The following is a 71,887-nucleotide window of genomic DNA, read 5'->3' as shown; positions in this document are numbered from 1 at the left end:
CATAACTGCCTTAATTAGTTAGGACTATTAGGTGAATCAGAGGGAGTAGGTGAGTAAGTTTATGTAATTGAGCTTCATATCATTGGCTTATTTATAAGATAACCATACCTAATTAGCTGCAAAGCTCACACATAATTAATGAAAGCATAACGATTCATTACCAAATGTTCTCAACGAGGTACGTACACGGTACAGGGAATTTGGTGGCTGTTTGAACACCACTGATGGAGGTTAATTTTGATGGTGCTTCTGTCCAAGAGATTACCTTTATTTTAAATTCATAAGAATTCAAACGTAGTTATCAGTTTCTAATTATTTAATCATGAAGAGAAAGAACCTATTTCAAATCAAATTAAGGAATATTTTATATCAAATTAATGTAGTTATCACTTATTACAATTCATAAGATGATGGTGATAATGAATGTGGAAAATAAAAGTTGGCCATAGTTGATTAGTTTCACGACCTTCATCGTCTAGAAGACTACGTACCTGAGAAGTACGGACATGTGCACTAGGTCTCGTATCGCGTGTCCAACACAAGCACAAACATGCACGAACATGCGTATTTGAAACGGACACGGTCTACACACGCGGGTATCTGAACGGACACGTAATTGAGAAGAAAAACTCATGATAAAAGTGAAAATGCTTATGGTGGGATTTGAACTTTGATCAAGGTACTCATCAACTTCTCAGTCATCCTAACATATTCAGTTTTATTATATTTATGCATACTTTGATATCTTTACTACTATAAAACGAGCACCCAAGTACCACTAAAATATGAACTCTCAAAAACACCAAATCTCACACTGGCAAGCAAACAAGTAGGGGTATTACAATCAAGTTTAATAAATTAAACAACAAATATTATTTATTCTCATATTTAACCGTACAATCTACTTCATGTAGATAACTACCCACGTTTTTGCACACCCATAGGGTGTGGGTGGTTTCTAGTATATAAGGATAGAAACTCATGGTAAAAGTTATCTATGTTTTTGCACACCCATAAGGTGTGGATGATTTATAGTATATAAGGACATAAACTCGTGGTAAAAGTGAAAGTGCTTATGCTAGAATAAGAACCTTGGTTATTCAAGGTACTCATCAACTCCTTAGTTATTTCAACAGATTCAATTTTTGTTATATTTATGCACACTTTAATATATATAACAATTTAATTAGTTTCAAATTTTATAAATAATTTTTTAAATAAATATATATTAAAAATAATATTTTAATTAAAGTGTCCACGTGTCTGTGCCCAATTTTTTTTAATTTACCGTGTCTGCGTATCGTATTGTATCTAATACATACACTCGTGTGTAGAAAAATTATTATATGTACCCGGTACAGTTTATGTGGCGTATCATTTAATGTTATTAGTTCATTTTTATTGTGTTTATTTCTAATTGGGTACTCAAAATTAAATAATCTTATCATCTTTTACCGCGTGCATATTTATCACATAATGAAATAATATGATTGATTAAGTACACCACATGACACCACATGTACATAAAATAATTACTCCTTATGTCCGTGCTACATAGCTACGTACGCTGCTCTCATACTTGTCCTACTTCTGCTGGCTCAAAAACTCAGCAGTCTCTGTCCGAAAGAACGAATTTTCTTAATTATCAGGAGCCTTGGGATTTCTTTTAGGAAATAGGATCAGAATTTTTCTCAAGCATATTCCTTTTCCTCACTTATTAACTTGTTACTATTTACGTACGTAAACTATAGGCTATAACACGACCTCCTTCATCTCATCAGTGGGTGGGATCGACTGATCGACATATATAGTAGAGACTAGGGAGTATTAATATCATTAAATTTATGAGTCTTGGGGTAAAATAGTATGCACCAGTTCGAACAATTAATGCCATTTTGTGCCTGCAGGTCTTGATATATCTCTATCTATATCGATCTCTAGCTCTTTCATTTTCGTAGTTGCATGTTTTTCCCAACGGACTATCGTTGTCGTAGCGGAGCATGCATATTCTTCCTCGTTACATTAAGTTCTTACCAACCGAAGGGTTTTATTTAATGATATATATATATATATATATATATATATATATCGTGTGCTTCATTTATGTAAATCTATCGTACGTACGTGCAGAATGTCCCAGATGAATAATAGCTACTTGAACACTATAGAGGCATGTGCGATATCACGTCATTAGGGGAGGGTTTTGTAAATACAGATCTTAAATTTGAGAAATTTTTATATGTTACCGTGTTAAATGTCTAGTGAGACTCAATATCTATTATATTTCGACACGTGTATTTATTATACCAAAATTTTAATTTAACATATTTTTATTATTTGTGAAATGACCTTCATGGGTATTGATAATTTAGGGTTTATGGTTTAGAGTATAGGTTTAGAGTTTAGGGTTTAGGGTATATGGTATAAAGTTTAGGGTATATGGTTTACGGTTTAGAATTTAAGGTTTAGGGTTTTAGAAAGAAATTTAAAATAGTCTTTAACAAAATAGTTAAAATATAATTTTTCTGATTAAATCTTGTGTGTCAAATTGTAATTATAATGATAGATTACTGGGTATTGCAGCGTGGTATTATGGTAGCACTGACAAATTTCTCCTTAAATTTAACTGGAATTTTAACATATTTGCGTAAATTGCCTTAATTAAAACAAGTTTATATATGTGATAGGTAGGCCATGTAATAGTCACAAATTAAGGAGAGGATAGTACATATATGGCTATGATGGCATGGCATTGCTGTACTAGTTTATTATTAGCTTACTAGCCCTTTTATCTGCATGGTTTCAACTTCACACTACCCATTAAAAATTTAAAATAGTGATAACCACAACGCTTTGCTCTTCTTCTTTTTTCTTTCCTTTTCACCTCTAGTAACTTTTGTTTCTTTCTAGTTAGTAGTGGAGATGAAGACGACTTACAATATATACTAGTGCTTGGATACCATGTTGATCAATTCTTCAAAGAAGACGGAACTTCTCCAACTGCTAAATCTGAAGGACATTCCATTTCCAAGAGGTTTGCATGTAAAGTTCATATTATTTCTTCCACCAGAGATACTTTTTCAGGAACAAAATTAAGATTTTCATTCTGCTTTAGCACCCACTAATTTTATTTAGCTCTTGGTATCACTCAAAGCAATCACAATTTTTCAAAATTTAGAAATTCTCTTATGCTCCAATGTTGCGAAATCCTCCTACCTAGGAATTCATGAATTACAAGCAATGGTACTGAAATAAATCTACCCAAGACCTAAATAGAACATGGTCAATGCTTGGGTGTGTTGTATCAAATTCTTAAATCATACATGTGAAGCATCTCCATCAAAAGAAGCTTCATTTTAATTCTGACTACTTGTAGATAAGAGCATCACGTCCGGGCCCGACACCGATGTAATGGATGGGTACGCCTACAAGCTCTTCTATTCTTTCCACATACTGGCGTGCAGCCTTTGGAAGTTCAGAGTAGCTTCTTACATTCGAGATATCAGAATTCCATCCGGGCAATACTTCATATTCAACCTAAGCACAGAAAAAAGCAACATCACCAAAAGGCAACAGCTAACCAAAATTCATTATTTGACATAAATCAAACTAGTTGTAGTGCTGTACTGCTCGAGAAAAATTATTATTCCTGATTTAATATTCCAAATGAAATCGAATAAAATGAGAGAAACAACACATGCCAATTAATAAGTGAAAGACAAAAACTTACCTTCACTTGCTCAAGAAGGCGAAGATCTCCGGGGAATGATTTGATTGGTATGCCGTCACTAGATTTGTAAGCAACACCCAACTGAATTGCAGGAAAATCAGATAGAACATCTAGTTTGGTGAGATTGAGAGAAGAAAATCCATTAATCTGGCAGCAGTATTTCAGTGCTACTATATCAAGCCAACCACAGCGACGAGGGCGACCAGTAGTTGTGCCGAACTCTTGACCTTGCAACCTAAGGAGGTCACCCTCTTTACCCAAGTTTTCTGTGGGAAAAGGACCAGAACCAACTCTTGTAGTGTATGCTTTCACCTGCCGAGACAAAGAGCAAGTTAGCAACATGGCCTCTACACCAACACGAATATATTTTCATATATAGTATGAAGTTTACTAAACTAGAAAGAATAATCAGAACTCACCTACAAAAAATTAGAATTACAAAATTAAACATTCACCCCTAAAGGAGACTACAGATGATGCAATTTTCTCAAGTTGGTCGTAGAAGTCCACGACTGTAAAACCAATGATGAAATGGAACAAGGCAAGGATACAATGATACCATCAAAAAAATTTACATGTTCAAAAAGAAAAGACGTTCTACTTACCACTCCAACGAGATCACCTAAAACTCTGGGAGCAATGCCAAGGCCAGTACAAATACCACCAGCCGAAGGACTTGAGGATGTTACAAAGGGGTATGTACCAAAGTCAATATCCAACATTGTCGCCTGACCCCCTTCAACTAACACTTTTTTCTTCTCAGAGATGGCTTCATTCACAACAAGTACGGTATCAGCAATGAAGGGTTCCAATCTTTCAGCAAATCTCTTGTACTTTTCTACTTCATCTTTAAGCATTTGGGGGCCATATTCAAATCCTTTGAATCTTGATGCAGCATCTGACAAAAGAAGATCTAGCTTCTGAGGAAAAGTGTCCATGTGCCTCAAGTCACCAACTCGAATGCCATTCCTGATAACCTTGCTAGAATAACAAGGTCCAATGCCTCTCTTGGTTGTACCAATGAAAGATTTAGCAAGCTCAGACTCTCGAAGCCCATCCACTATTTGGTGGAAATCAAATAACAGGTGAGCACGATCAGAGACTAATATCCTTCCCTTGCAAGATACTCCATTGGATTCAAGGCCATCGATCTCTTTAAAGAGGCCCGGAAGATGAACGACAACACCATTTCCAATAACACAGAGAGTTTCCTCATTGAGGATACCTGAGGGAACAAGGTGAAGTGCAAACTTCTTTCCTTCTGCATTGTAAATGGTGTGTCCAGCATTAGCTCCTCCCTGAAAAGAAACAAAAGACAATCAAGAAACCAGAAAAATCTGGAAATGCTAGTGAGTGTTTCTTTATCTTACCTGACAACGAGCAACAATGTCAAAGTGTTGGGCCAAGATGTCAACGAGTTTTCCTTTACCTTCATCACCCCACTGGCAGCCCAAAACTCCAGAGACCTGGGTTAGAGACTCAATTCGATTAGTCCCACTGCTGGGTGACCCAGCCACACTTAGCGATGAGGGGGAGGCGACGGGGGGTTTCACTGAGCATACAACCACATTTCTGGGGCGCTGGAGGAGATTAATCCTATTTTGGTGGGTGCCAAAGTAGCAAGGTTTGGAGAGCGGGTTGGCATCAAGGGCTGAGAAGGTCGAGAGGTTGTTCATGGTGAAGCACTGAGTTAGAAAGAAAGATTCAATTCAAAACTTTACAACTCAAAAGACAAGGTCTTTAAGAAGTCGAGCATAACCACAATTTTCATGTAGATTGTATCAAAAATTTCAATATCACTTGGAGTACAACTGAGTTTAAGGTAATGTATGACTGTAGAATGTTACACCCTAAACTAATACGTATACATAAAGCACTTTATAAACCAAGATGTTCTCTTTAGGCATCAACTGATATGTACAGATTTCCCATTAACAAAGAGAGCCATCAGCCACATTACTGAATCACTAAATCAGACCAAGCTCAACCAGAACACATAGATTTGTAATCGAAATTTCCATCCTCTTTTTCAGGAGGTTACACAACAAAACCAGTTTGATAATATACATAAACACAGGGTAACAAAACAATCTGATAAACCATAATACCCAGACTACTCAATAACATTAATCAGAAACCTGAAAAAGCATAAGCCAAAATTTTCACCAAAGATGGCAAACACTAAACAACCAATAATTAATGTCAAAACTTAAATTCATATCAATCAAACTGATATCTACTCTTATCAAATCAATTACATGAACTCAATATTGATAAGTTCATATTAATCAAACTCATATATCTTTAGTCATACACTGATCTTTGCAAATGCTGTTAGTTAGAAAAAGAGCAAAATTTCTTATTATAGTTCCTCATAGTTCCCTATTTGAGTTTTCATCACCTGGAACCTGCTATAGGAATGAGGTCCATCATGCATTAAGAGAAAAGGTTCTATCATCAGTCTTGCTTTTCAAACTCCAAATTCATAAACTTCATTATACCTAATGCATAAATCTTATTCACTTAAGTTATAACTATCTTCCCAATTTAAGAAACAGGAGAAGCAAGAAGTGTAGTATGATTCCTTGCTTCTTACCTAGCCATAAATTCCCAAAATTCCTGCTAATCTTCACATGCAAAGGACATATTACAATCCCCTACTCAGTCCTCATCAGATTTTATAATCTGTATGAACTATGAACTAAATTTCTTAAAAGTTAAAACTATGAATTGAATTCAATTAAACTCATGACACAACTCCATTCAATTAAACCCAAAACCCAATTCAATTAAACCCACAACTCAATTTAATTAAACCCAAGATTCAGTTCATCTTACAACAAAATCAGAACCATGTAAAATTCTTAGTTTAAGCTGGTGGTTTCATTCAAAGTATTCAAACAGCTCGTCGTATCGGATATGTCTGTTTCTCAATAGGATCATGAAGCCTATGTTCCTTACCAGAAAAGTTGATTGTGTACACTAATTCTGTAGATTTAAATCGCAACTGTATTCGTTTGGTTATCACTTTTCCTTCAAAACCAATATAAATACTATTGAATCTTTCGCACAAACACTATCATTCAACCCAAAGAATACACATTTCAGCATTATTGTCCTACTTGCAGATAAACTTCACCACAAATCCGTAACAAACAAGAGTTCGAAAACCATCAACCAGAAAACATCAGTATCAATCTTTTCAACACTGAACAATTAACCAATTCGACTCACAACCACCCTAAACCCACCATTACCAATTTCCCACAACAAAACATACATGAAGTCCTTAACATGCAGCAACGAAAGAGAGAGGGAGAGAGATTAAGCCTCAGAGAGTAAAGACAGTACCTTTTGGCCGGAATATGAGAGAGAATCAAACAAAGAGGAAAAAGGAGGCGGAAGGCTGCTGTGTGTGTTAATGAGAGAGCCAATCACTTTTCTTAATGCCCAAAACACCCTTTTTATATTTTCTTTTAGTCTGAACACAGCAAATGACGAAAAGGCCCATCTCAGGTGATTTGTCATCTCATGATTCTTCTCATCCCCAATCAGCCCTACTGTGTAGAATGTATTGCTCTCTTCTTGATTCAAATCACATGACTCTTAGATTCTTAATTTCACACCCAAAGTTTGCTCTTTTATATTTGAAAAAAATTCACCATTAGTACATGAACTCTGGTGACAAGGATAATGTGGTACCCAGACTCACAAAACTATGTGATACCCAGACTTCTATTTTGTTATTAACAACATATTTGCGTCAAATTTCTTTAACGGTTTCGTTAAAAAAGTGACATGGCACACCTTGTGAAAATAAAATGCCCTCTTTTTTCACCATCAATACTTGAACTCTAGTGACACAATCAATGTGGTAGTCAAACTCACAAAAATATCAATGTGATACCCAGACTCTTATTTTATTATCAACGACGTACTTCTGTCAAATTTATTTAATGGCTATGTTAAAGAAGTGATGTGGCACACCTGGTAAAAATAAAAAGTCCATCTTTTAATGAACCACATACCTAAATTAATTCTTTTTATTTATTTCTCTTTCATCTCCTCATTCTATTTCACTCTCTCTATTTCACTCCCAATTCCCCACATGCATTAATATCTCTGGTGACTTCCTCTCCCTTCCAAACGTCACTGTTTTGGCCTCGAATCACAATCTGGTTTCCCATGACCGAAACGATGTCATCACTTGACGGCGCTCTGCGAGAGCCCAACAATTTTTGGTGTTTTTCTAATGGAGGAGAAGATCAGGAAAGTGCTTTATGGGGAAGACCACGCCTTTTTCAACTCGTTGTTTCTCGTGTTCTGCAATTGGATCATGACGTCGGCTATCTCGGCCGGAGATTTGATTGGAAGGAAATGAAAAATACCTTGGTTGATGGTTCTTCGAGATTCAAGAAATTGTTGGGATCTCGCGTAGTGCCGTCGAGTGACGACATCGTTTTGATTATGGGAAACCAGATTGTGATTCGATGCCAAAACGGTGACGTTTGGAAGGGAGAGGAAGTCACCGGAGAGATTAATGCAGGTGGGGAATTGGGGTGAAATAGGGGGAGAGTGAATTAAAATGAGGAGATGAAAGAGAAATAAAGAAAATAAAAGGAATAAAAGAAAAAGAAATAATTTAAGTCAGTGTTAATTAAAAGAGGGACTTTTTTATTCCCACCAGGTGTGCCACGTCACTTCTTTAATAGAGCCGTCAAAGAAATTTGACGAAAGTACGACGTTGATAACAAAATAAAAGTCTCAGTATCACATTAATAGTTTTGTGAGTTTGAGTACCACATTGACTTTACCACTAGAGTTCAAGTACTGATGGTGAAAATGAGGGCATTTTTTATTTCCACAAGGTGTGTCACATCACTTTTTTAACTGAACCGTTAAAGAAATTTGACGGAAGTACGTTGTTGATAGCAAAATAAGAGTCTATGTATCACATTGATAGTTTTGTAAGTCTCGGTACCACATTGACCTTGCCACTATAGTTCATGTACTAATGGTGAATTTTTTTCTTTATATTTTAGTTCATGTATAAATTGTTGTTATAAGTTGGGGCATTGAGGACATTACTGTGGCGAGGACACCCAGTTTCTGGACAACCGGGTTGGAACCATTTCACATGGGCCCTGGGAGATATTAGTCACATACCTGAGGAATTACCTTCGGCCGTGGGGATTCCCTGATGCTCGGTTTCTGGACTGGCCCTTCCGCTTTGGTATGCAACTGTATAGCACCATAGAGCATTGAAGAATTTTTCTCCGCTAGATTTGCCTTCGGGCCCCATATAGGAAATGTCTTGAAAGTGGAAATAAAAAAAAATTGTTGTTATAATCTCAGTTTTAGGTTAATTACCAGCTCAAATGCTTCAAATTTTGACTAATTTTAACTACTGTGGTCAGTGGCGGATCCTAGACCACAATACTAGGGATGCCTGAACTTCTCTACAAAAAAAAGTAGCGGAAAATATCGATAGTGCGAGATAATTTTATTAATCGAAACTAAAATTTATACACAAAATTAATATAAATTTCTCGCACGTACTAAAATGTTCTCGCATATTAGTCAATGAACATTCGATCTCTCTAATCACCTCCTTATCATCTAATATTCAACATTCTTTTTCTTAATATAAATTGACCAATGAAGACTGAAATATTGAAAGTTGCAGTTGGTCATAAAAATTTAGAGAAGATATGGAAAAATAAATTTAAATATTCTAACTTCTAAAGTCTACATTTCTCCTAAAATCATTAAGTAATTTGATTTGAACGCTTTTGTTTTGGCTCAAGATTTTACATAATAGCATAATAGATTATATTTGAAAACGTACAGTGGTAGTACCGCATCGTAGCCTAGTTGGTTGAGGGGGATGCACTATTGAAAGTGTAGAAGAACCGAAGTGTGAAATTGAGGAAGAGACGAAATCAAACTGGAGTCAAGGGGATTTGGAGATGCTTCAGGAAACCCAAGCTAAAAAAATAGAGTTTTATACACTAAGTTTTTTTTTCTTTTGTCTTAGAGTGGGGGATGCTTGAGCAACCCCATAGACTAAGGTAGATCCGCCCCTAACTGTGGTAAAAGCTGTGAACTTTGTAATGTGCTTAGTGCAATATGTAATGAGTTGATTAAATGTCATCAGTTGGATTTTTACAGATTTTTTATCATGAGAATGTACATTTCGGAGTTTCGAGTTAGATGGAGGAGTGTACTGTTTGTGACATTCGAGAAGAACAAGGGTGGTTGTGATTGTTTTAGTTTGTTTTGGTTTTTGGGGTTTGTCCAGATGGAGGAAGAGGAGGAGGTATTTTTCGTTGGTCAGGACTCGGGAGTTCCCTGATGTTAAGGCTTTTAGGAATGCGATTAAAGAAGCAGCAATTGCGCAACATTTGAGCTTCGGATAATAAAGAGTGATCTTATCCGCTACTTTGCAAAATGCGCCGCGGAGGCTTGTCCTTGGCGCATTCGTGCTGTAAAGCTTCCTAATACCCCGACATTTGCAGTAAGAAGCCTAGAAGGGAAGCACACTTGTGGTAGGAATGCGCACAATGGGCACCATCAGGCGTCTATTGATTGGATTGTCAGTTTTATAGAGCAGCGTCTGAGGGATAACATCAATTACAAGCCAAAGGAGATATTGCATGATATCTATCAGCATTATGAGATTACCATACCATATAAGCAGGCTTGGCGTGCAAAGGAACGGGGACTTGCTGCGATATATGGATCTTCTGAGGTAGGGATTGCCTTCTGCCTTCATTCTGCGAAGAAATAAAGAAGTCAAACCCTGAAAGCGTTGCTGAGGTGTCTACTACTGGTCCAGATCACCACTTCCACCGTTTATTTGTTTCCTTTTATTCATCTATTTATGGTTTTCTGAATGGTTGCTTGCCTGTTATTGGACTTGGTGAAATCGATCTTAAGAGCAAATATCTCGGTACCTTACTCTCTGCAACTTCTATTGATGCTGAGGGGGGTTTATTTCCACTTGCATTTAGTGTTGTTGATGAAGAAAATGATGAGAGCTGGATGTGGTTCTTGTCAGAGTTGCGCAAGGCACTAGAAATGTATACCCAGAATATGCCTCAGCTCACATTTATATCTGATACACAGAAGGGCATAGCAGATGCAGTGAGAAGGAAATTCCCACATTCTGTACATGATATTTGCATTCACCACTTGAGTGAAAGCATTGGGATAGAATTTAAGAACCCAAGGCTTGTTCATCTGTTATGGAAAGCAGCACAGACCACTACTACCGGTGGTTTCAAAGAAAAAATGGCTGAAATAGAAGAGGTTTCTGCAGATGCTGCAAAATGGCTACAACAGTTTCATCTTTCCCGCTGGGCATTTGTGTATTTTGAAGGAACACATTATGGCCATTTCTCATCAAATATTGAGGAGTTCAGTAAATGGATTCTGGAAGCTCGTGAACTGCCTATAATCCAGGTGATTGAAAGAATTCATGGTAAATTGACGATTGAGTTTGAAGAACAGCGCAAGCAAAGTAATTCTTGGTTTTCCTTACTTGCTTCATCTGCTGAGAACTATATTCTAGAAGCAATCAGTCTTGCATCCACATATCAAGTCCTTCGATCAGATCAAGTTGAATTTGAGGTCCTCTCAGCTGATCGATCAGACATTGTGAATATTGGAATCCGTTGTTGTTCCTGCCGCGATTGGCAGCTATATGGTTTACCATGTCCCCATGCTGTTGCTGCCATCATCTCATGTCGGAAAGATGTATATGCCTTTGTAGAGAAATGTTTTACTGCTCCAAGTTACCGTGAGACGTATGCTGCAGCGTTAAATCCTATTGAAGCAAAACTTTGATGGGTAAAGACAGAAGAGACTGCAATGAATGACGATGATGATGATGATGATGACGACGACGATGATCTCGCATTTTTGTGAGGCCTCCTAAGATTCGTAGACTGCCAGGGCGCCCGGAAAAGAAACAGATTTGTTTAGAAGATTTGAATCGTGGCAAACACACTGTGCGTTGCAGTCTCTGTAATCAAACTGGACATTATAAGACAACCTGCAAAGGGAGATGCTGAAGAATACTGAACAGTTTTAGGTGTTTAACTTCAGATTCTAGATTAGTGTAGAATACTGTTCCTGTAATGCCAAACTAGTAACTGCCAGTTTTACCGTTAGTTGTATAGTTGTTCATTATGCACTCGGATTTGTTGATGCACATATTCTCATTTGGTCTTCTCTCTTAGTAGCTAATCTCTGTGTAGCATCACCTCTCTGTAGCTGAATCGATTACTACTTGATCACTTGATCGAGATAGTGTGAATTGCAACTGCAACCTCTCCATTAGTGATCTTACAACGTTCATTCGTTGTGCTCGGGGAAAATTTAAGTCAAACCTAGTGAAGTGAAAGTGATGGAACATAAAGGTTACTAAATCAACCGAAATTCAGCAGGTTTGCTTTATCAATCTTTTGCACCCGCCATTTTGCAGTAAGAAAGATTTCACATATAGCAGTCTGGCATATTGACCTATTATATTATAACATTTAGATTGGTATATATGTGCCTGTAGAGTGTGGATGACTGCGACCGATGGTATGTAAAAACTAACAATCTCTTAAAACTTATGTTATATTCAAGCTTGTAGCTTCAGCGTTGGCCTTGTTAGAAATTCTAAGATACCATAATATTTTGCAGAGTATTGAACAGGACTCAAATTCACAACTGATTTTCAGGCCAAACATGTCTGTAACGACCCCAAAATTTCGAGCCTAAAAACTCAAAATTTCAAAGTCGTTAAACACTAAACAATTTCAACGAATCGAAATCATTTAAAATGCCACAGCGGATCATCTCTGAGTTCAAAATACGACTCAGTTAAACCGATTATTACAACCCAAATTATAATTTAATATTATAACAAATGGAATTGCGTAATCCTCACAACAAACTCACAAGATAGTCACACAAAATCCTCACACAAGCTGGAGATAAATAACTTCAAGTCCTCTGAGCGGTCCGTCAATTCCCGCTAATCCACACCTGCGGAGTTATCCACTACACCATCGAATTGGTGCACCGGGATTGTAAACACAAACCCGGTAAGCTTTACAGCTCGTATGAGTAAAATGAAAATATAACTCGCATATTAATATATATACGAAAATCCACAAATCAAACAAATATAAATGCACTCATGAGTCAATGGACGGCCCATCTGGTTGTCCCAAAGAAATATGAAAAGAAGCGCTCATGAGAAATTAAGTAACCCTTCTGGTTACCCAAATGCATTTATAATACGGGTACCAAGAACGCTGGTACACATCTGTTACCCCTCTCGTAATACACCGCCGATATTGGATAGCCACCCGCTACCCAACATCCAAAACAATCTGAGTACCCATGAGCAGATAACCACCCGTTACCTCACATGCAGTACTATGGCAGACAGACTAGAGCTCTAACTGTATCGTAACTTTCGCCCGGCCAAAGGCTAGGTTTCGACTTGCCAAACACGTACAATAATCTCACATCATATTGTACCAAAATCTGGTCCGAAGACAATTCACATTTTAACAATCTCAATGTTAAAATCACGTACAATAATCTCACATCATATTGTACAATTCAAATCACATGCTCAATATAATCACAATAAAATCATAATAGTATATTATATAGCAAACTATATATATTCGTACTTATTTACCATTTATACAATACATATATAGTCCACTATATCTTATACATGCCATATTTCACCACACATGTTCAATACACAAACTTCAGTCATTGAAATGACCATTTCTAATGAATTAATAACAGTATATAATATAATGAACTATATATATATATGTACTTATTACCATTATACAGTATATATATATAATCCACTAAATTGTATACATGTTGTAATTCATTATTAAATACTCTTGCAAAATCTCGAATCACCGCGAGGGTAGATTCGTAAATATGTGAGATTTTACTCACCTTATTGACTCGAGCGTAATTCCACAATTCCCGAAGATAATTCCTTTCCTTGATTTAACGATCACCTTGAAAAGATAAGAAAAGAATTTAGAATCGTTTCGTAAACCTTTAAATGCCGAAACAGTAATAATCGGTTACTGTTCAGCAATTTTCGGTTTTACGAAGTTACTGTTCAGTGTTACTGTTAACTGTTACTATTCACGGTTACTGTACAAATATGCATTTAATACGTATTTCTGTACGTATAATTACTCTATACGTATTTTTGTACGTATAGATACTATATACGTATTTCTGTACGTATACGTACTGTTTAAATGTAAATACAATCTCAGTAAATAAAATTTACTAAATTACCCTTTTACAAATTACTTTTTACATTTACTGAAAGTAATTTATATTTACATTTACTGTAGGTAAAATTTAATTGCATTTACCGTACGTAAATAAAATTTACATTTACATTTACCGTACTTAAGTAAATTACCAAAATACCCTTCTCGGAATCACTGTTCACGCGCCACTCGCCGGCGACCGCGCGTGGGGCCCACGCGCCTACTCCGACACCGGAGCGTATCACGTCACCTCCGCCTCAAAAACCATCCTCTCCTCCTCCACCACCTTCCTACGGTCTCCGACCACCCATAGACTGCCCCATACTCCCACACGCGCCGTCTAAGGCGGCGGTGTTCATCAATCCCCCCCCCTCCGATCTCCTCCACAAATCATCCACAACATCCACAATATACACAACAACATGACAACAACCCTAATCAATCAACCCTTACCTTGCTTGAACCGTGGGGAGCACCGGGGAGGATAGGCAGCGGCGGGGGAAAATTTGCAGAAACTTGGCGACGTCCTAGCGACTTCACGACGGCGGGGCACGGGCTGGCGAGCTGGAGGGTGGATGTGGGAGTCCTTGCGACGTCGTTGAGCCGGGCGGTGCACTTCACGGCGGCACGGAGGGTGGCAGATCGTCGGGAGAAATTTTCGGAGGGAGAGAGAAGTAGAATCGGGGAGAGAGAGAGCTGAGGGAGGCGGGTGAGAGGTGAGAGAGTGTGGTTTCCAGAAATGGAAACCCTAATCACAAAAATGCCCTTTTTATACTCGTTTCCAAAATCGGAAACTAACTTCCGACGCTAATAACTTTTACGTACGTCGTCCGATTCGAACGCGTCACATATCCACGAACTCCTATCGACGAGCCCTACAACTTTCATGAAGGAAGTTTTCGCAACCGAGCGACGGAATAAAAGTCGATATAATCGTTCGGAAACGTAACGTTTTTCGAATTAAACGTTCCGATAACGTATCCGTTACTCGTTTCATAATGTCGTAACCATTCACATCCAATCTACTTAAATTTCACAATTTTATAGAATTCAAATCAAACTCAAATATTGTTTGAAATTTAGGGTTATTACAATGTCACGATCCCAAAATTTCGAGCATAAAAACTCAAATTTCGAAGTCATGAAAACACTAAAACAATCTCAATTAACCGAAATCATTTTACATGCCACAGCGGATCATCACTGAGTTCAAAATACAACTCAATCAAACCGATTATTACAAACCAAATTATAATTCAACATTATACAAATGGAAATGTATAGTCCTCACAAAAACCTCACAGGAAAGTCACACCAAAATCCTCACCACAAGCTGGAAATAAATAACTTCAAGTCCTCTGAGAGGTCCGTCACTTCCTGCTAATCCACACCTACGGAGTTATCCCCTACACCATCGAATTAGTGCACCGGGATTGTAAATACAAACCCGGTAAACTTTACAGCTCATTTGAGTAAAATGACAAATACCACTCGCATATCAATATATACGAAAATTCACAAATCAACAAGTATAAATGCACTCATGACAAATTAGACTGTCAATCTGGTTGTCTAATAGTGTGAAAAATATATGAACTCATGAGAATTGGGCAACCCCTCTGTTTACCCAAATGCATTTATAATACGAGTACTCATGAGCGCTGGTACACCTCTGTTACCCCTCAAGTAGTACACCGCCGATATTGGACAACCATCTATCATCCAATATCAAAATATATAGGTACTCATAAGCCGATAACCCATCTGTTACCTCATATGCAGTACCCTGGCAGACAGACTAGAGCTCTAACTGTATTGTAACTTTCGTCCGGCCAAAGGCTAGGTTCCGACATACCAAACACGTCCGAAGACTAAAAAACTCGTCCGAAGACATCAATCACGTCCGAAGACAAGAAACTCGTCTGAAGACATCAATCACGTCCGAAGACTAAACTAGTCCGAAGACAAAACGTTTTAACAACTCCATGTTAAAACCACATACAATAATCATTGCCTCATATTGTACAATTAAATCGACATGCTCAATATATAATCTCATCATCAAAATGAATATATTCACAACGAAATCATGATAGTAAATAATATAGCAAACTATATATATGTACATATTCACCATTAATACAAATATATATATTCCACTATATATCAAATACATGTCATATTTCATTCTTTAAACTTTTACATAATCTTGAATCTCCGCAAGGGTAGATTCGTAAATAAGTGAGATTTTACTCACCTTATAATCTCTTGCGTAATTCCACAATTTCCGAAAGTAATTCATTTACTTGATTTATCGATCACCTTGAAAAGATAAGAAAAGAACTTAGAATCGTTACGTAAACCTTTAAATGCCGAAACAGTAATAATATGTTACTGTTCAGCAATTTCTGGTTTTACTATTCATATATTTCTGTATAAATACACATCAATTACGTATTCATGTACGTGTACATACTATTTACGTATTTTTGTACGTATGAATACTATTCAAATGTAAATACTGTCTCACTAAATAATAATTACTGAATTACCCTTCCGAATTTCCTTTTTACATTTACTGAAAATAATTTACATTTACATTTACCATACGTAAAATAAATTTATATTTACCGTATGTAAATCACCTTTTTACATTCACCGTCGTAAAAATAAATTTGTACAATTACTGTTTGAAATCACTGTTCACGCGCCGCCGCACGTGGCGGCGCGTGGGGTACATGCGCCATCTCCGGCAAGCCGCGCGTGGCGCTCACGCGCCACTCACTTTGGCAGCGCGTGGGGCCCACGCGCTGAGCCTAAGGCCGGCGCGTAGTACGCCACCGCCGCCCCTAATCTCCTCCTTTCTTCCCCCTCTTCCTCCCCACGGCCTCAGACCGCCTCTAGGCTACCTCACTGCCCTCACGCGCCGTCAACAAAATCACAACAACCAACACCACAACAATCAATTCAAACTCACCCTTACCTATTGCATGCCTTGAAATCGCCGGAGAATCGTCGGAGTGGAACTCGACAGCGGGGGTGGAAACGCAGAAGCTTGACGATGTCGTGCGGCTTCACGGCGGCGAGTCAAGGCGCGGCGAGCTCGGGGGTTGCTGCGGACGTTCGTGCGAGGCTTCCAGGGCCGGCGGTGAGAGGCACGGACGGCCGGAGGGACGGATTGCCGGTGTATTTTTTTGAGAGAGGGAGAGAGAGCGATCGGGGAGAGAGAGAGAGAGAAAGGAGGCGCGGGAGTGAGGGTTTCCAGAAATGGAAACCCTAGCTCCATTAATCATCTATTTATACCTGTTTCCAAAATCGGAAACTAACTTCCGACGTTAATAACTTTCACGTCCGATGTCTGTTCTGAACGTATGACGCGTCCACGAACTCGTATCGACGAGCTCTACAACTTCCGTGAAGGAATTTTCACAAACGGGCGATGGAATAAAAATCGATTCTCACGTCGCGAAAACGTAATGTTTTTATAAATAAACGTTCCGATAACATTTCCGTTTCCGATTTTCATCGTCTCAAGGCAACAAAACGTCGTTTAATGAGATTTGCAAACTTTATATATTTAACTCAACTCAATAAAAAATTCCGAAAATTCGGGTTATTACAAAACAAATATCAACGGCTTTATTTAGGTAAACTATACTTTTGTAGCAAACAGAATCAAGCTAATGATCCTTGCAGACGTTACGTAAAGCATTAAAGTGTAACATCAAAACATGGATGATCAAATCAATTTTACAAAAGATAAAATCTCTACAATTCAAAACTGAAGCCAGAAAAGTAAATACGCAATTGGAACTAGCCAAGTGTTTGGCATATAACACAAATGGAGGCAAACCGTTCAACTAGCACGCAGCAAATGCCCTTGTAGAATTGCTTGAATCTTTTACATGCTTCCAATATGTTCTCTCTGTGTCCAAAGGCACTAACCCTGATGAAACCTTCACCACCAGGTCCAATGAAAAAGACCGAAGCATGTAAACTCTCAGACCAAGCTGATGACTCTCTCTCGGTCTCTCCTAGCCGATTATGACATCCGAATGATCAACCGACATTTCGTTTCACGTTTTTCTCCGCTAAATATATATTTTTAAAATTATTTGCACACACAGCACGCGCTTTGTTGCTAGTAGTTTCACGTGATAATGCCTCCTAAAAAAACAAAACAAAACAAAACAAAACACGGTACGATTAGATGTATGCCACTGTCGCAATTATATGCTGATAGAGGTGCAGTACCGTAATTAACCGCAAGTTACCGTTGGCACCCCATCAGTTGCTATATAGAGACTAGTGAGAAACAGAAACTCCAAAATCAAAAGAAACTCTCAGAAACTTCAATTCAAGAAACAAACCCACATTCGTCGCATTCTTTGCTTCTAATCTCATCCGGTGAGTTTTCCCCAATCTCTCTCTCAATCTTGTCAGGGTTTTCTCTTGTAATTCCAGTTCTTCTTTTCACTCATTGAAAATATGACTCATATAAGTTGGGTTTGAATCTATTCCAGAAATTTTTCCACAATTGAGATGTGAATTTGGTTGTTTTCAGGGTTCAATAAAATGGGTTTCCGTAAACGAACATCAAGAGTCAAAATTCTTGACAAAGATGGTATCTTTTGTTATAGGTTTCTGAAATTGGGTTTGTAATTAGGGTTCTGATTATGAACTGTGATTGTTTAGGGTTGTAGAACTATGGGCATGATTGAAATGTTGGTATAATAAAGAATTTTCTGGTGTAGGGTTCTTGGCCTTAAAGTAATGAAGAATTTGGTCTAGGTTATATTTTGAATTGTTGTAATCTGTGTTCAACTTTATGGTATAAATTGGTATTGAACCGGTAACTATGAACTTACGGTCAGAACTTTGGTGTATTTCTAATAAACATGTGTGGATCTTGTGCCTTTTGGTTTGGGAGTAATCAAGAACATAATGTATGTTCTTTTGTCATATAAATTGGTTTGATGTGTTCAAATTTGAAACGTGTAGTGTATGTTTTAGTTAGGTTGGAACTTTGAATGGATATTTTGTTGTTGCATATATAAGCAAGATTTGCAAGAAACAAGTTAAGAAGGGAGGTTAAGCAAGATTTGCAAGAATCAAGCTAAGAAGGGAGGTGCTAGACAAGTGTTGTGCATCATATTCCGTGGTTTAATAGTTTGTTTTCAATTGCTAATGCAGATAACCAAACAACAAATTGAATTGGCTAAAGAAAGCACAGATGGCATCAAAAGTTGGTCGTTTGTTTCAAGATCAGAACCTCAGTGTTCACTCTAATGGTACTTATTGGTTATTTGGCTATGTCGTTCTTTTAGATCTAAACTTATTGTCAGGTTATTCTGGTCTAATTTTAATTATATCATTTACAACAGGAGACTCTGCTGTGAGAAAGGGTGGTGTAAAAATGCAGAAGAAAGTGGGGTTTGGTGGAAGGAAACCTCTAGGAGATGTATCGAATACAGGGAAGCCTGACCTTACCAAGGTATCAAAGAAGCCTGTTCTTAGCCATGTTCCTGAGATTATTGCTGATGCAAGCAACAAGAGAGGCCTTTCTAGGGCACAGACTCGTGGCCGGAAGGCACTATCTGATGTGTCTAACACATTCAAACCAGTAGCCCATAAGAAGTCAAGTATTGTGGCACAACCACCTCCTTGTGGTTTTGAGGAAGAAGGTTTCCTGCATGACCATCAGCAGTGCATCAAATCTATGCGAAATGCTAATCTCATGGATCAGGTGGATATTCTTATGATGATGCAAGGATCAGATTCGTCCATGAAGCTTCTATCTCCATGTGAAGCTTCTCAGCTTCGTAAAGTTGAGGTGATTATTCAATTCCTTCTTTTCATTTCCAGCAGTTATTTTTGTCAGTACATATATTTCTAAACAACGTTTGCTGTTTTTACATTTTTTTATTATTCAGCCGGAGAGTCCTATGAGGTACTTGGAGCTGAAAGAGATGTCTGAGCTGTCTATCAAGCAGGACCCCGCTTCACCTCATTGTAAGACTCCCTTGTCACCAAATCATACAAAGTCCACTTGGATTTGGGACGACTGTGATTTTCAGGTGATGGAAACACCTCAGTTTCTAAGGCACTGATTCCCCTGTACCTTCCTATGTGATTATCAATCCACTTGAAACTGGTGCAGCCAGAATCATTCGTAGAGGTTTGTTTTTTGTTTTTATATTTTTTAGGATTTTTGGTCCATCGTGACTGAACATCTAGTCCATGTGAGATTGATGTAGCCAGTGTCATTCTAGAGGATTTGGATTTATTAATATGTCTTTTTTCTTCGCCACAATATTGCATGTTCATTGTGAATTATATGTTTTTAGCCTGTTTTTAGTTTTTCTTTCTTCTTGTTAAAGTAGCATTTCTCTTGTTTTCGCCACAATTACATGTTCGTTGTGAGTGGTATGTGGACGATTTGATTTTTGGTGACGAGTACTTTGTAATCCTCCATATTTTCTGTAGCCTGAATGAGTGAATGTGATGTGATTACGGTTAAACTTTACTTGTTTTATCATGCCCCGAGTGGTTTTCACTTCTTCAGTGAACATGCCCCGAGTGGTTTTCACTTCTTCAGTGAACAGTGTGATTACAACTTGAAGAAAACTGTTAACTCTCCTTTCATCAGACCCCCGGATATCTGAGTCCTTCAACTTGTAGAGACTGCCGGATATCTGAGTCCTTCAACTTGTAGAGACTGCCGGATATCTGAGTCCTTCAACTTGTAGAAACTGCCGGATACCTGAGTCCTTCAACTTGCAGAAAGTCAGAAACTTTAAACTCCGAATCTCCCTTCAGACCGACCCCCAGGAACCTGATAGTAAGTACCTAGTAACAATGAGGTCAAATATACTAGGTGAGCAAGTCCCAATCACTTCCTTGAGTTCCTTCAGTACATTTTTTCATTTCTATAATCAACAAAACAGGCAACATATTGCTCTTAGAAATTAGTTGGGGCTGAGTGCCAGGCAACTGGATCGTCTTTGTTTGCCTCCAGTTGACCGGTGTCTTTTTCCTTTCGTTCATGTTTTACTCTGAGAAAACTTATAGCTTTGTCTTGCCTAAAGACGGCAAGGCAAAGCTAGGAACAGAGCTGCAAGTTTGCCAATCTGAGAACTAGAGACCAGCCACCAGCCACCACTGATGGCAATTCAATACGTTGCCTATAATCAGATGGGTTTTCATATGTTAGCATAGTTAGACTGTTGGAATAACATGAACTTACCAAATGAAACAAATTGTATAAACCGTCTAAGGTGCGGAGAGAGCAAGTACATACCAAATAAGCTGCCCAGACTAGCAAAAACAAGCGATACAGAACGAACTGAATCATCAATACTGCAGAAATTTTGGTATGTACATCAGTGATCAGTGCATGAGCAATCGGCATTTCAAATAATTTTCTCCCATCTAACTTGCAATGTAGAAGTGAAGAAGTTTTAACATGCAGCTAACACCTGACTAATTTTAGGAATTCCATCAATCCTCAAAGGCTCATTTGTTTTTGGTCAATATTTTCAATGTCACATCTTACAACGCATAGTTGCTCAAGACGAACATATAAATCTGCGGCAACATAGCATAGCCATCATCCATAAACACGCTAGTATTGACAATGATGTCCTTGGGAAATAGGAATACATGAAATCTTTGTACAAAATTCATTCTCATTAAAGACAGCAACTAGTAGGGAAGGACAACTACAATGAAGCTTAAATCAAAATTGGCAAGCACTAGAAAAGGATCGGAATTTAAACGGTTAATGTAGTGACTTTATTCCTGTAATCCTTTTCTAGGAGATGTATGTCCAGCCAACATATGAGTAAAGAATTTAAGTACATTGTAGTCTTTGCCAGCGATAGAAATGATATTAAAGAGTCAAACAGGACTATGATGGTGCGAGTGTGTAATGTTTCATATCCTTCCGACTCCAACCCTTCTTGTAGAAGCATTCCCTTTGGTGCTAAACTCGTCCATCACGGCGTTTACGGAGACATGGGAAGTTTCTTAATGAAGGGGGTTGGAATTTATAGTCGCTGGAGGAGCTGTTTGATGAAGATATTGGTAGGGAAAGTGATAAGAATCATAAGATGATATATAGTTCTCAATGTATGTCCTTAATCAGTCTCCACGGTCACCCTTCCTGCCGCCTGAAGAGTTCAGAGAAGTAATCTTAATCCAACTAGCAGAATATTATACAGAATGGGGACAATTCTACGAGGTTTAAACAATGTTGTTTATTAGCAAGTTAGCAATCGATGCCCCAAAACAAGTGCAACATCAATAGCATAGCCAACGACACAATTGCACCAAGCTTACCTAGTATAAGCCGTACATTGGAGATCTGTGAAAAGGGCTACAGCTATCATTTGGCCTTTCAGTTCACGTCGAAAGTTAATGTCAAATACAAGTCTCTTTGAAACTCAATCATATAGATGATCAATTAGAAGGCCATGTTTGATAAAGGAGGCCATGTTCACTAGAATGAGCCGAAGAGAATGAATGATGGTTCTAAGATAAAATACTAGATGTAAATCAACTACGGAGATTATGGTACTATGAAATAGACAGAACAATGAGAGAAGAGACTAACAACAGCTATATATGATTACAATTTGGGCATATTTCCTGTACAACGTAGTACAATCAGGACCTGATGTGTTGAACTTTGTTTAGCAAAACTGAAGGTTACCACTTCAACACTTCTGAACCATATGGTAAAATACATTGTCTATACCTTATCTGACATTAGATACGACTTCCTCTCCCTTTTATATTCTCTACACTCCGTGTAATATGAACCCTGCTACATATATGTAAAGCCTTGTTGTCAAGACTGCATTTCCTGAGCTTCTTGACTACTACTGCACAAGCAATGAGACAAACCCCTCCAGAACTGGAAATGGACATCAATTGTCAGTACATAAACTTGCAGAGAAACCGAAAAGGGGATGTCATTCTTCAGGTCGAAACAAAGTAAAACTTCCACTGGTCTCAGCCTTTGTTACCTGCATTGCAATAGGTTTAAAGCATAATCATTAGAAGAAACTTTACATTTCGGCCTTCCCATATTAACAAGTGTGTGGAGATTGCACTAGGTAAAAGCAAAATCAGTGGAAGAAACTCTACATTTCGGCCTTCCCATATTAACAAGTGTGCGGAGAGAATTTTATTAGCTGTTTCAACTTTTTATATCATGAAGCACTTTTGTTTTACACTTAATCATGCCACCTAGCATTTGAGTACCGATAGATGACAAGTTAAGTGCATATATAGGACTAACTTATACAGGTCCTTCCTTGACATGGAAGTACATGTGATCTTGCCAGCTTATATACTGTCTACTAGTCTGTATCAGGAAGGCCAACAATGATATTTGATGTATATTATTTCTAAATATAGCTTTACTTCCTTTATCAGATATTTAGGAAATGGTGCCATGTTGTCTGTCCGACTGACCAACCATGACCGGCCATGCCATTTTCACCAAACGGCAAAAAGAAACTAGCTTAGGCCTTGTGTTCTAGTCAAGATCACTTTATAGATCTAAATCATCTAATGAATATAAAATAACATAACAATGGTGCCTTGATATCTGACCAACCAGTTTATATTTGATCTTTCAACAAATTGCGTAAAGGAAGTAGCTCAATATGTATATTTGAAAATAGTGGTCATTTACAAGATTAAGTCAAGACAAATAAAAAGCAAAAATGTCAATTTACACCCCAAATTTGGCTATAATTGTCAGTTTGCACTGCAAGTGCAAACTTGCATTTGAGTCAATTTACCTCCTAAACCTGGTAAAAATAGCCGATTTGCACCTCATCCGTTAAATTTAATGTTTTCGATCCAATTTTAAGTCACATGTCATTCATTTGAGAGCCAATATTGTCATTATATATTTAATAATGAAATAATTAATAAATTACTTAAGAGGAACACTTACTACTATGTTTTTTTTGTTTTTTTTTAAACATGTTATTGATTTATATATTTAGAAGTAGAAATAGGGTTAAGTATGTAGAAAAAAGATGTAAATAAATAATTTGATTTAAAAAATAATCCTCCTTTTAAAGAATATTTTTATTTGTTTTTAAGAAAAATATAAATAGAAAATGACAACATTACCCCTCATGTGCATAACATGTGACGCAAAATTGAATAGAAACAGTTAAATTTAATAAAAACAGCAAATCGGCAATTTTTACTAAGTTTAAGAGGTAAATTGACTCAAATGCAAGTTCGGGGTGCAAATTGACAATTTCAGCCAAGTTTGGGGTGTATTTTGCCAAAATATAATAACAATTTTACTTGGTGCAATGAGCAAACAAATACCAAATGCAAGTGATTTGGCAAGACAAATACAGTTTTCATTTATCTTGGAATAGAATGAGAAAGTATACCAACCTCAGGAAGAACAGGAGCAAGAGTTGTCCAAAGAATGGGGTCTACTAATGGATCCATCATATTGTAGTTGGTCAGCAGTGGTGCAGACAAGAATGGAGACAATGGGAATGTATTCCTCTGGAGAGACAATCCACCGCTCATCCCTAATGCAGCACTCAGTCTCTCATCCCCACCATCATGACTTGTCAATTTCTCAACTGCCTTGCCATAATCTTTTTTGTGAATCATATTTTTGTTTTCTTTCTCGTCATTATCTGCATTACTTTCTTGTTTAACTGATGCTTTCTCTTGCAAGCTTTTATAAGCAGGTGACCGTGACAAGATGCTCATGGCAGAGACTCTGGTACTTTTCTGTTTTTTACTATCATGGCAGACACCCAAACGGGGCATCTGGTATGGTTCAGTAGGCTGGGTTTCCCATTCCAATGTTTTAAGTTCACCTCCACTATCTCCAGCATAACCATGTTTCACATCCTCAGATGATTTAATGATGCTATTCGCTTGACGAGTTTTGTTAGGCTCCCACCACTTGATGTAGCTTGTTAAATCAATCTTTCTTTCAATGCAAAACGTTCCTAAAAATTCATTTGCTGTTGCTGGATCATCTCCTGTGCCTAAAAATGACATAAAATAAGGAAAGTTAACACTGATTCAGGTAGTAATCCAGGTGACAGCAATTTAAGAAATTCAAAAGCCAGCATATGTCAGCCAATGTTGGCAGATGGAGTACATGGAGACTGATTCAGCAGATATCTCTTTTCTTAATAAAGCTTCAGTTTAAAGTATGTTGATGACGTACCATAATGAATGTTATTGAAGTATTCAGATGCACCCATACGACCAAACGGTGGCTCCCAACGGCTGTTATGTGATGGCACAAAATGAGTTTAAAATAATTAAAAATGAAAAGCTGCCAACGCATGGAATCAACTGAATGGTGCCCTATAATACAGTAAGAGAAGTGCCACATATATGATATCACCACACAATGGACTGTTGATAGAATATACCAATGAGTATTGTTTATAAGGCTAAAGAGTTAAGATCAATATTTTAACTACTCTACGAGCATGCAGGCCAAACAAATCAACTACTGGTGATCAAGTATCATAGCACATTTTCATTGCCCATTACCATGTGTGGGATGGGGAGAAAAAAAGGACATTAACATGATAAAAACTAAAAAGACTGAATCAACAGAAATTTAACCTTCACATAACTCTGCATCTATGAGCAAAAACTAAACATATGATGCACATAAGTAACATATAATTGTAAGCATACCTTGAGAGGGCACGATATTTAGACATTCCTCTAGAGAAGCCACTGCTCTTCCTGCCAGAGAAAAATCTACTGTAAGCAATGTGGCAGCTATCAATTTCAAATATGTTCTTAGATATCATACCTGCGAAGAGATGCAAGATATTCCTCCCTTGAAACATTCTGCATCTCTTCGAGATCTCTTGTGTAATCAGTAACCTGCAATTTATAAAAGAGTGCAGTTGAGAAAATGCTAAAAAAAAATCTGAAATTGATAAATTTAATTACAAGAAGAATACTTTGAAAAGTCTTCAGATTCAGATGTAACCACAAGTATTTAAATATGTGCATTTCCAAATCTGGAGAAAGAATGAAACTAAGGCCCTGATATAAGAAACACACTAATGTATTCTCTTTCCAGGGAGTATATGATCCTCAAGATAAAGGGAAGAAGAACCCAAGTGCTGGAACATATATATGCTTTCATCTGAATAAAAAAACAATCCAAAAAATCTATTAAATCAAGATCAATAATCTCACCGGGAAATTAATCAAAGTTCCAGGGCCCCAATATTTCAAGGCAGCAAGATCATAAGCTCTGGCTGCAGCCTCTTCATCATCATATGCCCCTGCAAATTACATATGCTATTCAAGGATCAACTCGACATATGCACAATAATAGCAAGCTCCTCAAGATACTTTACAGAATAGAAGCAACCAACTTACCCAAGTAAACTGAAATATTGAATTGTGCGCCAACCGGTTCCATGCAGGGCAGTAAGATAAACACAGTTAGCAACTATAGATCAATTCACAGATCCAGAGACAGACACAGAGATAACAAATAAATAAACTTGAATCGCAGAGAGAGAGAGAGACCTTGCTTTCCCTTCTTATTCTGGTTCTGGTTCCAGGTACTCTTATCCCAGAGATGAGCTTCGTAGCGGCCCGTCCACCTATGCCTACAGTTGCAACAACAAAACACCAATCAACTTCTACAATCCAAAGCTCGAATATGCTTCTTTTGGCTTGAAATTATAACAAGTAAATGGAATGTAAATAAAATTAACAAACTCAGGCTCATACATATCGTTGATGAAAGTCCATGTACAATTACTCAAATGTTTATGTACCAATAATACATTTTCTAACTAAATCAGACTCCATAAATCTTCAGCGCGAAAACAAAAAACAATCGAATTGATACAACAATACTTGTGAGGTAAGCAAAGAGAGACTGACCGAGTGACTCCACGGTAAATGGAGCTGCGTTTTCCGGCGGCACACGGAGGCATTTTGCTGATGCGCTCTTTCGCCGTGCAGCCTCTCTCTTTCTTCGCCTTCTTCAGCCCTCTGAAAAGCAACTGCTGATCCGTCGCCGCCGCCACCGCTTCGGATGCCTCCGCACCTCCGCCGCCGCCGCTCTCGGTCTTCGGACCGGGATCCGACGACGAAGAAGCCATAACTCGATTTCGAACCCAAACTCCAAACTCCAAACCCTAGAGAGAGAAAGAGAGAGAGAGAGAGAGAGAGAGAGTGATTTTGATCGTTGAGGGGAGTTTGTTTTGGTTTTGCTCGCTAGTGCTCACTGTGGAGGGGAAAATCTACGAGAGTGAGGGCAATGGTGATATGACGGGTTTACCCTTGGTTTGGTTGCATGTGATAATTGAGTTGTTGAGGTAGAAAAGGTGTGCAACGGCTAGGATAGGGGTTGGGGTAGTTGCGTAATTCGTGGGGCTTTGAAATTGGGAGGAAGCCACATGGCTGCTGGCAACGAGTCAAAAGAGAAGCCAGCTCAGAGGGCTGGGTGGGTCTATCATCATGTTATTGTTCGTCCCGAGGAAACATGGAGAGATAGAGTGGCTACTTTCTAAATTGAATCCATCCATACAAAAGATTCCGGACAAAAGAAACTTAGCAGACTCACATTAATGTAGTTTAATAAGCATACTCTTAATTATATTTTTTTAATTATTTTAGAGAATATATTTTGCTTTTTAAGAAGAATAATGTTACTTAAATTTTAAGTTATCTCACCCTACATATTTGTCTAGTGAGATAGCTTAAAATTAAATAATTTGAATTTAAAACATTCTCAGTATGAAATTATATATAATTTATAAATAAATTTAAAATATTTTTTTGTTATGTAATTAATACTTGGAGTTCAAATAAAGCTAAAATAAAGAAAACTGATATAGACGCATTTTTAAATTGATTAGCCAAAATGACTTTTAAGCTATTTTGGTTGAAATTTAACTAAAATATGATTAGCTTTACTAAAGATACTCTAACGGAAATTTCAAATGTTTTTTTTAAATGTTTTGACATGTGACATGGTAAATTTTATCTCTGATTGAAATGTTAAATCTGAAACTTAAATAAGCGGTAAATATGCATTAATACCAAACACATTTGTGTGAACAATACAAAGAAGAGGAGAGATCGAAAGATAAAGAACAATAATAATAATAATAATAATAATAATAATTCACATTGCTTTTGAGATATGTTAAATGAACTTTTATTTGTACCTCCTAAAACAACACTTAATTCTTTTTTTTTTCAAATTAGTATTGACTTGATCAATTGACACTAAATTACCTATGCAGATAAATAAAAAAATAAAAAAAATAAAAAACAATTATCTCAATATCATACATTTGATTTCTCAATTTTTTAAATGTGATAATTTCAAACGGACTTCTCCATCATCTAGCTAGACTATGACAATATCATTTTCAAGAATTCACATGCATCCATACAAAAATATTGTTATCACTTTGTAGACTTTTATTTTTTTTTCGAATTTTTAATTGTGTCAGTCTTCCAGTATACTGTAATCTGCCCGTTTGGATGCATTTTGTTTTATTATAAATTGTAGATAAATATTATTTATGGTATGATGAACGATTCTGAACAAACCAGTTCGAGAGACTCTATATAGTTATAATATGTTGCAATCAATTGATGGATTGTTAAGTTAAAAATAGAGTTTTTTATTAATTTTATTAGATTATGAGCATTTTCAGAAAATTAAGGAGGTTTGAATAACATTTAGTTAAAAATTAAATTAGAGGTCTAAACCGTCTAATTATCCGAGAGGTCAAATTTGACATGATTAGAGGGTATGTCAAATCCACGTGGATTTGCATATTGGGTTGAAGGGTTTTCTCTATGCCAAATAATAGTTGTTTCGGCAAATTTGGCATTTCTCTTGGATACTTGAGGTTGTAGACTGCGGCTTCACTTACACTGTAGAGACTGTAATTCACAGTTTTTGAGTCTACAAGCTCAACCGATTTCAAGAGCTATGGAAGTCAGGTTACCTGTTCAAACCATTGTGATGAGACACTTCTCCAAGAAGGACACACAACATCGAATTTGATTGAATCTAGGCTTAGACACTTCACAATCATTTCAATCAATTCATCAGGAAGGTCCTTGGACCACCTGCTGTCGTCCTTCATTTTGCATCTTTTGCGACCTATACTTGATAAAGACCTGAATTGAGGGAGATGAAGACCTGCATTAAAAAGACACTTACATAGCCTTCTTTCAAAACAGATGAGGATAAAAAACACAAGTACTAAACCTGAAACAAATCTAGATAAAACAAAGAAGACAGCAAGAGAGGTGGAAACTGAACCCAGTCAGTTGGACACTCTCCCTTTCGGACAAACGAAGCAACCATGTCAGCTACCTTATTAGCCATTTCGTTGGTCCAACACCAGCTAAAAGAACCAAGATCAACTGTTAGGGCTCGAATATTGTCGGCAATGGGCAACGCAATCCTATATGCTGGAAACTTATCATCAATGAGCATTTTAACAAGTTGGGATGAGTCTGATTCGAAAATAAAATGAGCTGCAGGTAGAGTAAGAGCAACTGCCAATTGTAAGGCTAAAGCCTTTGCAACCAACAGAGAAGCAGCAAAAGTATGAACCGCCTTCCCAGAAATCAAAGTTCCAATTGGATTTCTGACAACCACTCCTAGTCCCACTCCATTACAAGACCATGATGCATCATAATTGAGTTTTATTTGGGAAGGAAAAGGAGGAAACCATTTTGGTTTTAGAGGTGGCCATGAGGGTACCACTCAGGCAACAGGTACATGAGGGGAAGAGTGATGAAGAAGAAACTCAGAGGAAGAAAGAAAAGATTGAAAAGCTACCAAAGCAGGATTAGGAATAGTAAAAGAGAACATTGAAGAACAACGACGTTTCTAAATATTCCAAAGGAGAAAGGAAAAGTGAGAGAGAATGGAGGTAGCAAGTGAGGTTGAAATAGAAGGTGGAAAATGTAATTGACAAAGCCAAGAGGCTAGGCTGAAAGTAGGAGAAGAGAAATGACGTTTATAACCAAAAAGATGTAGAAACCATGTCTTTTGTGACCAAGGGAAAGCAAAAAGAAGATGTTCTATTTTTTCTAGAGCTTGATGACAAAAAAGACACGAAGGGTTACTTACTAGATGGCGGTGACAAAGATTTGCCCGAGTTGCCACATAGTTGGTTAGTGCACGCCAAAGGAAGTACTTCACTTTAGGGGTAGCACGAATGGAACAAACTTTCTTCCATAGTATCTGAGTATTGGGACCGAAAGAAGTAGGCAGAGGACTTAAGGTAGACATAGCTTAAGCGTGTCGAGCATGATAACCACTCTTTACAGAGAATAATCCAGATTTCACCTGAGGATAAGTACACAAAGGAAATATCAAAGGGATAGCCTGAATTGCGTTATACTCATGAGGGGATATGGAATGGGAAATAAAGCTTGAGTTCCACGATCTAGTTGTCCAATCAATGAGAGAAGAAACCATCAAAGATGGATCAATGACTTGATGAGGATGAAGATGCATATCAGGGAGATGTGGAATCCAATTTGAGTTCCAAACTGACAAATGAGACCCATTACCTATTTGATGTGCCCCAAAATTCAAAAGCAACTTTCTGCCAAATAGAAGGCTCTACCAAAGCCAAGAAGGTGAGGTCCCTGAACGAGCTTCAAGAAATGAAGAAGATGGAAAATACCAAGCTTGTAATAGTCGAAACCATAATGCATTTGGATTATGAAGCAGTCGACATCCCTGTTTTGCAAGCAAGATTTGGTTGAAGTGATGAAAATCACGAAATCCCATACCACCATGAGACTTAGGAAGACCAAGAGAAGACCAATTTATCCAATGCATTCCAGATAATCCCCTATTACCCCACCAAAACTTTGTCATAATGGAATTCAAATGAGAACAGAGTCTTCCTAAATTTGAAACACATATAGGATAGGTAGGCACAGCTTGAGCCACAGATTTAATTAACACTTCCTTACCAGCCTGTGTTAGGTAGCCAGTATTCCATCCAAAGAGCTTTCAGATAATAGCTTCTTTGACATAAGACAAAGTTGCAATTTTTGAGCAGCCCTAAAGAGTTGGAATCCCCAAATAACGCCCTGGATTGATATGTGATGAACCAATGGTGCCTCTGTATTAGGGCTAAAAAACAACGCAGACTTCGCATAATTGATAAGCAGGTCAGATGCTGAACTATAAGATTTAACAAATACCACAGCTAATGAGCATTATGCAAAGTAGCTTGAAGAAAAAACAGTGAGTCATCTGCAAAGAGAAGGTGGCTAACTGGAGGAGCCTAAGGAGTAATGTGAATCGGAGAACTTAAAACATCACTAACAAACAAGAACAAGTAAGGTGAAAGGGGATCACCTTGTCTTAATCCTCTTGCCGGAGAAAAAAACGGAGAAGAGATATCTATGGAGTTCCGACGTCGTTTTTTGTTTACATGTTGACATGGAGTCATTAATATATATTCTTCAGGAGGCTGTAGTGTAAGTCTTACAAAATATTGTATTGTGGTACGTATAATGATCTGATCGATCAAAGAAGGTTCATCTCGCACTGTTGGAAGTTTGGGAGGTCTGAGCTACACAAGTATTGGTCGATCGATGATCTTGTTGGTCGATAACATGATCATAAGGAGACTGAAGGTAATGAAGAGAGAGAGAGAGAGAGAGAGAGAGAGAGAGCTAATTACGTGAAAGACAAGCTAGCCATGAGTTATGTAGAGAATACGTGCATGCAGTAATATCACTTGTTCTTCTCACAGTAGCTTAATATCACATGAGAAGATCATAAGCACACATGATTCCTTGAATTCCTAACCCCTAGCTTAGCGGCTTGTAGAACTGTAGAAGAGAACCCAAACTGTTATGTTTCTTTTATATTTATGTTAAACTTTTAAGTTTGCAATACTTTGATTTGTGAATCAATAAAATACCATTGGCTTGCACTTCATGGTTCAATGTCTATGCTTAAAAACTTGCTTACCACTCTAGGCTCCAATGAGGTAAGACGAGATGTTTGAAATAGGCAGGGTGAGTAAGATTATACACAGCTTACAGTAACCAAAACATATAATCTAATGTTAAGGAAGGGTTATGAATCATACTGAATTACTTACATATATATATATATATATATATATATATATATATTTATATATATATATATATATATATATATATTTATATATATATATATAGTCCCTATCCAGAGTGAAGTTCCAATTTTGGCACACTTTTCGGTCAAATTTTTTCACCATAAGCGATTCAATATTTAGGTATGCTATTCAAGATCATCTCTACAAAGTTTCATCTAATTCGAACATCATTAAGGTATTGAAATTAGATTAAATCAATGAATGAATTAAAGCTGTTCAACGTGAACCGTTCGTGTAAATCTCAATTTTGAAAGCTCAAACAATTGTCAAATTGACTGAAACTTTGTAGAGATGATCTTCAATAACATACCTAAATATTAAATCGCTTATGGTGAAAAAAATTGACCGAAAAATGTGCCAAAATTGGAACTTCACTCTGGATATGGACTATATATATATATATATAATCATTATACAACGGCCTAGGCCTCTCCATCGCTTCCTTTTTTTTAAGCAACTTTAGAATGATATCAGACTTGTGGGTTGAAGAATCGGCATGCTCAGATCTGTTTCAGTGGCGGCAACGTTGCTGCTCCAAGTTCTAAGCAATCCATCTTCACTAACTTTGAATTCATATAGTATAAGAGAGTCAAGATCAAAATTGAATATCGAAAATAAATTGACTCGATCTTTTGTCATAGTTTAACCAGGAAATTAAAGTCAAAAGTTGAGTTTTGGTTGACCAAGTCTTTCTTAGATTGATCAAGAGTTAACTAAGTTGACAGGGTTTGATCAATTCTTAGATAACCCAAAAGTAGTCCAACTTCATTACAGAAAATCTTGTATGATATATAATGCAATCTTAGTAATTGAAAATAATTTATATTCAAGACACACCGTATATTTATATAATTTCCTATAATCCGGATCATTCACACTATGGATCTTTTGTCCTAGTTTAACTAGGAAAGTCAAAAGTTGAGTGTTGGTTGACCAAGTCTTTCTTGAATTGACCAGAGGGTTGACTAAGTTGACAAAATTTGACCAATTCTTGGATAACCCAAAAGTAATCCAACTTCATATTGTAGAAAATCACGATGCAATTTTAGTTATTGAAAATAATTTATATTTGAGTTTTTCATATGTTTGTGGTTTATACATGCATTAGCTTGGATGTAGTACTAATAAGTAAACAAAAACAATAGAAAACTCTCATAAAAAAGTAACAATATTTTACAAGGACAATAAGGTATAAAGTACAAGAATTATGCCGAGGATCATACAATCAATATAAATGTTTTACAAGTTATGCAAGAGAGATTTTCCAATAAGGACCATCATGTTGATGACTGATTGAGAACTTTCTAATTAGTTGTTGATTAGGCCTATTTTTCTATCACAATTTTTCATCTCATATGTTTAGATATATATTATGTACATATGACTGATATGAGTAGATTACATGTACAAATTTTCAGCCAATTTAGTTATTGCGAATGTATCAAAGTACAGTAAAACCTCTATAAATGAATGATGTCGGGAGTGGAAGAAATTATTACTTTAGCAAGATTATTATATTATTGATAAATTAATAAATTATTATTTTACAGAGAGTTTTGTTGTTATTTTTATAGTGTTTAGTCTCACTATTATGTTTTATTTTAGTTAGGATTCTATATTTATTCACTTTCCAAATTTGGTATAATTTCATGTCTAAAAGCAACTTTAAAATGATAAGCTTAAATAATAATTATTCACTATTTTTTATACATTTGATAAATTATTAATCATTTTAACAATTTTTTAAAATTTAATAAATAAATTATTACTTTATATATTCGATGGGACCTAAAGAGATTTCAAAAAAAAATTATCTTATATATTTAGCGAGGTTCCTAGTAATATACATTGGTCTTGAGTTGGGACCAAAGAAAATTATTACTTAAGCGAGGTTATTAATTTATCGAATATTTATTTATCGAGGTTAGACTGTGAGAAATTATTATATGTACCTAGTACATAGTCTACGTGGTGTACCTCTTTAATATTATTGGTCAATTTTCTGCTGTATTTATTTCTGATTGGTTACTCATATTTAAATATATATTTTTCTTTCACCGCGTACATATTTATCATACTATGAAGTAATATGATTGGCCAGATGCACCACATGGCAGTGTCACGTGGTGTTTCGAGTACACAGAATAATTACTTTAGACTGTATGTTAAATTAATGAACAACCAACATTGTCAAACATAAACCGTTCAATTTCATAATGAGTAAAACACATTTATAAATGTCTTAACGATTGTCAATTTTAATGAAATTTTACATGGATGATTTATTTCTCATATATATCTACAAACTAAATTGTAGATATCTAAATATGAGATCGAAAACTTGGTGAATCAAAGTGGTTATATATTAATCCTTAACAAGATAGTCCTCATTAAAAAGAGCCACAAGTATGCAATAGAAGAAACATTGCATAATCAAACCTCAATATTGAAAGTTAGAGGGGTCAATTGCCCCTTTTCAACCACCCCTAGATAGATTGAGGTGATGATAAATTCTAAGAGAAGTGTTAAGTTGTTGCAATGAATAACGAAATTGAGAATGTGGGTAGGTAGAACTGTAGAAGCCTAGAAGTAGAACCAAGTAAAATGCGTGTAGGATGGCAATAATTGCATCAGTCTTGTCATTAGTACTAAAAGTGTGAATTTCTAATTACCAAATACCAATCAGAATTGTTATTGTAACGAACCACAAATACAGTTAGTATAAAAGCCTTTGAGCATTCCTTGTACCAGTGCAGGTATGATCTTTAAAAGAAAGACATCCAACACAGATGGAACACTACAAAACTAATTTTTCCCAACTTTCTTGGCTTTGAACAATTTGGTTGTAGTGCCAGGTCTCCTAATCGCAGTCACATCCTTTCCTGTGCCCGTCTTCCCTATCTTTCCTTTGCGACCACCTGTGGGTCGCTTACTGTAATTCTCTCTGATCGTCTTTCCATTTATTTCTGACTGGTCTTGAAATGATTTGTTTGTATCAGATTGCCTAGGTCTCCTAGCACGTTTCGTTTCATCTCTACCCCAAGAAGATATACCATAGGTACTACTGGTACTAGGCTTTCCATTTATGAGTTCCTTCTCTCTTCTTCTTTTTCTGTGTTCCATTGATCCTTTGTTCTCATGTTCAGGATCCATTTCCTTGCGTTTTCTATCCTCCATCCTTAAAATACAAAAGGAATACAACAGTAATAAGAAGATGTAATATCTTAAACTACAATTAGCATGCCAATGAAAAAAAACAGTTGGCTATAAGTTTTAAAACCCCAGATTTTTTTTTTGAAGCAACTTCAGAATGATATCAGACCTGTTGGTTGAAGAATCTGCCTGCTTCACATCTGTTTCAGTGGTGGCAACTTCCTTGGAACTTTTCTTGTTATCGCGGCGGTTCTGCAATAGATGTACCGGTATAAACAATTTCTCATTTTGTCTAAAAGGATATTGATTCAACTTGGGAGATGATAGGTAAACATAATGAAAACTACCTCCAGAACACCCCTGACAAAACCCTTGTATTTATCTGGTGTAACTAACTCGACTCCAGCAGGACCACACTTCCGTAACATAATCTCCATTATGATTGTGACCTATAGATAAAAGGGGCCATGATCAAGTTGTGTATTAGTAAAACAATTCACGAAAATTAAATTTGGAACTGTACATTGAGCCTTCTGATAAACAAAAAATCATTCTGCATATGTGACCTTTTGAAGCATTATGTTAACATAGCGCATACCTTTTCTCTGAAATGATGTCTCGAGACAGGGGACCATGGGAGAACTGCAGTGACAATAGCTGGTAGAAGATCTTGCAGACGCCTAGTTTCTAAACAAGATACAAGTACTTTCACAAAGCCCAATACAGCCTGTCAATTGTGTAGCAACTAATGCATTAACAATCCTGCTCGCCAACAGAACTCATTATCATTACATGAAATGAATAACAATAATCTATCAACACTCACTTTGATGACTTCGAGAGCTTTGCCTTGCAGCAAAGATAAAAGAGAAGGAATTAGCTCAGGTACAGAAAGGCATATATCAGTATCTTTATACACCAGCACCGATAGCACAGACACTGCTCCACTCTTTATATGAGGTGATGCACCGGAAAGATAGCCCATTATCTGAACAATGAAATATCGGCACTCAATAACCATAACAAGCAGAAGAGAAGCGCCTTGCAGCGAAATACTAATTACATCTAACTATCTAAGACATTACTATTTACTACACATTATTATATGGCCTTTCTACAGTATGTAGTACACCTGGCTAGTATTGATAATGTGCATCCACGTGAGCAGAGTAGAGAAATAGCCCCATCCAATATCTCAAGTGAGAAAACTGAATCACTTACCATGTTAATTAGTTTTTGGTAAGGTCCGTCTGAACTGAGACTTGATAAGTCTCTCAAGCCAGATCTTATGTTGAGGAGTGTATCATACGCTGTTTTCCTAGCTTTCTCTTCGTGGGACTGTGTATCAAGAAATCTATTAGTGACTAGCAGATTTATGCCCCGTACCATGAAACTTATACCAGATGATTCAGGAGGATAATATGTCAACTCCATATTACATAATCATGTAAAACCAAGAAAATGAAAGGCTCACAAATGAAGTGACTCAAAAGACAAACTCCAGCTAGTCAAGAAGACGGAACAACATAAGAATGATAACGTGTCAATATCTTTGAATTAAAAGAGACATTAATACGTAAAAAAAAATGAGAAAACCATAATATTTTGAGTATCTATCCGTACATCCTTTAAGGTGACTATGATTTCATTGAGAATAAGAAAAGCCTTTGCATTTTCCACCTCTGCTTCAATCTGCAGAATAATATATATATAAAAATTAACTGCCAAGAAATGAGCGTAGCTTCAAAAGCATTTGAAGAAACAAAATATGTGATCAATACAAGTTGTGCATCATTAACCTTCAAAGTATGAATCATCAAAGTCTGGAAACAAGAAAATCGACTCCTTAGAGATACAATATCACCCGGAGATTTCAAACGAAGTAACAGATCAATCAATTCAGTAGACTGGGAAGAGCAGAACCAAGCATGTTCCTGCAATATTTCATAATAACAGATGGAGCACAATTGCCATGCAAGAAGTTTAATCAAAAACTGAATTGCTTCAAGATGCTAATGCAAACCTCCAGAATTCGGCTCAACGTATAGTACGCTTCACGATTTGCAACCTCCTCACTGGTCTAAAAATAAATTGATGGATCAGTTTCAAGTAATAGGAATAACACTTACAAAATCATAGAAACAGAAAGCCACAAATATAAAAAAGACACTATACCTGAAAAGTATGCTTGATAAAGGTATAGATTAGATCAATAAGATCTTCCTGGGCTCCTTCAACTAGGGAAGAAGCTAGCTCCATTATTACACATCTGTTGAATAGTAAAACAATATATAAATAGACAAAATAGTCATCGTAATCCAGTTTTATAAGAATTAAACACATTTTAAAAAGGAGAAGAAGAATTAGAAGCAACATAAAGGGGGAGGGGAGGGGTTTAAACTTGAATTTTATTGAAGTTCTTTGATCGAAATTTGTTTTCGATCCCTGTCTACAAATTAGAATATTTTTGTTCTTTTTTTTATACAACTAGTATACATGTCACTGCCGCAATTTTTATCGAGCTGACATTAGAAACGCAGCTAAACCAAATATCCATGAGCTAAGTCATCTTTTCCGATGTATTCTCAATTACACCTCTGCAGGTGTGCGATAAAGTACAATCTTGAACACCAATTGAAAGAAATTGGGTAAAAGTGACCAGGATTTCAGCATTAACAACCGAAACAATTTAAAACATATTGGTAACGGCTAAAATTCAAAAAACACCAGAATGACACCAAATCCTATTTAACTCATAAACTTATATTACGATGACAAAACAATGACCAACCAGTGTCGTCATATAACTAAAACACAACAGACAAGACGCGACTATATAATGTTTGACACTAGCATACCACGTAGGACATAACATATAGAGCTTACCGCTGTGCATTATTCTCTCCCGTACTTCTATTGTGCTCTTCTTCATCACCCGATGAATTAGTTTCACTCTCCACCTTTACACATTCATTCCTACCATCCATGAGGTGAAACTTCTCAAGTACTGATATGAAAATCTTCTTAGCAATAGAAGAATCAGCTACTGAGGCCAAGCATCTTATAGCATCCTGGATATTGCAAAAGTAATTATGTTAAGTCACTATTCTACTGGTTTGCTCATTAATTGATACCCAGATAATACTTCCTTACAGCTAATAGATAATAGATAATATATTGGTTTTCAAACATCATATCCAAATCCAACACATTCTCTCACATTTCCAATAACATCTTGTAGCAGATTATTTCAAATATTATGTCCTTTTACAATATGAAGCAGTTCTTAGTTTGATATTTACAGCCAACAAGTATTTAGCAATGCCAATAAAATCACATAGCATACTGGAAACAGAAGGATGGTCAGCCATCTACCCAACCTTACTTTGTTTATCAATGTGAACAACCATACACAATCAACAATATTAAAAATAAAAAACAATTAAAAATAAAGAGACAAAAGAAAAATCAAAGGAAAGCAAAAGGCATAAAAGCATGCAACAAACTCACAACAAACCAATCATTCACCATTGATTATGATTTCTTGATTTCGTTGGATTTTTATCCTCAGTGCTTACAGAAACAGAATCCCTTAAAAGATGGGTCCAACAATAAGTTTAAACCATGGGCTCAGAAATTCAAACAAAAGTGCATCTATTCTTCTTTTCCTTGTATATCACAGCAACAAAGTAAGCTCACCGTGGGATTAACAACCCAAGATAGACGGTATACTTAATTACCTGCCAAGTGACTTAATTTAAATTACAAGAAAAAAAGACTAGGAGAATCTAGCATCCGATTAACAGAAGTACAGAACCACAATATTTGGTTTCCATAAGACCGATCAATCGCAATTGATGAAAAATGTCTTGTTCATTTATCTCAACACGTAATTTTCTGTGTACCCCTAGCTAGTGGTATATCTACGCAAGTGTACCCAGTTTTAATAGGAGACATCAAGAAGAAGGTTGCTAGCTTACGTGGTAGGCCACATAAGAATCAAACATCTGTCACTGTAACAAAGCTTTAAATGCTTTAAAAATATAGTGATAATAGCATATAATTATGCAAATATAGCAGGAAGTATGACTTGGTTCATTGTAACTTACTATTACATTTAAGTGTAAATTTCCACATTAGAAGTTGTTGGCAACGGTGATACACTACGGATAAGAACAAGATGGTGACAATTTACCCAATTTGCCCAAAGTGTCACAGAGTAGGATCTGGTTTAAAAGGCCATAACATAGATATCCATACATACATAGCATGAGGACTAATGGACAAGATACTAAATTGTACCACCTACCAATGACACCATTGTTGCTCTCATAGTGTAAATGAAACCTGCTTTATCTCATGTCAAGGTGATTAATGTGTACTAACTTGAATTGTGAAGCTTAAACAAGAAATGATTATAGAAACCTTTAAATATGGACGCTTCTCAGGTGCTGAACCAACAAATGTGTCTATGAGGGCCTCAAGCAACTGCAAAGAACACTGTGCCACAGCCTTTATGTTTTTTGTCGCAATTTTCTTTGAGTAAATGGGTATATTTCGCAACCCTGGTACAAGTTCACTTGTTGCCTCAGCAGCACCAGTTTTTTGGTTAACCGCACTTTTGTTCTGATTTACAAGAGCCTAAACAAGAAAATCTATCAGAAATGTATTCTAGAGCTTCAATACAATTACAACAATTCAAGTTGATCAATTGAGAAACATCACCTGCAAGGAACATGCAACAGTTTCATGCATTAAAGAATCCTCCTTTAGAAACTTTACCATAACCTCAGCCAGTGGGATAAATTTGTGATACATATCTGTTGGATGGCGACAAAAAGATAGTAGCAGACCCGACAAATCACGTGCATGACCCTGTAACTCTTCACGGGTTTTAGACTTCTTAACTGGAAGAGAAGAAAAACAAAAATATAAATTCCAGATGTTGGTATTACAAAATTGAATTAATTTCAGTTTACCCCCCCCTTAAACTTTACACCCAAAATCAGTTCACTCCTTAAACTTTTATTTTAATCAGTTCACTCCCTATACTTTCAAATGACATCAAGAAAAGACAAATTTCAGATTTTTATATGAATTATAACGATAATTATGCTACGTGACCTAATTTTAAAGCTTCAATGTTGTAATAAAATTATTGGGAATTTTATTTTGGTCTTGGATATATGATTTGAAGCCTTCTTTTGATAGTTTTTACATCAGATTTTAACCATGAAAATCTGAATTTTGTGCTTCATTGATGTCATTTGAAAGTTTAAGGGGTGAACTGACTTTGGGTGTAAAATTTAGGGGAGTAAACTGAAATTAATTCTACAAAATTTACAAGGAAGTCATTCAAAAATCAGACTAAATAACTTCATATGAGACACGTGTGTGCACAAAAAAACAAAAAACAAAACATGGAAAGAATGAATTATAATCCTCAGTTCCATGCATCAATTCATAAATCATAACCTTACATGTAAATTCCAGATGTTGGAATTACAAAATTGACAAGGAAGGCCATTCAAAATTCAGACTACATAACTTGGTTTGAGACACGCGTGCATAGAAAAGAAAAAACAAAAATGGAAAGAATGAATTTTAATCCTCAATTCCATGCATCAAGTCATAAATCATAACTTTACATATAACCGAAAGCATAAAGTCTACGGTTTTGCTTGAATTCAAAGTTCTTTTCATATTTATAGGCTTTCTATAATTAAAAGGACAACCAGTATCTGAAAGCTTTTCTTATGATTTGGATCGTCCAACTTCAGCTTTCTCGTTATAATATATATTAATTCTCTAGTATGGCTGCTGGACTTTCTAGTCTACTTTATTACATTACATGTGTAATCAAGTACAAAGAAAGTATATGAGACACAAACTGTGGTTCTAAGGACAGTCATAAAATGCACCAAATCATAAGAGCTTGAAAACCTTGTTAATAAACAGAAATTAATTTCAAAAAGCTATATCATAATATAAAATCCCTTGGTAATAAAACAGAAAAAAATAATGTGTAAAGCCCTAAGACATAAGAACCATAGGAAAAGAGTGTGGAACTTAAAAGCAAGCAACCATAAAACTTGTATAAAAATCGTCCTCATAAATATGTAGACTACTAGTTTTTAAAAAAAAATCGCCATCAAGTTGCACACATAATTTGCTATTATTAAATAATACACCTCTAGGCATACTGTATATCAGACCCTTTGCAGCTTGCATTTTGTACAGAATTATGTGGTATTTAATTGGAAAAGAGTAACTCAACACAAGATGGAGGTACCATAGATGGATACAAAGGGGTCAAAGGAGATGAAAGCAAGAATACATCGTTATACTTAAGGTTTTTGAAATTAGATTGTAGAGCAGAACTCTAAGAAGCAGGCAGGATCCCTTGCAGACAAACTATTACTTCACTAATTTTCTCTAAGACAAGCAGAGGAGAAAGAATAGTAAACCATTTACCTTTATTGCAGGCCAGATGAAAGGAGTTTGCAAGAGGCATTATATTGTCCATATAGTATGCCAACGGCGCTCCAACAACATAATTTTTCAAAATAGGTACCAGCCAAATGTTTACGCAGGTGAATTCACCAGCGTTAAGTGATACAGGTACAAGTTCTAGTAGTCTCCCAGGTCCCATAGCAATTACTGCAGTTCCAATACATTTCTGAAGCTGCATGGATATTACAATTCTTATAAGATTTCTCTAAAAAAATAACAATTCTTATAAGATTTCTCTAAAAAAATAACAATTCTTATACGATCCATGGACTAGATTTACCATATTATTCATACACACACAAATACACGACAGGGGATGCATGTCACCATTGCGCAACTATTGTGCATTTCATTTGGTATCTAATCTAACACCTAAAAATGGAGTTCTCAATAAACAACCTTTTGAGAAAATTTACATATATGATGTGTCTCAGCTGCTGCACATATTAAATGTAATGTCCAAACCATCTTAGATAAGGACTGTTAGTGTTTTGTTAATATATCTGCCCACTGGCAACTACTTAAAAGTCCTTAAGTAAGAACATGGCAAACCAAACTAATTAAAGATTTATATCAATTAGGAGACAACAAGTACATCTACTGAAGTAGAGAATAGCAATGTCATGAAAGGATAGTCATATTTAATCAAGGGTGCTGTAATTTTATCAAAGGAGCCCATGTTATGACAACTTCAACACTAAGAATAGGGAGAATCCCAGCTCCTCTTTTAACTGAAAGCCATCTCTGCTCTTCTCTTCATCTCTTCTTATATTCCTATTCATTCTCAAGTGGCACACAAACACCGCACAGAACCAACAACAGATTATCATTTCTCAACGGTTTCTGCAAAATCAGTGATAAAGCAGACAATGAACTAAAAGCCATCTCTGCTCTTCTCTTCATCTCTTCTTATATTCCTATTCATTCTAAAGAGGTACAACTAACACCCCACATAAACAACAACCGATTATCATTTCTCAACAGTTTCTGCAAATTCAGTGATAAAGAAGTCAATGAACTTTTCCGTCCACATAGTATCACAAAAGTATATTAAACTCTCTTTTACAGAAAAAAAAAACTTAGGAAGAAAAAGATAAAAGTTGAGATCCGGAACTAGACAAAATAATTTGATAATTCTGTTCCGCTCATGTTTTAGTGTTCAAAAAGCATGTTGAAATGGAAAAAATATCACCAACGCCCCCCGAAAAGAATAGAAATTAGAATTACTTACATGGTCAACATTAGATTTTTCCCCAATAGCAGCGGTCATTAACTCAGCAAGTTTGAGCATAATACTTTTCATGTAGATATGGGACATATTTCCTATAACCAAACACACAAAGTATTAATCAGAAATGGACTTAAATGAAAAGAAACTATGTAAGATACAACACTCGAAAACACTTCAGACCACTTGCATGAGAAAAAAAAAGATATCATAGACCCAAAATGTCTTCCAAGGACATGAATGTAGCAGACTAAGATACCAAAACTTAAATAGGTAATATAGTTCCCCCGTAAAATGACCATGAGAACTACTTTATACATACCTAGCTTGAGGAACAAAGCAGATATAGCATCCAAAAGATGATCGTTTGGCAGTTTTTTACACAAGTTAAGACCCTCCTCAAAGATAGCACATATTGATCTCAATGCATTTGATTTTACAAGATCTTCTCCTTCATCACTTATATCCACATGATGGCTAATCAACTCTTTCAGAATATCTGAAGAATGGGATGCAGTCCTAGCCTCAGAAGCCAAAAGACCTAAATCAGTAAAGTCAACATGGATCAGAGAAATACTAATGAATGTATCCACATTTTAAAATGGACCAAACAAACTGAAAACAAGGCATGGCAATTTTAAGATACTGACATTCATAACATAGCATCCAAGTATACTTTGTGTCTAACAGTGGTAAATACAAAAGGAAGCATACCTGCCACAGAGCCACACACTAGCGGAAGATTTGTGATCCATGATGTTGATTCAGCAGTATGAAGTATGCCAATAGAATACTTTAACAAGGTTGCCGCAGACATGACAGTGTCTGAGGGGTTCTTATTTGCTAAAGACACATACGAAATGAGAAAAGGTATAGTCCCCTCTGTCTTAGAGACAATGTCATCAGCTCTTGAAATCTCAAATAGCACTTGAATAATTTGGAAAACATGCCTTGTGAGTTCTGAGAACCGCGGACCCAGAAGTTTATTCATTTCTGAAAGAAGTTTTGAGCTAACTTTTGCTGAGAGAAAAGGAACAGTAAGCTTCACCACATTAAGCATGTGTAAGACATCTAGATTCTTATGTCCATCTGAAGTCCGTGAAGCACTCAACTTAACCGCCAAAGGCATATAACCTTTCAGCATAGATAGTATCAACTTGCTCGCCTCCTTTACAACACTGCGGGACTGGAGCAACTTAAATACATTCTCAAGGCATTCTTGCGAACATTTGCGAACCTGCAACAAGGAAATAATCTTAATCAATTTCCTTCAACAAGCAAAATATTATACAAAGAACAAAGATCCTTCCATACAATCTAAATTCTAAACACCCAAATCGATTCATTTCAAACTCAATCCAAGAGTTTTATGCAGTAAAAAAAACGTCAAACTAGCACAAACAAATGTGAGTGATTATCTAGTAAACTAAATCACAAGTTCACAACACAAAAGCAAATTACTGTACAGAAATGCACATACACTTTTATTAATGGAGAATTTGAGCAATGTCTAGAATGCAGAACCCCAATTTTGATAATTTTATTAACGGTTATATATCTATTAGATTCACCTATCTTTCACAATCTCTCTGACAAACTCTCATTGTCACCAAGGTCCCTAACACAGAACTCTACACATTTTAAACTCAATTGGAGCGTTATATGCAGTAAATAATAAGCTAAAGTAAAACTTCAGCCAAAATGACACTGATTTTCTAGTAAAAATTAACCACAAAACAGATCAAAATAGAGCAATGCAGATGTTCGGACTACCTTAGGTCTTTTATCAACGGAGAACTTGAGCAAAGTCTCCAGTCCCAATTTGACAGATTGCCAATCCTCCAAATCACAAAAGCCAACCAAAGCCCCCAAGCACTTGACCACAGCCTTGACCCCCGTCATCGTCAGCCTCTCCTCCCCTCTCTCCAGAAACTCCGCCAGCATCGACAGCGCCTGACCGGCCTTCCCCAACGAGATGCTCCGCGGCGGCGCGGCCGGGAGCACGAGGGAGAGAAACGACAGGAGCGCGGCCACGGCGGTAGGGTCGGCGGTGGCGCGGGACGACATGTCGTCGATGGAGGAGATGGTGGCGGCAAAGTAGGATGGGGGAGTGAGGGGGAGGGACTCGGCGGCGAGGATGGAGCGGATTGCGGCGGCGGTGGCGAGGAGGTGGTGGTGCTGCGGCGCGGAGGACTTGGAGTAGCGGTCCATGAGCTGTTGGCAGATGTCTGCGCCATCTTTGAACGGCTCGGCGTCTGCGTCATGGCGGTGGTGCTCGTCCTCCATGGCTCTCAGGGTTTTGGGGAAGGGTTGGGAAAACGGTGAGGGTTTTAGTCTTTTAGACTTTTTATATTTTGAAGGATTTCGGGTTGGGATATGTTGGGTAGGGTAACCCGACCCGTTTATATTTGGGTGACTGATATTGATTCGAATTAGAAATTAAATTTGGAAATTTGGTTCAACATTTTCTACGAGCCCAAAACCAAGGCTTGACACGCAAAGATCCGAGTCAATAGCCCTAAAATCATGCCAAGCTTAATATCAAGCTAAGCTTAGATTAAACATATCATGCAAATCTCGTAGACCCAAACTACGTTTTGGAGCTTACACGAGGGTCGTGGTTTGGAAGGTAATGGATCTTGTGAAGTTCATTGTCGAAATAGAGTACGTAAACAAATTTTGGACTTAGAAACCAAATTCATGCATTACGTGACTTTAAATTCGATGTTGGACTAATAGAGGAGAGATTTTCTATCCAATAAAGCCAAAGCCCATTTTTGAACCTAAGACCAATCACATGACCCATACCCATTTCAGTTTCTTCCTCATTCGGCAAACCCGTTCCATCTTTCATGCTGCCAGACCGGTGCTTGACTAATTCCAGCAACACCAGAGATTCGGGAAAAACAATCATGCCCAAATCTTCTAAGATTTCTTCGATTTCCTATCCCCACAACTTTCTTTGAGCATGATTTAAGGAACCCATGATCTTTGGTTGGTCATAGCAGCACCAAGGCGCCGACCTATCCCTTCCATCACCGCCCATATCCATTGACTGTGCATCTCTCCGACGACCAGATGAAGAGAAGCCTTGAGGACTATCAGTATTTGAGGTCGACCCTCCTTAATTTCCTAGCTCCATTATAAAAGGGGAGATAGCTAATGTTTCAAGGGGGATTCCAACCGAGAAAACCCAAAAACTTCAAGCAAGAGATTAGGCTTTATCTCTTTTACCCAAACTCTCACTCACCATACCTCAATCACCCCTTAAATTATGCAATCCCATTCTCTACTAAACTCTCAAGCATCAAGCTCCCTTACCACACCCCTTTCGTAAGCTTTGTTACTCTTGTTAAACATAGAAAATAGTTGTTGTTGCAGTCGAGCAAATCTATGTTGTTACCATCAAGCTTGTCACAACGAAGTCATTCTTGGAAACCTTCCTCGATTGATTTTGGGCCTAGTCGCACCGCAAAAACACCGTCTTATAGTTCTAACGGTAACTGTAACACTATTAAGGAAAGGAGTAAACTTGTGTCCAACCTAATATCTATGTTTGTATTTGAACTCTCACTCATTTGTACAGTTAGTTAGGGTATACATATACATGATTTTAACAGTTAAAAGTTTGTTTCATCACTAGAGATCATTTTTGTAAAAGACCAATGTAAGCAAAATCATTTGTTCAGTTGATTGCATCTAACAAATGAACAATCTTGGTGAAATCGACTATGAACATTAGGCCATCTCCAACCCAAAAGGCTATTTGTAACCCTGAGCTACATTGTGGCACACCAAATCGGTAATATTTATCGATTTGACATCAACTGTCTTCAACCCAAGTGTGCTACATTGTAGCCCTTTAATATATTTTTAATGTATTATGTACATTTTAATTTCTATACTATCATTTAATTTCTATTTCTGGCCCTTTCGGGTTATTTATGACATATTTTTATGACACACTAGCCCATGGGTTGGAGATGAAGTGTGCCACAATTGGGGACTTGTGACACAATAGCCCATGGGTTGGAGATGACCTTACTTTTGTTTACATCAATCTTTTGCATAAATGATATTTATTGGTTTATTTAACTTTCAAGCGGTTTACATTTTTAATTTACATTGCGAAATGTAAGCAAATGATAGAGATATTGTACGCAAGTTTTTTTTCTTATTTGTTGCAGTAGTAGGGAACATAACGTCTTTTTGTGAGAACTTTCATCCTAACATCTTTCATGGAAAATGTTGATCAGGATGATAATAGACAAGAAACCCAAAATTGTCCTTGATAAAAGGAATTGGATCAGAGCATTACAACATTAAAGCTCCTGTAGGCTGTAGCGCTTCGACAAGATCAGAAAAAAGTCGAGGTCTCAAAGTCAGTGGAACAAAACCATGCAATGGAGGAGTAATTTTATCATCAGATGCCAGTTTTCAATGTATTAATTTTGGCCAGCATCAGTTCGTATAGAGCATCTATCTTGTTTTCCTGTTATCTTATTTGCTTACGTTTCATTCAGTTCGTGGTTATATTCCTGGATAAACACTGATCTTCAAATGTGATATAGAAGAGATTCAGATATGAGGAATTGAGAACTTCTAATGTTGACCGATCATTTGGTTTTTGCTCACCTTAGGAAATGTTGATTTCCCATCATATATTAGAGTGATCAATTTCTTTATTTCATGGATGAGCAATATCAGGGCCATCAGTTCATATTGTTGGTCAAGATTCAAATGTTGGTAGATATCTGATGATGCTGTTATTGTTAACAGAAATATGAAGCTGCAATTAGGAAATGGGAGATCATATTTTCACAGAATTTTTCATTTAGAATCGAATGTTTGGCGAATGTAGCTATCTAGCTGATCATGGGAAACAAAAGAGCATGAATTCAGAAGTTCACTTACCCGACCCCTCTCCATTTGGTATTTGGAATGCAACTTAAAAATAGATACACTGATATGCTAGATAGAAAATCTAGATACATTGTTCATAATCTAAGATTACAACTTCACCAGACCCACTGATTCCTCAAATGTACACCAATATCTCTATAAGACCCCTATAGAAGTCCCGAGTGCTTTCCGTGTAAGCAAAACCAGTTTCCACACCAATAATCATGCATATGAGCCTCTGAACTTACATTGAGAATCACAGAACAATATACTGACTCTGAAAGAGTACTGAAAAGATTGAGAAACGGATCAATGTTGACTGTAACCAACCCTTTTCTTAAAGTCCAACACATTTCACCCAGCTGAAAACCCGGCCAATTCTGATGAGCCCGGCCAATTCTGATGAGCAGCTCATAGCCTTTGGCAACAGCAGGCTCCTTTTTTGCAACCTCACCACACATACACACCACGTTCTTGACGACTTACATGTACTGTGTTGTCCAGTATAACAGCTGCAAGGAATGTAATCACCATGTGTGATGAAAATAATGTGTTGAGGACATAATTCATCTGCGAACAGAAAATAGCAAAATAAGTTAGAAATGCAATTAAGCAACCCCCATTGAACCTATGACTATTTTCAGCTAGGTCATCAATTACCTTTTCATTTTTTCATCACTAATAAGTTTATTCTTCCTTTAAAAAAAAATTGAATCCTAATTTTTATCTCACATAAGTGAGTAGTTCGTATTGGCGGAGGAACAGAGGCAAAACTCCTCGTAACCAGAAATAAATTGGAATAGAAAAATTGAAATCTAATGGAAGTCTAAAAGATGTTTCAAAAAGAATGCTGCAAATACAATTAATCAATTGGAAAGGATGAATAATCAGCTGGTCCTTTGTTAAACAAGAAAGAAAAGAGCTAACCAACTGGTCAGGGACCATTTTAGAATTTCTCCATGAATTGATGAATGTATATGCATCAGACCTACACACATTAACAGGTGAAAATGAAGAGGGTGATTGTGAACTTTGGACATTTCTTATAGTTACAACATTTATTGGTTCTTTATTAAACTGGGAAAGACAACACACAAATTGTATTCCGGGGCTTCCATTTCTGTCACCCTTTTTCTTTTATTGTGTTCCATTGATCTATTTTGTCTCAGGTAGTCAGGTAAAGGACCCAATTCCTTGCAATTTCTATTCTCCATCTCTTGAAAGATTGAAAGAAGCGTACAACAGTAAAAAGTGGAAGTAAAATCTCAAAGTAGTATCAGCATATCCCAACAAAAAAAACAAATGGCTGTAAGGTTTTAGAACTTCAGAATGACATCAGACCTGTTGGTGGATAAACCTGCCTGGTTCATATCTGTTTCTGTGGTGGCGACTTCTTTAAAATAAAAATCTTGTTATTGCAGCTGCTCTGCAATAGATGTAACAGTGTAACCAATTTCTCAGCTCAGGCCACCAAACGTTTATTGTATCATACCTTGTAACTAACTCAGCTCCAGCAGAACTGCAGTTCCATACCATAATGTAGATTTGTCCCCAGTAGCAGCGGTCATTAACTCAGCCAAATCTAAGAAGAATACTTTTCATGTAGATGTAGGAAGTTTTTCTATAACCAAAACTGCAGAGTACCAATTAGAGATTGACTCATCAGTAAATACAAATACCGTCAGAGACACACTCTGAAACACGTCTGACCACTTGCACAAGAAAAAAAAATCTTATAGACTAAAGACGTGTGCTGACTAAGATAGCAAAACTACGAAAAACAATCTCCACATAAAAATGATAGTGGAAATCATCAAGTCATACTTACCTAGCTTGAAGAGAAAAGCAGATATAACATCCAAAAGATGCTCACTGGGAAGTCCTTTACAAGGAGTTAAGACCCTCCTCACTAGCACATATTGATCTCACTATACTTGATTTTATAATATCTTTTCCTTCATCTTCAAAAGGTTGTTTTCATTAACCAACGAACTATTTAGATCCACATGTTGGCTAATCAACTCTTTCAAAATACCTGAAGAATGCGATGCAGTCCTAGCCTCAGAAGCCACAAGACCTAGATCAGTAAAGTCCACAAGTATGAGAAAACCACTATCCACAGTATCCTTATCCATATAAAATCATAACTCTTCACAGTAAAAATCAATGAAGTATGCATGAAGAATATAAAAGCCATACATGAGCCAATCAGATTTGTTGAGAAACGCTAAGAAGTGAAATTCAAACCAACATGTTGGATTACAAATGGACCCTAAAAATTCAAGTCAACAGTAAATGGATTTACAATGCATATCAAACTTGCACAAAATTTGGTTTCTACTTCGTCCTATCAGCAACATAACATGCTTCAATGTGAATTTAAATGTCACAAACCATATTTTATAGCAGCAATAAAAAAAAAGATGACCAAGAAACTTTACCTTTTGACTAATGGCTATCTTAGCAGCATCCTGGAGCCGCATAGAATTAAGTAGTCACCCAGAACTTCAGCTCCTACATAGTACATACAACCATCTTTGTATGCTTGAAGTCTTGAACATAAAACCACTTATCTGTATGTCTACCAATAGTCCTGACAAGAACACGTCCCATCCTTAAAATGGTGAAAACGAGTAGCATCTCTCAGAATGATTTCTCTGCCCACAAGCTTGGAGATAAATTTAATGGCAGAGTGACAATCATTACAAACTCTAAGGTTTTTCATAATCCTCAGAGTACTGTTCTCTGGGGTAATTATTAGCCCAAATGCAATTGCAAGTTTCTCACTGTGATGCATAAGCATTTTCTCCTTCACTTCTTCTGCAACGTCATGCAATACTGACTCAGTATCAGGGACAAAACCAATATTTTTAATCTCTTTCCAGATTTTCTTCATCTTCTTATAGATTTTATCTCTCTGTGGATGAACACCATCATCAACCCCAAACACATGGACTTTGTTCTGATACTCAAGCCAACTAAATCCTTGGGTTTTCTTCACTCTCCTATTCTTCATTAACTTTCTTACATCTGCAGCATCTGCCCACCTTCCACAAGCTGAATATAAATTAGCAAGGGCTGAATACGCCCCACTGTTGTTCGGTTCAATAAGGAGCAATTTTTCTGCGGAAACTTTAGCCAAATCCACATTTTTGTGAAGCTTACAAGCAGATAAAAGTGAACCCCATGCAATAACGTCTGGTTCAATTGGCATATTTTGTATCATGTCATATGCTTCCTGAAGTAAACCAGCACGCCCAAGCAGATCAACCATACATGCATAATGGCTATGGGTGGGTTCAATCTTGTGTGCGCTTCTCATCAAATTATAGTAGCCCCGGCCCTGTTCAACCAATCCAACATGTGTACAAGCAGAGAGCACCCCAACATAAGTTATATGGTCGGGTCTAATACCAAGTGGCAACATCTTCTCAAATAGTTCAATGGATTCTTCCCCAAGACCATGTTGAGCCAGGGCTAAAATCATGGAACTCCAAGAAACAGTATCTCTATTCCGGTCAATCAGATTGAATACTTGCTTTGCACTAGTGATGCTCCCAGCTTTAGAATACATGGTAATTAGAGCATTGCCCACAGAAACTGAAGACACCTCTCCCATTCGTATTGCACTTGCGTGAATTTGTTTTCCATAATCCAAAGACGCCAAGCTTGAACTGACACTTAACATAGCTGCTAATGTGTAGTTGTTTGGCCTGGGGCCTTCTGCTATCATTGACCTAAAGAGCTCCAAAGCATCATTATTTAACCCATTCTGCACATAACCAACAATCATAGCTGTCCATGCTACCACATCGCAGTCTCTCAATGAGTCAAATATCTGTCTGGCTGGGTTAACATCCCCAACCTTAATATATCCATCTAATAGGGCAGTAAAAGCTATAAGATTGAGATCTGAAGTCCCACATTGTCCTAAAACCTTTTCGGCAACATCCAACCCACCAGACTTGGCATACATTGAAATCAAAGCATTCACTACTGCTTCAGAGGTTTCCAATCCAGCTCTTACAATAAGACCATGCACTTGTTTCCCCAGTTCCAACTTCTCAAGGTTAGCACAAGCCGACAAGATGCTTGCCAACGTGAACTTATCAGGCTTTGGAAAAGAATCCTTCAGCATACTCAAGAATACACTCACTGCTTCCATATCAAACCCATGATGATTATATCCAGCAATCATGGAATTCCATGAAACAATGTCGCGCTCCGTCATCTGATTAAACTCTGCAAGAGCCAGGTCTGCACGACCACATTGCATATGTAACGAAATCATATGATTACAACTGGACACATTCTTCAACCTCATCCTATCAGAAACAATCTTTGCGGTCACAATATCCCCACATTTCGCGTACATGTTCACAAGGCCGTTCCCAACTGAAACATAACTGCCAACAGCAAGCTTAACAACAAAAGCATGCACCTTCCTACCAACGTCCAAACCCTTAACCGCAGCACACGCCGAAAGAATGTTAGTAAAAGTGAACTGGGTCACTGGAACCCCATCCGAAACCATCTCCAAGAACATGCGAATCGCATTACCATACAAACCCATCTGATTATACCCCGCAATAATCGCAGTCCAGGAAACCGAGTCGCGCTCCGGCATTGCATTGAAAACAGCACGAGCCGAATCGAGCCTCCCCTGCTTTGTGTAACCGGAGAGAATCGAGTTCCACGAGAACTTGTTTCTCAGCGGCATTTCGTCGAACACATGTCGTGCATCGGCATACGACCCGGTTTTGATGTAGTAGTTGATGAGATTGTTCGTCAGGAAGACACCGAGGTGGAGGCCCGACTTGATGATTTGGGCGTGGATGGTTTTTCCGGCAAATGGGTGTTTTTTGTTGAGGCATGTTTGGAGGTGGTAGGCGTAGGAGTCGGAAAGAGCTGTATGGGAAGGTGTGTTTCGAGCCTCCATCAGAGTAGTGAACAGAGAGACCAAGGGCACGTACCGAAATTCAAAGTGAGCTAAGAAGACATCTGGTTATACCATCAAAACTGATACAACATGCATCAACATTAATTTGGACTGTGGATTTTATAAGTCGATAGTATATATACTAAATTATAAATTATAGAATGACATCATTGTTTGTTTCCGACTTGAGAACCACCAAATGATTTACATATAACAAGTATCATTATTAACTCGATCATCATTTAAACAGATTTAAGCAAATATATAGTGAGGAGTGTGCTCTACATCTACGTACAAGTACAACTGTACAAGTACGTTAGGTCTTATTATGTCTGATCGAAATGTATAATAGGGTAAGTTTTTTTTAATGAAGATTATACTGAAACTAATTAGTGATTGAAATCATTTAGAAACCTGAAACCATGACTAGCTCTCGCGTGAAAACAGTGCGTGAGATACTAATTTCCGAGCAGCCCCTTCGCTACTGGAGGAGTGTAACTGTGTACACAATCTTACACTCGGAGTCTGTTATATAAGTTTTCTGAGCTCTGCTAGGAGAAGCCCCATACTAGAGAGATCTGGTTTTGTACTAGCTAGCTACTGCCTTTACCCAAAGCTAGGTTACAGTCGGTTTCAACTTTCAAGTATCCACTTATCAATGTGAAGGAGCTCGGCTGATCGCACTGCCTCAAAAAGCTGACAATATATACTTCAGCATGGCATGGAAAGATCGATGAAGACAGTTGCTGAAATGGTCGATCTGCATGTACCAGTGCAGCTAAAATTCTCCATGACAATTGCGAAATACTGCTCCGGTACCACTGTACCAGCCATTTAGAATTGTTCACAAATGTAAGTTGATTCAACATTGTGTAAAAATCTGTTTTCTTTTAGAAAACATTACAAAACCTTGCTATATAATGTAAACTCTAATCAAGCATGATCCTCATTTTATAGGTTTTTCAGTTCTGCACTTCCTTGCCATTTTCTTCGTTCACAGCCATATATATGATTATTAACTACTGGCGATTAGTGTAAATTCCAGCATCATACATGCTAGTTACTCGATCGATCATATGATCAAATTAACCAACTATAATATGATACGGATTTTTTTTAATTAATAACTATATTTCTCTTACTTATTGCCACATGAGTCGTTGAAGTAGTAAAATAAGTTCCCGAAGTGTTATATATTATACGTAACTACATATGCATGCATGATAATGTACTGCAAATTTGCAATATAGTGTGGCATGGCCAGTCCACACATTGTCGTAGTTGGCGGGTACGGATGGTTAATCAAGGAATAAAAGAAAGAAAACTCCAAGATTTCCACCTGGAAGTCTCATATGGTACAACTGGGTTGGCGCACCCTCTCTTGCTGCCATGATATATATGTGACAAAAGGTAACTATTAGCCGCTAAATCAGCAAAGATTGCCATAGATGAAGCAGGCAGACCAAATAGACATTGAGTAATTAAGCATAATGAATTGAATGGTGTGTCCTTTCTCCACCATTACCTTCCTTGTCATGAGACGATGGCCATAATTAAGTAGTCGCCCAAAGGCAGTCTCCCCAAGCAATGATGGATGATGATCGATGATGAACAACTTTATCGGATCTGCACAATCCCCTCCCCAATATTAATCACTCACTCCCTTTCAAGACCAACTGAGCACTTGAGAATCAAACATTTGGCACATTATTATTCTGTCCCAGCTTTCACCAACCCATTATCACATGCACGATACCAAAGTAGCAAACGCCGATGATCGAGAAGTCATATATATGTGCATGAATACGAACAGAAGCAAACATCTTCCACTCTTTCAAGTTTTTCCTTGATTTTTTGTTTTAGTCTCATGCACGAGTACTGATCGAGCACTTCTAGGACTGTGTAGACATACAAAACTCGAAGAGCATGCATGCTTGGAAAATATATGTCAATCAGCCTACATGATACTTCTTCGATCACCAACTGTTAAACAGCGACAAGCGTGTCCCGTGGACCAAGGGATGAAAGAAACTAAGGTCCAGTAACCAACAACACTTAGTGGCCATCCAATCGGAAATCCTCCGATGGCATGACAAAGTGACACCCAACTCGGGCCCACGAAAGATTGGAGGCGCGACTGGAGAGAGACCCGCTCTGATACCATGTTAAACAGCGACAAGCGTGTCCCGTGGACCAACTGTACCGATATTGTCCCAACTTAGCCACCTCACAGGTGTTGGGTTTTAATCACAAAAGGCCTCGGTACAATTGGTTATTATCCACCCACTTATAAGCTTTATTTTCTTTGTCACTTCTTAGATGTGGGATCTCTCCTCTCCAACACCAACACCGCCTACAATCCCTACATGACGCCGGAATCGCGAAAACCGCCGGCTGGCCATATGGCCGGCCAATGAATGAAATGTATGCCTTTGATCTCAATGAACTACATATTTACCAACAAGCAGGTAATTAAGTAGATTAATTTGCTTTGCTTTAGTCGGAGTCTTGTTCATTTCCAATTCTTTATCTAACTTGCATGCATTCCGTCCTTCAATTTTTTTCCCCGATAACTCCATGGGGAATTGAAGACCCAAATTTGTTTTAATTTACCTGGCTTGGGGACTAGTTTAGCTAGGGCTTATAATAAACACGATCAGAGAAGAGTGGCTAGAGTCCAGGCAAGAAAAGCTGAGGTCTCGATGAGCTCATCATAGCATCAGAGCTGCTAGCTCATCTGGTCTCTTACTATAAAAGCCCTACAACCACCAACCAATTCCAAGTAGCAGCAGCAGAAGCACAGCTGGTGATCGACATGCATGGGTGATTTATTATGAACACGTGTTCATCATGACTACACGGAAGGTTCCTTAAACCTTATTACAGTTATTAGATTCAGATCTACCGTCAAAACAGTAGGAGAGAGAGAGAGACTGAAGAACACCCTCCCGCCGAGGACTCTATCATTCAATGCCGTGCCGTGATCTGAGACGATCCCCAACCGGCCAACCCTCAGATATTCGTGTCTGTTTTCGGTCGGTGGCAGTAGTCAATCATTGACCGGCCAATAACCAATCTCTCACGTACTCTTTCTATTATTTGGTTGAGAATCACGAGCACAGTTCTATCTCAAACGCAACAGTTTGCATGGCAAGTGAATTGTACATATTGTTTAATCTTCTCATCAGTAAATTACGCCATCTTTTGTTGATCAGGTGTTCAGTTATATTAAACGTTTTTTTAAGGGAATTTAATTTTGTCAGTCAGTCAAAAAATCAATTAGAATAATTAAGCAAACTGTAAGGAGGGATTCCACGAAGCCTGTTGCCTCTACCTATATACAAATCATCTATTGAGCGGAATGAAGTGCGAGTTCAGATCGAACATCTTCAACTTCGTTTCACAGTTTTATTTCAGTGTACGTGTTATATGTTTTGTTAGGCTAACTTTATAACTTTAGGATCATTGTTTAATCCACATCGTTCCATTTCAATCAACTGTGAGGCGGAACGGCTCGTAATTTTGTTTTATAGTTTTCGTTTTGTATAATTTAAAGAAAACAAAATCGACATGATGTCATAATGCTTCATCAATGGACTAGAGACTAATATGTGCCACGCGATCATGTTATAATGTTTCCTCCTCCATTATTCTGTGTGACTAATTGAGACAAATTTCCAATGTCGGTGCGAAATAAATCTGAGTGTGAAAGTTCAATACCTGGACTCTTAACTAGTTGTGATGGTTAAAAGAAACAAGAAAATATTTCAGCATCGGTGCCCCAACTCTTGTGGTAAGGTCAATGTAGTACCTCAACTCCTTATTCGCTATCAACGAGGGGTTTGTCGTCATTTTCCATTACGGCTCCGTTTGTTTAGTCACGTGCTCCACACATGACCTCAAAAAAAAATTATTTACCTAAATAACTCTATTCTCTCTCTTCTCATTTTTTTCAACTGAATTGTGGTAAGTGGAAGCTTTTCTCTTGCTCCTCATCATCGTCCTTCTCCTCATGCAGTTTTGACATCGTAGCATACACTCCTCGTAAACTCTCAAGTACTCAAACAGGTGGTAACAGTAGGGGCACGCCGTCCAGAAAGCTGACTCAGGGTCACAACTCGCTACATTCGGAGGTAGAGGTGGTGCCGGCGGCAGTTGTGCATGCATTTGCTGAGAGTTGAGGTGGTGGTCGTAGAGAGCCTGGCTTAGGCATCGCAAACGAGGCGGAAGGCCTGATCAGCGAAAGGGAAGCAATTGGCCTGAGGGCTGAGGAGGAGGGCGAGTCGACGGTACTGAGTGGTGATGAGCTCAAGACTGTGTGTCACGAGATGCACAAATAGTTGTGTCATCGTCACACTTCCTAGGAGCTATGCCGAAGAGAGGTTGTCAAGTGACAAACATGCAGGCTGATTGGGTGTCCAGTGGCATGTCCATGTGGCAATTTCATAATTAAGATGAACTTCTGGGTTCGAGACACTTTGGCTCGAAATTTGGGAAAAGTTTGAACACGAAAAATGTCTGGGACGTCAAAAAGAGTTCAATGCACTTGACGGCATATTTTTAGGTGCTTGTATGAATTAATTATGAAAGTTGCCCCTCCTTGGATATTTGATGTTTCCTCATGCCAAGTCTAGTTTTCTCCAATTTGCTCTATATGAGGGTACTTGGTGTCCTACTCTCCATCACCCTCGATGTCGGCCTTATGGGGCACTAAGCGAGTCATTCCTGAGGGACCTTGGAGAACCTAGGAGCCGGGCGGATGTCGCCAAAGAGGGGCGACATGCGTTTCTATAAGTCAGGATGTCTTATGGACAATATCGGCCGGCAGGCTGATATTGCGGGTTCACGGAGGTGGCGAGGTTCGTATGTGGGCGATCCTTATGCCAGCGGCATGGGCGAATGCGTGGGCTGAGGAATACATGTCTGAACCCCGTAGTGCACAATGGCCATGGAGTAAAGTGACGCGGACATAAGTTACGGGTTCGACCTTGCCAAAGAAAAGTGTTGTCAGTAAGCACGGAAATGCGACACCGTGCTAGAAGGAAGAAAGCCTATAGTGGGCATATGCGGGCAAATGGCATATGAAAGATTATGCTGGTAAATCGGATACGTGGTTGGAAGAATATGTGGGAGGTGAGCCGTGGAGGCGAGCCTCACCCAACAGGTTAACACCCTCGTGGATGTATGTTGAGTTAGGCTGGTCTTGGTTAAAAGTAACATTGGCGCCGCACGGGTGATATTCCGCTGCATAGTAAATCGGCCTGTGACACTGTGGGTGCGACGGTGGGCCAGCTGGAGAATGGCGTACCATTTGGGCTGGTTGTTGAATCAGATCTAAGTAAAGACCCAATCTTGAATCTTTGATTCAGAATTCAACAAAACCAGCAACAAAACCATTCCACCCAATGGTACAATGAGTAGCTACAATTCCAAATTGCCCACCCATGAGTAACCCAGATACCATATAGGGTATAAGTCCATATCAATCCAATCCGCAATCCACATAGGTTAATCAACCTCATCCGCAGAAATCAAACTTGAATGGCCACCACCCTCAACTACCAATCTCCTGGGAAGACAAGAAAACTAGTCAGTGGTCATGGCCATGCCAGCCACGCCATTCAACATAAAAGGTCACAAGATTGATCAGAAGCCACGACCTTCGTGATGTCGACACGGGGCAAAAGAGAAGAAGAAGATGATGAAGAAGACATTGTCCTCGATCTGCAAAACTCTTCTCTATTCTCCAATTCGATTTTCTCATAAAAGCTTTAAATGAACCCATCGAACTGAGTTTTTAACCTTATTTGACTTAGTCCTCTATTGTGTTTGTGGATCTGGAGAGACCCCACAACATGATTCTATAAACCCAAAACCAAAACAAAAAGGGAAAGAAGAGATTTGATATCTACCCAAAATCAGAGCACCTCCCTGATTCTATGGACTCTATCGCCAGACCAACTGAGAAGAGAGAGAATATGGTTATTTAGGTAAATAATTTTTTTGTGGTCATGTACGTGACTAAATAAACGGAACCGTGAAGAAAAATGACGACATTCTCATTGTTGATAGCGAATAAAGAGTTGAGATATTACATTAGTACAACTCAAAATTTAAGTACCACATTGACCTTGTCACAAGAATTGAGATACTGATGGTGACATTTTTTCAAGAAACAAAGTACTTAATTTTGTGCCTCCAACGGTTGCTATAGTGAAGTCTTACAGAACCACCCATGCATGTTCAAAGTGAAAACCACCAAGCAAGTCATATTAATTAATTAATGACTGGTAGAACTGGATGATCGGATTCTATGAAGTACTTCTTAAATAGTAAATATGATTAAAAATTACTGTGTAATTTCTGACAATTCCTAAGCTAGCTAGGTTGACAAGGAATCGAAGAAGATTATAATTGTTATTCAATCTGTGCTGTATTATCTTTCAGAATCAAGATCCACTTGTTAGTTGTTACATGCATCAATAATTTTCAATTATGCAATCTCACGAACAAGTAATTCCCATTGTAGCTAGGATTGTTTATAACCAAATTTAATCAATGTTACCCGTCGGTCACAGCTTCGTACACTAATTATTTCTGTGTTGCAGTGTGGGGGCCGGAAGAGAAGATGTAGCACGGTCGATCATTCCTAAAGGTTAGAAATGTACAGAGAAGTACAACAGCTCAATTTTATATTATAGTCCATATATATCATATTCCAAGTGTGATTCCAAGCTAGTATACTACATTACCATATCAGGGTCTAATTTGTAATCCCAAGCTAGTACGTATACTACGTGTCTGCGTTTATCACTGGAAGAGGGTCTAAATCCTTTCTCTCAAGATGTAGTTTCAACTGTTAGAGTATTAATCTTCATTTACCGGATCTTGTCTTAATTAATATAACATAATTAATGTTATGTAATCTCATATTCTTGGGAGATCAATGTAATGCCTACAGAAAGATCGACCTCCTTATTGTCAATAAAATTTATAATTATTTTTTCTATTCATTATTATATTTCACGTTATCAACATCTAAGCTTTAAATCCTAAGTAGCACGGACACGGACACGAGTGTCCGTATTAGACACGATTCGATACGTAGACACGGCATATATAATTTTTTTGGACACGGACACGTGGTGTATACGTTAATTAAATATTATTTTAATATATATATATATTTATTAAAAAAATTATTTTATAAATTTGAAAGTATTTAGAATTTTAGATGTATATATATGTCAAAGTGTGCATTAAAATGATGAAAACATAACTTGTTAGAATGGCTAAGAACTTGATAAGTACCTTGGATAACCAAAGTTCGAATCCCACCACAAGCATTCTTATTTTTATCACGAGTTTCTTTCCTTACATATATTAAAGTGTGCATAAATATAACAAAAACTGAATCTGTTGGAATGGTTGAGGAGTTGTTAAGTGCCTTAGATGACCAAGGTTCGATTCTCACCATAAGCACTTTCACTTTTATTATGAGTTGGTGCGTGTCCGCGTGTCCGATTTGGACACTCGAGTGTCTAGGCCGTGTCCAAAGTCAGTTCACGTGTCCAAAGTCAGTTCGCGTGTCCGGCGCGTATTGGGGCGTGTGCGTGCCCGTGTCGGACACGCGATACGCCACTGCGATAGCGTGTACGTGCAACCTAGTTTAAACCTGACTCCTAAGCCTAGAGCCTAAACGAAGAAGAAAACCCTATATTTTTGTCTTTGTCGACTGCAGCTCCTTCAAGGTAGCCGATGTTCCCCCTGGTGGCTATAGAGTGTTGTATGAGTTTCAAAATGTTCGTTCAAGCGTGAAAAGGCAGGGCGTTTTGTCATGTGCATAGGAAGAGGGAGATGCCCCCATCTGGAAAACTTAAACTCAATACAGATGGTTCTTAGGATTTAAGAACTGGGTTTTAGATGATCAAAAGTCTTTTGTAGCAGCTTGGTTCAGACATGTTCCTCACCCCAGCTCGTCGCTTCGTAGTGAGGTTAAGGCTTGTATAATGGATTTGGAGCTTGCATGGCAACAGGGTTGGAGAATTGGAGTAATATATTGAGCTGGACAGTAATTCTACTTTTTTTTTCTTTGCCCGAAATTATTGATCGAAGTGCTCTTACTCGGAGGTGAGTTGTATTTTACATGGTTGTCTAAGATTAACACATTTGAGCTTTGTACTATACGACACACCAACCTGAAGCAAATAGTGTAGTTGATCAGTTAGCACACTTTACTAAGTAGGGATCATGTTGTTGGTCTTGAATTGAGAAAGGCATTAGTTCGTGTTTATTCAAATTATCTTTTGATGAATATGTTTGTAATTTTAGTCCTACTCTGAATTTCAGTATTACATCCGGTAGACAATATAATAGTAAATAAAATATCCCTAACTGGGATAGCGTTACGCCATCTCCAATAATTGGGTTCAAAGTGCCAATTCCTAAATTGTAGCTCTAACAACAACTAAGAGGAGGGCTAAAGGGTCACTAAGGAAATGGCCAAAACATAGCCCTTTGGCTGGCCTGGGCTAAATTCAAATGCAGCACAACATGAGCATGTAGGTTGTGTGGAATACATTATGAAATAGACAAATGTCATATTCTCACTAGTTAGTTATTTTAAATGGCTAAATTTAGCCCCATATTAGTAGAGACCATTAATTAAATAATTATATTTTAGAGTTAAAATTTAACTCTGGCCCAATATAACCCTTTATTACTGGAGATGGTCTTACCATATGTGCTTATGATCTGATATGATTAATTGACGACATATTGAATATCAAACAAGTAACAATTACTGCGCGTATATTCCGTCTAGTTAACTACATATAATTACGGGATCACACTCTACGTAATCTTTCTAAACACTGAGAGAGTATTTTTACGTGACGTTTAACGCTGAAATGATGAATCATAATCAATCATGACATTAGTTAATAACTTAATAGAGAAGAGAGCGAGAGCGAGAGAAGCCAAAGCATAAACAAGTGGACCACATGGTGTCACTACCACGGTAAATACATAGACCTCCCGCACACTCCCACAACCAAAGCCAAAAAAGCCTCCTCCGCCTACCCATCCTCAGAAAACGAAAGCCAGAAATAGAGAGAACAAAAGAGGTCATGGGCTTCACAGCCAAGCCTAAGACTCCTACCACCTCCACCACCTCCCCCTCCTCCGGTGATAACTGGGGCATGGGTTTGCTTCTCGTCTTCTTCCCTGAGGACAACTCCGCCAACGCCATTGTCGATAAAACCAACAAGCTCTTCTCTTCTTCAACTTCCTCGCCTTCTTCTTCTTCTTCTTCTTCTTCTTCTTCCTTTAAACGAAGCAATTCCAGTTCCAACAACGTTCTTCTCTCCAAAGCCCAGTCCACCATTTCTATCTGCGCCCTTCTCGTCTTCATCACCCTCCTCCTCTTCACCCTCTCCACCTTCGAACCCTCCTCCAAAACCCACCCTTTCTCCACCGCTTCCCGAAGATTCCTCTCATCCCAGAATTCAATAAACACACCCAGTCACATCCCTGATTTCAAGCCCGGTAACAATGGCAATAATAACCAGAGCGTGCTTCCTTCTTCGTCTTGGTTCGGCAGAATGTGGGAGCAGAAGAACCAGAGTCAGCAAAACCCCAAGAGAAGCGGTTACCAGTTCGCTCTCCAGAGAATGGGGACTTTGTACAGGCGCGGGACTAAAGCCATGACCGATCTCGTTGCGGCTCATGTCGACGCGGACGTCACCGAACCGGAGCTCCGGCTATTTCTCAGACTCCTGCACAGGTCCGGCCTCACCGCCCGCGCCGACATCGTCTTCATCTTCGCCTCCTCAACTTCATCGAAATTCCGGTCGGCAATTGAAGAAGAGAACGAGTTCTTCTCGAACCTCGTCGGCCATTACAGACAACAATTGAACTCCACAACATCACCGAGTCAAACTAAACACAAACCCAGTTCCGGATTCGATGTCGGTCTGTTTCTCAAACTCGGGAAGAAGCAAACTGAAGAGCCGCTGTGGGGGAAGAAGAGCAGCAGCAGTAGTAGTTTACACAGCAATAATTCGACTGAAACCGACCAGCCCGAGTCGACTCAGTTGAGCTACGGCTCGGTGGTGGGGTTCGAGGTGGGCGAGCTTGACCCGGAAAACTCGCTGGCCGGGTTCCTAGACCATGTGGTTCCAATGAGTCTAAGAAGGTGGGCTTGTTACCCGATGCTACTCGGCCGCGTGCGGCGGAACTTCAAGCATATAATGCTGGTCGACGTCAAGAACTCGGTGGTGCTCGGCGATCCACTCGGCCGAGCCAGGCACAAGAGCGCCGAGTCGGTGCTACTATCCACAGTACACAACAAGCATTGCAGCAAGAAAAACTCGGACCCAACTCAGTCCCATTGCCCGGTTAACTCCGCCGTCATCACCGGAGGCGCTCGCGGAATTCGGCGAATGTCAGCCACAGTGTTAACGGAAATCGTCAGAGCCGCCATGCAGCAGCAGCAGCAGAGGAAGAGGAAGAGCACTGTGACAGAGTCGGGGGTTTTGAGTCAACTCGTCGGAAACCAGTTCATGTTGAAGAACATCAATTTGGTCACGTCCACCGAGTCGATCCCTGACCCGAGTTCATCGGCACCTGCGTTACTTTCATCCCACGCAGTAATTCAACGTGGTAATAGTAATTATCACGAACTCCATTCAATTATCATGAAGCAAATTTGTTCTTCAGAAATAGATTCTTCTGTCTATAGGGATTGTTAGCAAACAAATAAAGATCAAAAGAAATAGAAATCTTTATTAAGATACTGTCCAGAAAAACAAATTGTTTCTCTATTTCTTATTCCCTCCATTACTCCAAATTTTGTTGTTACTTGTTTATAATATCAAATTTTAGCAATAAATCACATTCTTTTTTTTTGTTCAAATAAATCACATTATTTGGTGTAATTTTTTTTGTATCATTATCTTCATCTCAGAGGTTCAATTGACCTGGATTTTATTGGGTACAGAATCATTGGTACAAGAAACTATTACCCTTTTGGGTTTGAACCCATTATTATAATGGTAGATTGAATTTTGGGGTTAGGAAACTATTACCCTTTTGGACTAGAATTAAGATTAATGAGAATACAAAATGGATGGAAGATACTGGTTTTGATGCTAGATTGATGGAGAAGAGTATGTGGCACCCAAGAAGCAGCTAAGCAATAGCTGTGATGGTGGAATAAGCAAAACCCATTTTCTGTAGTGGTTTAGTGACAATGATTAAGGTAAGAGAGCCAAAAGGAAAAATGATTAGTGCAAAGGAGGGGTGTGGTGGAAGTGGGTCATGTTTGAGAATAGAAATCAAGGTCCTCATGTTTTTGCCTAGCTGGGCACATGAGGAAGATTTGGGAGCCCCCAAAATGGTGAAAATAATGGACAAAGAACAATGAGAAGGTGAAGGTGAAGGTGAAGGTGAGGGTCATGGAGGGAATGTGAGTTAACTACTACTACTAGAGAAAAGAGCGTAGGGAGATGTGAAGGGATATTGATGTGGGTATGTGATCTTTTGTTTGCCTTTCTTTAATTAAGTTGCTTCTTCTCCGCGTTGGCTTTTAATTTTACGCTGCTTTTTACGCGGGCGCCAAACAAAGCCGTGAAAACGTGTAGGCTTTTTTAGGCTGCTGCTTTTGGCTTTGGTGAGTTTGGTCCCAACCCAACATCGTCTACTGGTCTTAGTTACTTACAACGGATGCCTAGCGATGTCGAAAGTAGTTGACATTTGGAGTTCTTGTGATTCTATGCGTTTCGTTCAAGGTAAGTTTATTTACGTGGTTCAGGGTTCAGGGTAAGTTTTCAAGCTTGTATTGATGATAAGATTCGGCTCCAAGTACAAAGTCAAGTTGAAATGGTAAGAATTGCTGTCAACACTTTGATGCGGTCATGAAGAAATTTGAGTTATTGTGGTTGCTCGACATTTTCTTATGTAACCCTATAATGTATTGGAGCTGTAACCTTTGTAAATTTTTAGTAGTTATTGAAGTAAGAAATATATGGGGAGTTTTTTTTTTTTGTACTTGAGTTGTGGGCGGGGAAGTTTGTACGCATAAAGATGGTGGGAGGTTAACCACATAAGATTAGGGAGAAATTGATTAGTGGGGAAGTGGGAGCATATATTACTGCAACTAGTTATCAGTTTTTTCTTCGTTTAATTTTAATTTGTTAAGGAAGATAAATAGCACAGATGAGGTTTAGAATCTTAGAATGAAAGAACCAATATTTGATGCTTCTTCCCTGATATGCATGAATCTCACCGAAGAAACAATCATAAATGTGACTAAATCGAGTTCGATTAACATCAACTAGTTGAATGTCCACCTGTTCGTTCAAATTTTCCTTTCCATCAACTAGTGTAAACGCCTACCTTTTCTTTTCTACGGCTAAAAAATGTATAAACACAAATTACCATAAAAGACTTCCAGGAACTCCCCTTCCCAACTAAGCCAAATGAAACGTTGCGGACAAAAAGGGAAAAACAAGAAACCATACTATACGCCTATACGGTAAACACCTACTCTAAAGTTGCTCTGAAGGATCAAATTTTGGAGAACGAATATATATATTCGATATCTCAAAAGAGGGGATAAACATTCGGGCATATCTCATACGGGAACTCAGTGGCACAATAGTATTGGATTGGCGATGGTGATACAATTGTCCATATTAATTTCTCATCTATAGCTTGGGATGCTAAACGACTTAAGAGTTCAAATGCATCTATCCATAGTAAAAGCCAAGAATAAGAAGGCCACCGACACCCATTCTAATCAGTATTGATGGCCAGTGTGTCATTCCTCATTTCCTCTTCACATAATTTGCATTACGACAATCACCAGATTCACCATTCCTTCTATTTTTTGTGGTGTTATGTAAGCCCGGACCCTTTCCAATAGTCCCAAAGAGCTTTGATTATTCCGCACAAGAATAACATTATTATGTGTTCAGTCTCACTGGTGGGAGAGGAACCTTGTCTAAAATCTTAGAGGGGACCCTCTATATTTTGGGAAGTTTTTTCAGTCATAGATGCTCTCTTCTCCCAATTATATATATATTGTTCACCTGCGATATATCTCTGGTGCAAGCTATATCACACATATAAGGTATGTGGTAATATTATTATCATTATTTTTTGAACAAAAGGGCTAATAACGGAAGCTCTCACACCGTTGTTATAAACGAAATCATAAAATATAATTAACAACCATGTGAAATAATACTATAACAGTCTATAAAATCTACGTATTTTAACGCACACCGTTTAGCAAAGAGTGCAACTAAGACGACTCTATTTATTTTATAAAGAGGGTAATATTTTCGCAATGATGGGGTTTTGTTGAATGTTAAATAGGGAGCACATAATATATCCCGTACCAAAAATTACAAGAACTGGGAGCAAATAAGATGGGACTTGAAGGGCTAGAGTGGATTGTGATGGATTACAGAATGGAATCCTCTTCTTCAAAGGGAAAGAGTCGTTTTTGTCTCATCAATGGGAAGAAGGCTCCACCTTTCTTTGTTTTTGATAATGACTAGGAAGATTTACATGCATCCCTTTTCTGGTTTTGTCAATACTCCCAGCCAACACATTTTTCTCGCACATGCTAATCAATTGTTGCTCCCATAAGTTCCACCCTGTATTGTAATTTCTTATCCATCTCGTCTCTGCCACGGGGTCAACAATCCAAGAGCACTATTCACCGCCGCGACGCCACCAGCAAAAGTCTCAACAACTCCATATTAGTCTTGAAACCAGCTCTTAAAAGCAACTTTAAACCTGCTCGCATGCTTCTAAGATGTATTGTCAGTATCCCGTAATTTGAAAATAAACACTGTTTTTTATTTAGTTTAGCAAATACTATAGAATCTAAAAGTTTCAAATTAGAGTTCGATTTTAGTTCTTTGGCATATTTGGAAGGATATATAGAAAATTGGGTGTGAGAACTGAAGAGATCCAGGCGAGAGATGTTGCGTTTTGTGCCAGAACTAGTCTTGCTGAGTAGCGAATACAATGACGTTTGCTTAGGATTTTGCAACATAAGCATATCATTTGCATCAACCCGATTGTAGTGGAGACGTATTCATTGCTAGTATAAACGTCAAGTTTCAAGCGCAATGACAGCAAACTTATTTACGTATGCTTCTGTTTTAGGCAGAAGTTATGATGACACTCCCCATGAATAGGATCAAAAGAGGGCCTAATCCTTGAGGATGTGGCAATACATCAATAGGGGCCAATGCGGTTGTTGATAATTTGTTGGCCACCTATGCCAAAACTCTACATGATCCATGGAGATCTTTCTCTTTTCTCCTTCGCCTAGCTTTCTTTTGTCTGCTCTTGCATGCAGCTGACTCTATTATTATCGTATAATTTTCCAAAGGCTGATTTCCTATATATACTTCTTATAGTATAATCACGCACACCTCGATCGATGAGGTGATTCATTTGTTATCCTCATTTATACGATATTTCAGTAAAGTTTCCATGAAGAGCTATATAGCAATAGCGCAGCCCCCATGTATAGGATCACGTTGTTAATGATCGCATCCATTTCTTGTAAACAAATTGAATGTAACCAACCAATAATGAATATTGGTCTAGAATATATAATAGGGCTTCTTATAAAAAAGTCGATTTTGACATATGAAATGAGAAAATAGTTACTTAAGTTTTGAAAATTAGAAAAAAGTCATGTCTTAAAACTCTTAAAGTGTTGCCCCCACAAGTCACAATAATTACACGAGTGCCACATAGAGTCTATTGTCGTCAGCGGGAGACTTGCTTACTGAGTCTTCTTATTCGATTAGATGCAATTCTAGCTTTTCCTTATTCTTTTAATTCCTTACCGTCAAGATCGATTATGCCGCAACCTGCTAACTACACAACTTGACTGATTTGAATTATATATATAAACTCGAGGATTTGATGGTGGTAGTTTGGGCCTTTGGGGAATAAGAAGTTTCAGGACAGAAAGATATGAAGAAGAAGAAAGAGTAGATGAGTACGTGTAAGGGAGAGAGTCATGGATTTTATATGGAAGAACTATACTACTGTGGGTTTGATAATTAAGGCTTAATTAGCTAGTTCTGTGTTCATTTGTATAACTATCTTCTGTCTGTTGGAAACTTCTAATTTCCCTCATATGCAAATTTTTTGCATGTCATAGAGTTGTGATAGGTAGTGTGATAGGGGTTGTGATAAGTAGTGTGACAGAGGTTGTGACAGTAGGTGTGACAGCAAATGTGACAGCGGATGTGACAGCAGGTATGACAACATGTGTGATAGCGGGTGTGTCAGCAGGTGTGACAACAGCTGTGATAGATAGTGTGGCAGCAGGTGTGACATCACCTGTGATAGGTAGTGTGACAATGGGTGTGCCAAAAGGAAATGTCTAAATATGCAAAATTATGTTCAAATTCAAAGGAGATTGTGGCAGGTAGTGTGATAAGAAATGTGATAGGCAGTGTGATAACTATTAGGATAGGCAGTGTAATACATCAATTTAATGTCGATATTTAGATTATCTGAGTTGATTTAAGAAGTTCAAGATCACATAATAATAAACAAAGGTACATTATTTCTAGTCATTCTTCTTCTTATTTGTCTTCTTCTTCTTCTTCTTTTTCTAGTCACAACAATCACATAAAATGATGTGACATGAGGTGTGACAGTGACAGTGGTTGTGATAGGTAGTGGGACAGTGGTTGTGATATGTATATAGTGTGATATGGGTTGTGACAGAGGTTGTAAGTTATCACAGGTGTTGTGACATGTACATAATGTGATATGGGTTGTGACAGGGGTTTTGAGTTGTGACAGGTGTTGTGACATGTAGTGTGATATTAGTTGTGACAGAGGTTGTGACAGGGGTTGTGACAGAGGTTGTGATAGGTAGTGTGACAAGGGTTGTGACAGAGGTTGTGATAGGTAGTGTGACAAGGGTTGTGACAAGGGATGTGATAGTGGTTGTGACAGGTAGTGTGATAGAAGCTGTGACAGAGGTTGTGACATGTAGTGTGACAACGAGTGTGATAGGAGGTGTGATAACATGTGTGATAGGTAGTGTGACAAGTAGTGTAACAATGGGTGTGATATGAGGTGTGACAACATGTGTGATAGGTAGTGTGACAACATGTGTGACAGGTAGTGTGACAACGGGTGTGATAGGAAGTGTGACAGCGGGTGTGATAGGAGGTGTGACAGTGGGTGTGACACTGAGTGTGACAGGTAGTCTGACAGATAGTGTGATAAGTAGTGTGACAACGGCAGTTAGTGTTATATGTAGTGTGACATCGGGTATGACAGCAGGTGTGACAGATAATGTGACAGGTAGTGTGACAGCTGGTGTGATAGATAGTGACAGTAGGTGTGACAGTGGGTGTGAAGGTTAGTGTAATAGGTAGTGTGATAGTGGTTGTAACATGTAGTGTGACAAAGGTTCTGACAGTGGGTGTGACAGTTAGTGTAAATAGATAGTGTGACAACATGTGTGATAACGGTTGTAACAGGTAGTGTGACAGGGTCTGTGACAGGGTCTGTGACAGTGGTTGTGACAGGAGGTGTGACATGCAGAGAGGAAATGTAAAATTTTGTTAAAATTCAAATGAGATTGGTATAAGTATGCTAAGAATGAAGAGAATAGCTAGAATTAGGGAACCTTGAGCTTCAGTTTCGCTGAAATTGCTTGGAGACCATTTGTGATGGTTGTTGCCCCTTGTGGGTAGTATATCAAATGAAAGAGAGGAGCGAGGTCTTTCTAACGGTACCAATTTCGTCAAAATCTATCGCCAGACGAGAAAGTTATTGCCGAAATTAGAAAAAGAATGAAAAAAAGAAGAAAAAGAGTGAGAAATGGCAAAACAGTCCAGAAAAATATTTTTGAAGTGATTTTTTTCTAATTTTGTTGACCTTTTTATAATTTCTACTTAAATGTGATGACATTTTTATAATTAATTCATAAGAAGTGATTTTTTTTTTCTAATATAAGTTGGGAGATGATACCTTTTTATAATTTGTCCTATATAATACACATTGTATATGGACGTCCTCATGCAGTGTATGTGTATATGGATCCCGCTACTCTAACAACCTCACTCTTAGCTAGGCCCTAAGTAGCACGGACACGTGCTCATGACACCGTAATACATGTCCGACACGGACACAGACACGCTCGGACATGCGTGGACACGTGAACTAACTTTGGACACGGCCCGGACACGCGGACACGCAGCAACTCATAATAAAAGTGAAAGTGCTTATGGTGAGAATCGAACTTTGGTCATCCAAGACACTCAACAACTCCTCAACCATTCCAACAGATTCAGTTTTTGTTATATTTATGCACACATTAATATATATATAAGGAGAAAAACTCGTGATAAAAATAGGAATGCTTGTGGTGTGATTCGAACCTTGGTTATCCAAGGTACTTATCAAGTCCTTAGCTATTCTAACAAGTTATGTTTTTATCATTTTAATGCACAGTTTGACATATATATACATCTAAAATTCTAAATAATTTCAAATTTATAAAATATTTTTTTAAATATATATTAAAAATAATATTTAATTAACGTGTCCAAAACAATTTCTATATGTCGTGTCTACGTATCGAATCGTGTCCAATACGGACACTCGTGTCCGTATATGGTTTAGGGTTTAGGGTTTAAACTCGTGTCCGTATCCGTGCTACTTAGGCTAGGCCTCATCATTTAGCCGACGGATGCAAAAAGCCCGTGGATACCCGCAAGCCCGATGGGCTTTTACTCGGCCCGCGAGAAAGCCTGCCAAAACCCGCTTCTGTGGGTAGAGGGCCGAGCTTAATTTAAAGGTGTGAAACTCAGCTTGTCCCGCCAAAAGCCTGCAAGACCCAGCCCGTAAAAGCCCGCTAAGAAATAAAATATTATATATGTATATAATATATTATACATATATCAATTATACGTCTTTTTTAGTAATAATTATACATAAAATATTATATATGTTAATAATACTAGATTTAATTTTTTTATATTACTTTATATTATAACTTTATACTAGAATTAAAATAAAATTGTAGCATTATGAAGCAACTACATGAAGTAAACTCGGGATTAATCAACATCAGCTGATGTTATCAGTACTAATATTTAGAGACCCTGTTAAAATTTCATCTAATTCGGACCTCGTATGACCGTCAGACTTTCCGATAAACCGAAAACACCACTAATATGCTTTAAGAGATGACCCATTACCAGGATGCAAACGTCGAAAGCCGTTTGCATATCTGAAATAATCTAATTTTTGTCACCGATCGTGCGCGGTTGCACCGAGGAAACTCAGTTTGGAAAGTCCTGGTCAATGGGGTTTTAATATGTCCACTAATGTATCATAACCTTTACATTAAGTTTAGAATAAAAATATCGCATTATAAAGCAAGTATATGAAGGAAACTTCTCGAGATCAATCGATACCAGCCGATGTGATCGGTATATATATTTAGTGATCCTGTAAAAATTTCATCCAATTCAGACCTCGTTCGACCATTTGAATTTCCAGTAAACCAAAAACACCACTAATATGCCCTACGGGAAGACCTATTACCAAGATGCGAACATCAAAAGCCATTTACATATATGAAATCACCTAATTTTTGTCACCGGTTGTGCGCAGTCGCACTGAGGAAACCCATTTGGTAATGCCCCGGTCAATGGGGTTTTAATATGTCAAAATGCCTATTTTTTGGTTGACCATAGATACGGACGGTCAAATCATGTCCAAAACGGACGAAATTTTTACGGGTTCCCTAAATATATATACCGATCACATCTGCTGGTGTCGATCGACCATATTTCGAACTGGAGTTGTCGATCGCCTAAGTGTCTACTAATG

General features: G+C 37.8%; 6 protein-coding genes, 1 long non-coding RNA gene and 1 pseudogene across 7 annotated transcripts; 2 read left to right on the top strand and 6 right to left on the bottom strand.

Moving 5' to 3' along the window:
* Positions 1-3,124: 3,124 nt before the first annotated feature.
* Positions 3,125-7,150, bottom strand: LOC126798327 (adenylosuccinate synthetase 2, chloroplastic-like). The gene is made up of 5 exons (XM_050525260.1): positions 7,082-7,150; positions 5,101-5,415; positions 4,336-5,028; positions 3,731-4,042; positions 3,125-3,537 (listed from the first exon to the last, which is right to left on the bottom strand). The coding sequence occupies exons 2-5, from the start codon at positions 5,404-5,406 to the stop codon at positions 3,367-3,369; spliced, it is 1,482 nt and encodes a 493-aa protein (XP_050381217.1). The 5' UTR covers positions 5,407-5,415; positions 7,082-7,150; the 3' UTR covers positions 3,125-3,366.
* Positions 7,151-18,378: 11,228 nt separating this feature from the next.
* LOC126799895 (uncharacterized) lies at positions 18,379-20,385 on the top strand. The gene is made up of 4 exons (XM_050527156.1): positions 18,379-18,459; positions 19,246-19,343; positions 19,437-19,885; positions 19,986-20,385. Exons 2-4 carry the CDS (start codon positions 19,286-19,288, stop codon positions 20,160-20,162), a joined length of 684 nt encoding a protein of 227 aa, XP_050383113.1. The 5' UTR covers positions 18,379-18,459; positions 19,246-19,285; the 3' UTR covers positions 20,163-20,385.
* Positions 20,386-22,654: 2,269 nt separating this feature from the next.
* On the bottom strand, positions 22,655-27,267 carry LOC126798225 (AP2-like ethylene-responsive transcription factor At2g41710). The gene is made up of 9 exons (XM_050525117.1): positions 26,986-27,267; positions 26,623-26,705; positions 26,470-26,478; positions 26,284-26,372; positions 25,889-25,962; positions 25,768-25,818; positions 25,283-25,344; positions 24,484-25,097; positions 22,655-23,081 (listed from the first exon to the last, which is right to left on the bottom strand). Exons 1-9 carry the CDS (start codon positions 27,204-27,206, stop codon positions 23,028-23,030), a joined length of 1,257 nt encoding a protein of 418 aa, XP_050381074.1. The 5' UTR covers positions 27,207-27,267; the 3' UTR covers positions 22,655-23,027.
* Positions 27,268-29,175: 1,908 nt separating this feature from the next.
* On the bottom strand, positions 29,176-31,545 carry LOC126796957 (uncharacterized; annotated as a pseudogene).
* A 3,302-nt stretch (positions 31,546-34,847) lies between these two features.
* On the bottom strand, positions 34,848-45,453 carry LOC126800497 (uncharacterized). The gene is made up of 18 exons (XM_050527867.1): positions 44,920-45,453; positions 43,861-44,383; positions 43,469-43,687; positions 43,150-43,241; positions 41,880-42,090; positions 40,131-40,312; positions 39,831-40,046; positions 38,292-38,476; positions 37,581-37,674; positions 37,429-37,485; positions 37,205-37,339; positions 37,029-37,097; positions 36,627-36,743; positions 36,232-36,393; positions 36,004-36,132; positions 35,753-35,854; positions 35,575-35,657; positions 34,848-35,430 (listed from the first exon to the last, which is right to left on the bottom strand). Exons 1-18 carry the CDS (start codon positions 45,430-45,432, stop codon positions 35,058-35,060), a joined length of 3,462 nt encoding a protein of 1,153 aa, XP_050383824.1. The 5' UTR covers positions 45,433-45,453; the 3' UTR covers positions 34,848-35,057.
* A 3,047-nt stretch (positions 45,454-48,500) lies between these two features.
* LOC126800501 (uncharacterized) lies at positions 48,501-50,121 on the bottom strand. Its single transcript, XR_007672720.1, has 3 exons — positions 49,877-50,121; positions 49,390-49,681; positions 48,501-48,618 (listed from the first exon to the last, which is right to left on the bottom strand). It is a non-coding gene; the product is annotated as an uncharacterized LOC126800501 (long non-coding RNA).
* Positions 50,122-50,497: 376 nt separating this feature from the next.
* Positions 50,498-52,987, bottom strand: LOC126800499 (pentatricopeptide repeat-containing protein At2g22070). Its single transcript, XM_050527869.1, has one exon. It carries the CDS (start codon positions 52,985-52,987, stop codon positions 50,630-50,632), a length of 2,358 nt encoding a protein of 785 aa, XP_050383826.1. The 3' UTR covers positions 50,498-50,629.
* Positions 52,988-61,989: 9,002 nt separating this feature from the next.
* Positions 61,990-63,897, top strand: LOC126800500 (uncharacterized). The gene has a single exon (XM_050527871.1). It carries the CDS (start codon positions 62,116-62,118, stop codon positions 63,736-63,738), a length of 1,623 nt encoding a protein of 540 aa, XP_050383828.1. The 5' UTR covers positions 61,990-62,115; the 3' UTR covers positions 63,739-63,897.
* The last annotated feature ends 7,990 nt before the right edge of the window (positions 63,898-71,887 follow it).

This window comes from Argentina anserina, chromosome 6 (assembly GCF_933775445.1).
Source record: "Argentina anserina chromosome 6, drPotAnse1.1, whole genome shotgun sequence".
In the NCBI taxonomy this organism is placed as follows: domain Eukaryota; kingdom Viridiplantae; phylum Streptophyta; class Magnoliopsida; order Rosales; family Rosaceae; genus Argentina; species Argentina anserina.
This window is presented reverse-complemented; position numbering and strand designations above follow the sequence as displayed.

Excerpts from the sequence above, each read along its gene's own strand:
- LOC126798327 (XM_050525260.1), bottom strand. The coding sequence starts at position 5,406 with ATGAACAACCTCTCGACCTTCTCAGCCCTTGATGCCAACCCGCTCTCC. Across the intron at positions 5,029-5,100 it reads ACATTGTTGCTCGTTGTCAG|GGAGGAGCTAATGCTGGACA; the intron begins GTAAGATAAAGA and ends GTTTCTTTTCAG. Across the intron at positions 3,538-3,730 it reads GCCTTCTTGAGCAAGTGAAG|GTTGAATATGAAGTATTGCC; the intron begins GTAAGTTTTTGT and ends TTCTGTGCTTAG.
- LOC126799895 (XM_050527156.1), top strand. The coding sequence starts at position 19,286 with ATGGCATCAAAAGTTGGTCGTTTGTTTCAAGATCAGAACCTCAGTGTT. Across the intron at positions 19,344-19,436 it reads CCTCAGTGTTCACTCTAATG|GAGACTCTGCTGTGAGAAAG; the intron begins GTACTTATTGGT and ends CATTTACAACAG. Across the intron at positions 19,886-19,985 it reads CTCAGCTTCGTAAAGTTGAG|CCGGAGAGTCCTATGAGGTA; the intron begins GTGATTATTCAA and ends TTTATTATTCAG.
- LOC126798225 (XM_050525117.1), bottom strand. The coding sequence starts at position 27,206 with ATGGCTTCTTCGTCGTCGGATCCCGGTCCGAAGACCGAGAGCGGCGGC. Across the intron at positions 25,098-25,282 it reads CTTCAATAACATTCATTATG|GCACAGGAGATGATCCAGCA; the intron begins GTACGTCATCAA and ends TGTCATTTTTAG. Across the intron at positions 23,082-24,483 it reads TTGCTCCTGTTCTTCCTGAG|GTAACAAAGGCTGAGACCAG; the intron begins GTTGGTATACTT and ends ATTGCAATGCAG.
- LOC126800497 (XM_050527867.1), bottom strand. The coding sequence starts at position 45,432 with ATGGAGGACGAGCACCACCGCCATGACGCAGACGCCGAGCCGTTCAAA. Across the intron at positions 35,658-35,752 it reads TTGTCAGGGGTGTTCTGGAG|AACCGCCGCGATAACAAGAA; the intron begins GTAGTTTTCATT and ends CATCTATTGCAG. Across the intron at positions 35,431-35,574 it reads GCAGATTCTTCAACCAACAG|GATGGAGGATAGAAAACGCA; the intron begins GTCTGATATCAT and ends TTGTATTTTAAG.
- LOC126800499 (XM_050527869.1), bottom strand. The coding sequence starts at position 52,987 with ATGGAGGCTCGAAACACACCTTCCCATACAGCTCTTTCCGACTCCTAC.
- LOC126800500 (XM_050527871.1), top strand. The coding sequence starts at position 62,116 with ATGGGCTTCACAGCCAAGCCTAAGACTCCTACCACCTCCACCACCTCC.